Here is a 72,089-nt window from a genome sequence, read left to right on the forward strand (position 1 = left end):
CCTCAGTAACTATTCCTCCATAGTGACGAAATCACCTCTTACTAAACTTTGATGGAAGGTGCCAGGGCCTACAATGGACTTACGTTATAACGAAGTCCTCGGGACCGGCAGTTTTTTTTCGTTGTATCGAAATTTCGTTATAACCAAACAAGATTGATAAACAATACAAAACACAGAGCGGATAACTGCGGCCTGATTTTTTTTTTTTACTTCGTTGTAACTAGAATTTCGTTAAAATCATATTTGTTATAACGGGAGTGCAAAGTATTTTTAAAACTGCGGTTCCACTCTGACTCAGACCGGTAAACCGATGACATCGTCATCATCTTATGATGATGATGATTATGATTATGATGGAATCTGTATTGATTTCTCCTTTGTTAATAGATACAGTATGCCTTAATATGTTATTTTGATTCATAATTATGCCACTTCAGACTGAATGTTGTTACGCAAATGATTTTTCTTTATATTGATTTGTATGTATCTGTATCATTTTGTTTTCATTTGCAATTGTATTCGGAGAAAGAAAATGCAGAAATAAACCAAACAAACAAACAAACAAACAAACACAAATCTCATTTAATTTGCATGTCACGTGATTATGACTTCAAACATGTGCAACTTTAAAGTTTCACTGGAATGTTGTGTCGGATTTTGAGTAAACTTCTAGTGTTCTCTATGAGGTTCTGCTAAACCTCTCAACTAACCCGAAAGCATTCTTGTAAAATCAGGACACCAGTCATACTAACAACTACACTCTTATTTCTGCCGAGTCAAAATTTCAACTCTGAATCCGAGTCAAAATTTTAAAACTCCGATCCGTGTAAATTTAACACCAACCGTGTACTTCTGACTCATATCCGAGTTATGATTTTGGTTATCGGACTTGTTACACATGCGCAGAGTAACATCAGAAATACCCAGCGCGGTGTACATGACATACGCGCGCTACAATTGGACAAAACGTGTCATGTGTCCTATGTGACGTAGTTCCCCCGCGAAAATCGGTGAGTACCCACCTCATTCACAGCGCTCATGTGGATGATTGCCTGAAGCATGGTCTGGGCAGTCGGTTTTATTCCGGGCGAGGTGAACTTTCGACGCGGACACATTGACTGGTAGTGGCGTAGCCGTAGGAGGCCGTACCACGGTAGCTCGTACCTATTGTACGTAACCCTTGGCTATATGCTATACGTTAGAACCAATATACAATAGATGTGAACCTACCTAGCTACACCTCCACTGTACATGCATAGAATACACATACGATCTTGATTGCCAATTCGAGCTACCGTACGGCCGCCTACGGCTACGCCATTGCCGGTCCATGTGTCCGTGTCGAGGGTTCATTTTGCCCTGGATAGGGCTGACTGTTTGGACCCTGTTTCGGGCAATTATTTGTATGAGTGTTGTGATTGAGTTGCGAGCTAGTACTCACCGATGAAAACGCTTCAAATGTGCTCCTCCATTCCGCATTCATGTGGAAAAGTGTACACCAAATCCGAGTCATTACACCAAAATGAGTTACTTACAATGCGGGAAACGACACCGTATCAGAGTGATTTTGTGATCTTTTGATCCGTGTCATTTTGCTGGAATAGATTGCACCTAACTGACCCCATTTCCGAGTCAAATTTGACACTTTCCGAGTTAATCTGACGCCACAGAAATGACTCGGAAAATGACTCGGAATCCGAGTGAAATCCTTTGACTCGGAAGTCCGAGTAGCTTTCACTCGGAAGGAGTTGACTCCCAGCTGGCGCCATTTCCGAGTCACATTTCACACTTTCCGAGTTATTTTTGACGCCGCAGAAATAAGAGTGTATACTGTCACTATTATCACTATTGATAGTACTTGAAATAAAAAAGAGCGAAAAAGAATTGAAAGAAAGAAGAAGAAGAAGCAGAAGCAGAAGAAGACGAAGAGGAACAAAAAGAGAAACAGACACTCCTTTACCATGTCTAACCTCGCCTTAGATAGCTGACATATTCTCGACGTGCCTGTAGCAGAATCAATAAAATTAAAGTAACTCAGTGTTCATTTTTGGGAAGACAACACTGACATGGCAACAATCAAGTTTCCAAAAAAAAAAAACCCCAAAAAGTAGTACTGACAAAGATGTACTGGTAATAAACTCAGAAAATGAGACTCTCTATATAACTTTTTTTTAAACGATCAAAACTGAGATTTTTTTAGTTTCAGAAACAACATTGGTCGAGTGTGAACAAAGCAATTAGATTCATCTACTGATTCATCTGCTAATGTTATGAGTTTCTTCGCCTTCCCCGACAGAGTGCTGTCAGTAAGATCGCAAAGATGCGTCCACCTATCGACCAGGCAGCTTCCGTCTATATTGTTTATTGTTTTTGTTTAATAAATACTTTATTTTCTGCAAATCAACAAATCAATCTGCAAATCAATATACATAAGGCACATGATCATGAACATGTGGGAAATATACAAAATAAATTCAAAAACAGAGTCGTTTGACTTGCGTAAACAAAGATATAAAAGGTGATTAATGATACAATATACAGTATGCATGTCTATGCAGCGGGGATTACAACAATTATAATTATGGAGCGATAATGCAGAGGGCCGCCATTGTAAGCATAGCTTGAAAAGATGGCCGGCCAGAGGAAAAGGTAGGGACGTATTCTGGTTTCGTAATAATACAATACAATACAAATTCTGCTGCGAAGATAGCAGGGGGAAATAAACGTGATGGTGGTGGATGTGCGTGCAAGTGCTAAAAAGTGCAGAAGGGCAGATATGCTGGAATGTAGAAAAATCGAATTGGTTTGCTGGAAGAGGGAACGATATGCGATGTTGCTATTTGGGAGACCAACATTAATCATATGAATTATTTGTTTTTAATTTGTATTTGAAGTATACTGTAGTAAAATGTGCTTCTTTAAGTTTGCTTTAAATGAAAACAAGGAGGCACACTGTTTCAACTCCTCAGGAAGAGTGTTCCATGTATCCGGACCGTGATGTCTAATCGATTTTTGAGCAAGTAGAAGCTTTGGATTACTTAAATGAAAATCATGGGAACGACGGGTTGGGTATGAATGAATATGGTCAATAGTTACTAAGGCACTATGAAAAAATGGTAATAGATTTCGAGTGTGTTTATACATAAATATAGCAGTTAGATATATATGTATGTCATGGGCTTTTAAAGTTTTTAGGCGATGAAATATAGGATCGGTGTGAGCCAAGAAATTTGAGTGTGTGCATATACGAAGAGCCTTTTTCTGAAGAATAAAAATTGTATTTAATTTAGTTTTGCTACAGTTGCCCCATACAATATTGCAAGACATTACATAATAATGGTAAAAATAAAGTGTTATATAACATTATTAAAGTTTGATCATTAATCAAATACTTTATTCTCCTTAAAACACCAGTTATTTTAGATATTGCTGTAGTAATATTCTGCACATGAGTATTCCAAGTTAAATTGTTATCTAGGGTCACTCCTAGAAACTTGGTTGAATGTTTCTCAGCAATGTTTATACCATCAATATAAATACTTTTAGGAAGGGTGGGTTGGGATTGAAGAGTATGGAAATGTATAAAACATGTTTTATCAATATTCAATGAAAACTTGTTACTTCTAAACAATTTCGAAATATTACCTAATTCCATATTAAGTGTATCAATCAGTGATGCAATATTCTTATGAGAGTAAAAAACGTTTGTGTCGTCTGCAAATAAGATGAAGTTCAAACGAGGGGAGCAATTGGTGATGTCATTAATGTAAATAAAAACAAAGTAATGTAAATCAAAAAAAAAATAAAAAAAAAGAATAAGTTGACAGTTCCTCGTAGCTCGCAGGAGTGTTGCTTTCTCGGCTGTCAGATCCTCTACTATCGACTTTCTTTGACATGCAAGTTTCCTGCGATGGTTAAGGATCGATCAACTGGCTGTACCGCTATGACTTGAACATTGATATAATTGGACATGGTGGATGGTCTGACGACTTGTTGGATCTTGATGATTTCGTTTGGTGTGCCGGTTTGTTTTTCGGTCTGATGTGATGGCTGCGTTCGATGTCATCCTTGTAGATGGGAACATTCAGAACGACACTGGCTAGACGAAATATGGTGTCATCTGTATCCTTGGTGGGATCTTCATTCAGGGAAAAAAATAATACGACGAAAGTACTGTTCTCGATTATTTGAGTGTCGCCTCAGCTTCTGGATCTAATCATTTTGCCAAGATTTTTGATACGTGAGCTTCTCAATTTCTTTATTTTTTTTCTTTTGTCATTAGTGACCCCCAGATCGAATATTTTGCTTTCTTCCGTCTCTATTTCAGTATTTATTTCTTGCACTCGCTTGCAGACTTTTTGTTTGACCATGGCGAGGAATGATTTGTCACAAAGTATGTCTGATCACAGAAGACACGATGTTTTGATGTAAATGTCCATTGAACGCATTTTAAATGCAGGATCTGTTGTTTGTTATTGATGTTGTGTCGGGAAAATCATACCCTCTACGCCCTGAAATTAAAAGGCGATTTACTTTCTAAAATTCTTTGCTTCTTAGACGATTAGTTTGTCTTCTTTCAAGGTCACTTCCGTGTAATTTTCACATGACAATGAAAACACTGTATATCATCATAACATATTTGTTACTGTAAGTTAAAATGGGTACTATGCATGTATGTATGCATTATTATGTCGTGTACCGTATATGTGTTTATTCTTGACGAGTCGATTTGACAAGACTAGTACAGGGAAGTTTTGTTTGTTTGTTTGTTTCATTTCCTTCTTAGAAGATGACTGGATAGCCCATATTCAGCTGCAGTAGCTGGTCTTCCATGAAGTCCAAGTGGACGAAAGGCGCGGTTACTATACCGGTATAGGTACTCTGCTCTTTGCGATGAATAAAAGAAGCGAGATCTTTTACGTGCAAGAGGTAAGATTTTCTCATACATGGGGCCTCCATTCTCGTCCTATCCGAGGGACAGAGTGTTTTGCCTCTTAATGGAGGAGACGGTTTGCTCCCTTGCACACAACATTGCTCTGTGGGCCCAGGGAATTGAACCGGGGTCCTTACGATCGTGAGGCAGACGCGCAACCGACTGAGCTAATTAACCCCTACTCTCATCTCTCTTTCGATGTTTGTTTGTTTGTTTGTTTCTTTCTTTCTTTCTTTCTTTCTTTCTTTCCTTCGTTTTTCCTGTCTTTGTTCTTTCGTTCTTTCTCTTTCTTTCTGTCCCTCTCACCCAGTAATTGATATTCTGGGGAATTTCACAGATTTACCATCCATGACAGAATCACGTACAATGCCCTTATTAAATGAACCATGTATCTACATTTCCAGTACTGTATGCATGCACCAAGGTTGAATGGACAGCTTGAATTAGGCAAGCTCCAGACTGTCAACATTTTACCCGCAAAACAGAAATATCTTGGGTCTCAACATGGCGTCCCATGAAAAAGGATACGTGATCATGTGTTGTGTCTTCTTTTCAGTCCAGTACAGCTTTACTGGTAAGTAGAAATTATATGAAGTTATATACCGACTGCAGCTATCAGAGTGGTGAAGTCAGATGACCTACTGTTACTGACTTTAAAAATTGGCGCAGAGTCAATTCACATTGATGATGCGATCCTAGAAGGGAATTGTACCAAGTTGTATTTTTTGTGATATAAACTACATTTTTTTTTCGTAATGGATGTTATTTTGAATTGATTCAATAATCACAATAGTGCAAAATAACGCAAAATTACATAGGGATAATTTTGAACACTCGCACAATTACAGGGTTTGCATTTTCTTTTCCCCATCTTTGTCTTGATTGCCAATATTTTGTCCAGTCCTAAACTGATGATTTTAATGATTTCCTCTCTCTTATATATATATATATATATATATATATATATATATATATATATGTATATGTACATATATCACAACACCTTCACCATCACAAAACCAACAAACAGTCGCAAGACACGGATTTTTTGTTAAGGGCAGGTTCTGAAAGAGCAGATTCTAAGCTTTACTATGATGTATAGCTCAATTGAAATTGACTCTCTTAACCTATCTAAATATTGGAAAGAAAACACACACACTGGAAAGTTGTGAACCGAGAAAAGTGGCTCTGACGTACAGGGTCTATCTGTCTATTCAAGAGTTTAATCTTTACCAAACCGTGCTGGCTATGTGGTGAATGGGACAAAAATCAGGATGTAAACCACTGGAGAAACAGCAATGAAGGCATTATCAAATTAAGTTGAAATTGAATATGCTCTATTAACACATTCTGTCCACAATTAATGCCAACTTTCAAAGTAGTAGCGTTATCCCTTCAAAAGCTATCAGACTTGAAAGTGAAGAGTGTGCAAAGGATTATCAAGGAATAAAAAAGGGCCTCTAAGATATACCTGATCTCACTATTCTACAAAAAAAAAAGAGTTCAAAAAAACTGCTGAAAATGCACTTTCACATCCCTTTTACTCTTGTGTGAAAACAAAAGACGAACCCCCCCCCCCCAAAAAAAAAAAACCAACAACAACAACAACAACGAAAAACAAAACAAAATAAAACCGAAAAGCAATTTAAGAGAAATATCAAAGAGGTAGGTGTCTTCAAGTGTTGGCATTAAAACTGTTTTCATCACACCTGTTTAAAACATAAACAAACTTTTTGTGATTCCGGTTGTACGTCAGTGTATTTTATTCAGAAGGTTCGTTAATCCGAAAATGAAATAAGGTTTCTCATTCCGATGGTTCATATATTTAAACTGAGATCAGGTTCGTAATTCCGAATTTTCATTAGTCCGAAAAAGAAAAAACAGAAAGGTTCATGATTTTGAATGTTCATTAATACTCACTGTTTAACGAATCTTATTTCATTTTTGGATTAACGAACCTTCGGAATCACTGACATTACTTGTAGTTGCAGTTTGCTCCTACTTAAAACAAAGAAATCATCAAGGAATCTTAGGAAATCTTGGAAGGTAGGTTTTAACCCTTTATACATGACATGTGTTAATAAAACACTACAATAAGGATGAGACGAATAGTACCATTCATGGCTGCGTCATTTACACATTGGCATCTGCATAAAAAGATGATATCATAAATTTTGGATAAGATAGTTAATCTTTCCGTCAGTTTTGCTAACATGTCATGTGGTGATTAAGGAGACTGTACAGTAATGACTGAGGTGAGGATTCAGCTTGTAACGTTTTGCGAGATATTAAGAAACACCTCTATAAAATGTTAAAGAGCATTCAATTCTAAGGGAATCAAAAGTTTATTTGATGAAAATCGGTTTTGAAATTCCTGAGACACCTAAAAACAAGGTAAAACAAAGAAATTATAATAAAAGTAGTGGCATGTCAATTTCATGAGGACCTCTTTTTTGAAATCTCAGCCACTTCTTGAAAGTAGATGCTTTTTCATATTTCATAAGAGGTTTCCATTATCTCACCAAAAAAGTTATGAACCTGAATCCTCACTTCAACCAGTACTGTACAGTCTATCTAAAGTACACCTCAGACTCATATTTTACCCCGGCAAGAGATATTATGAAAAAACAAGACCGCCTGTAAACAACGGAGTACCACATGTGTTTTGGAGTGTGCGTTATGAAGCGCCATATACTAGAAACTATTTGGTTTGCGAATATAGTTCATCACATAGTTTCGAGGCATCCACCTTTTTTTTGAAGAAATGAGTGGGTAAATTCTAAACAGTAGAGCTGTGACAACAACCGAAAAGAGTTTGATGGGCATTGACAATGTATCCAATATGCAAGAGACATTCCCCGATCATATTGGTAAGAGGGGAGGCATGAAGATTGAAACAATCACACAAAGAATAGTTCCCTCATGGGAAGTTGTTTATGGGCGTCGACGAGTTGAGGTTCATTGCTCGCTTATTTATTGTCTCGTATATTGAGATAGAGAGAGAGAGAGAGAGATGGAGGGGGGTGCAGAGCTAAACAAACCTCATAGACAAATAATGTAAATCCTTTCATTAAATTTGTTGACGCTGACGAAAGGGAATAAGGAAGTAGGAGGAACACATAATAAATATAGCTTTCAACGTCAACTGTTTATTCTGCAGACCGTGTAAATGTCGAGTCATGTTAAAGCTTAATGAAACAAACCCTCGCAGTTAAAGGGACACACTATGTTTATTTCATCAAAGAGAGGACACATGAAGGCATCTCTACGTACGATATTTTGAAATCCATGTTGACTTTTAAACAATAACCAACAGGTTCATTTCGCTATATGGAATAATCTAAATTCTTAACATGTGTCTTATATTTAAAAAAGTAGGCCTATTTTTTCTCATATTTTCAAAGCCCTCTTCATTTCGTGTTATCTGTCTCCAGGCATTTCTCACCTAACGACACAATACGAGGGAAAAAAGAAGTTACCCAATCATCAAATAGTTAGGGATTCATATAAAGCAAGCCAAACTTTCTCAAAGTCCAATGCCGGCATGGAGCTATCGAATCATATAGAACATTGACTTCGAAATGGAACCATGGTGTCGGAGCAGATATAATGAAGATATAATGATTGGTGTCATGACTTCTGCTCCAATGACAATTGCTCCCATGAAATATCTCTACACTTTAGCCAAGAATAAACTCTGCCCACAAAAACCCCTAATCCTGATCCTCGCATAAAACTAAATCTAAAACCCTATCACAAGCCAAAATGAGCGAAAATGGCAGATGAATGGGGGTGGTATTCTGAAATCCTTCCTGCGAAGAAATGTCTTCCTAAGTCAGGACTTTTTTCCTAAGTGGCATTCTGAATATCTTCCTAATTGTCTTTCTAAGATTCGAAAATATCATAAATCACAAAACTGGAATGGTAACTATATCGTTGTACGACTTTTCTACCGGATCGCCCAGAGAGATTCCGAACCATCTCTCACGTACTGAAAGCGCATCAGTGCGTGAAATTACAGCACGAAATCACACATACAATGGCCATTTTTCCACTGGAAGGACGCCAGAAGTAGTCGCACGACGTAAGTCACCATTCCAATTTGGTAATTTATAATGTTTTTGGAGTTTACACTTCGACTGCATGAATCATAATCTTCATCAGTCCTTCTAAGTTTCTACCCAATCTTTTTACCCTAAACTAGGGATGATATGCAAACGAGGATGAATCGTAGGAAGATATGCAAATTTCTGACTTAGGAAGAAGTTGTTATTCTAGAATGCACCTAGCAAAGAAAATTAATTTAGGAAGGTTATTAGGAGAGCCCCACCCCTGTCCTAAGGTACGCTGTTAAGCTATAGCAAGCTGCAAAGCATCGTTTATGCATGTCATTCAGTGCGCGCAATATGTAATCTATCGATGCGCGAAATGGGCATGAAAAGTGGGACATTGTGAGTGTGGGCATGCACAACACGTGTACATAACACTATGTCATAATAATGCGATTGTCATTGGTTGGTTCCTTATGATAAGACGTATCGCATTGGCTTAAGAAAAACGATGGGCGGGGATATGGCTTGGTTTAAGAAGTGCCTTCTGAGAAATTTTAGAATACCAATTCTGTCTTTCCTAGGCACTTTGTAACTTTCTGATTTAGGAAGAAACTTAATAGGAAGAACCTTCAGAGAGATTTTCAGAATAACACCGAAGGTGAAGAAGGGGGAGGGGGTCCCCCATATGAGAGGACCTTTAAAATATTTATATTCACCGATTTCATGCACACTTTAAGAAGAATCTCTCAAAATTTATTGATTAAAGAAGTTAGAGGGGAAGAAATCCGGTCTAACTAAGAACATGACTTAATCTTGTAATTTTGCCATGATGTCCAATTTAGTATTAAAACTACTTTATAATTTAATATCTATTGACCACCAATGGGAGGGGGGGGGGGGGGCTGGGATGTTGCAGGGTGTACCACTTCTCTCACGAGACCTGTCGTACATTAAAAATCAAAGTTTGAACAGCTATTAAAGTTTGAGTAGCTGTGAATGTGGTGGGTGAACTCTGGGATCTAAACAATGGTACGTCTTATCTCTGTTACGCGTGTGCATCTTCAGTGCGTTCTTAGTTTTTATACTGCAGTGTGTACATGAAAAATCGCTCAGCTCATGATAATTTCATAATGTAGTCTCACACTACATAATGGCATGACAAGAAATGTAAATATTAATGAAAGGAATAAGCAAACCATGCATTCAATTCTTCAATCGTTGGGTGATTTTTTTTTTCATTCATTTGTCATATTGCTTGAAAATGTAACATCAAAATCTAAAGAAATAAAGGGCGGGGTGTGAAAATTTCACAGGGAGTGCAAATGCAATCAAGATGTTTACCAAAACGACAGATATTTTAAGATACAGTATTATTGCTACTGTGCATGATAAACCCATGTTTATTCATGGTCAACATAATTATGGTGCAGGAAATATACACAAAAACTGGTTTGCTTTTCCACAGAAATCATAAATTGCAATCAGTCGTAAATTATATCATGGAACGCATCATCCCATCACAAGTAAGTTGAATGCGATATGCTTTTTGTCCGAGTTACAAAATTAAATGAAACTTTACAAAGAACACCGGTGGACTATGGCGTCAACCTATATATCCAAGCCACAATCAGGTGGCAAATGAACCCTGTGCAGTTTTAACTCTTAATGTGCCAGGCCCAAACCCCCTAACGTGCCAGAGGTTTTTACCTAACGCAAGAACGTTTCGAAACTGGACTGACAATGAAATTTTTAAACCGCCATATATCTGAAACTATTGACTGTTTTGAATTGAGTTCTACACAACATATATCAAGAAATGATTGTTCTTTCATGTCATGCAGTCAGTTTGCCACAATATCTATCTGAACCTTAAATATTGCAGAAATAATTGAAACATCACAATTATTAGAACATTTTGTGTAGTATGGAAAAAAAGAGTCAGTCGTGTTTTTTCTTCAATGGAATGCTCCCTTGACTCTGTGAGAAAGTTTTAGAGCAACATCTCCTCTTCCAAATGATAACAAAATTGCCTTTTAGAATTGTATGATTCCAAAGATACTAGTAGTTTATTTTGTCTTGGCAATTTCTCTTTCTGCCTCAGTAATTCATCCTCAAATCTGAGTCCTTTAGTCCCAGATCCTGTATTTGAAACTAAAGTAATTGACCCGGGCCCTGGAATAGTGTCTTTTGTCCACCTGAGAAGAAAGAACCTGCTAATCCTCATTTTGACTATGAAAGCGGACTGCGGGCGGGCGTACTCTATTGAAATTGGCAGGCCTTTGTCCATGCGCAATCCCTATGCTAGCGTGGGGACGATTAGTGACGTTCACCAAAACAAAGGATAAAAGACTTGACCGACGAACGAAAGCTGACCCCTTTTGAGGGACAAAATCAAAGCAGCTTCCCGCAGGACAGTATCCAAGCGGAACAATGCGAGTGGAACCGCATAGACAATACACGCAGATTCAATAGCATACACACGCGTGGTTTACCTATGAGACTTTTGATCCATACACATCTCGCAGAGGGTGCGCCCGCTGGGGATTTTCCCTACGCGAAAAAAATACATCTAGCTGAAAAATCGTGTATTTACTCAAAATTTTCCAATGTAAGCTTGCTCATATTTTTAGTGGAAACGATGGCTATGCTAATCAGTTACCAGTACATAACAATCATTGGCAGTTACTTGGTGTAACACAATTAATTACGGAATCAATGCTTTTCTTGCTCTTCTTAGTCGTCATTGGCCACCATAGCAGTTAAGAGTTAACTTGGAGGAGAAACCAGGAATTGTTACTTTCTTATACACAGATGGTTTAACAACAACATCCGCTGTCCAGGAGAACATCCGCCTTGTCGGAGGAAACTCGATGTACGAGGGTCGGATCGAGGTTTACTACGATGGAGCCTGGGGCACGGTGTGCGACGATGGTTGGAATGACTTAGATGCTCGGGTCGTCTGCAGGCAACTCGGATATTCTGTCAACAATGCGAAGGCTTTGACTGGAGGAACTTATGGAAGAGGATCGGGACAGATTCTTCTTAACAACGTTAATTGTTTCGGCTGGGAGTCGAGCTTAGCGTCCTGTCCTCACAACGGGTGGTACAACCACGACTGTACGCATTTCGAAGATGCAGGCGTCCGATGTGGTAAAACTATACGAGTTGTCAACACGCATACCGTAATCCTAAAAATGAGCTGGCATTAACGAGGAGAAATTTGTATAAATGGTGTGTGTGTTTTTTTTTAAATATTTTGAAACTCAAGATGGCAGATAACTTCATGATATGAATTTAATTTCAATTTCAAACGTGAGGCGTGTTATTATGATATTTTGAGTACATGTACTAGGTGTTTCAAAAAACATTTTCCACTTTTGATCATTAATAGTCCAAAAACTATTTATTCAATAAAACTGTTATTGATATGAGTAATAGCTGAATAGTGTACAATTTTGTTGAAGGTACTTTGGATGTGAAAGCATGAATCAGTTTCATGAAATCTAAGATTAATTTTGAAGTAAGGTTTCAGATTTTGGTCAAATTTTAACCCTCTGTACAAAAATGAACTTTGCACAGGAACCAATGATGTGTATGTGAGTGTATGCTGACAATGGCCCTGAACAATGGACATGCCTGCACCACCTGTTGACTAGGCGTCTGTCTCGCGCTCCCAGGCACATGAATGCTTAATCAATAATTCACGTGGATTGCCCAAGGCACTGCTAGTCTGAATTCATGCATGGTAAAGGATAAAATGCATGCACATGGAAAAAGTAAGCAAATGCTTCATGTGCTTGCAAACACATTATTTCATTCCAGCTGGCAATCATTTTCAAATTTTTCTTCACATATCACTAAATCTGGGATATAAATAAGCATAAATGATCTAAAGTTCTTCATTTTAATATCAACAACTGTCTACTAATAGTCTGACAAATTTGTCGCTTTTTCAATAAAAAGAGATCATTTTTGATAAAGAGTTCAGCAGCATTTTTCATAGGGGTGATTTGTTTCACAGTAGATTTATTTAAGGCTCCATGATTTTCTTTGCTTCCTGTCACCGTGTTTACGACAGAGCAGAAGGTATTCATTGCAATTTCGTTTTTCAGAAGTAGGGAGAGCACTGTCGCCACTCAACGACAGTATCGGCAGGCGTTTGACTTTACACAGATACTGCCAGAGGCTGAATAAAGACTAGTTGTGATAGTGGAATTTCTTGTAATTGAATAATGAAGCATTCAAACCCTGGCCTTTGTTCAGGACTATTGTCAGGGTGTTAACCATACACTCCCATACACACCCATTGACCCCTGTGTAAAGTGAACGTTTTGTACAGAGGGTTGAAAATAGAGCAAAGTCTGGAACCTAACTGTGAAATTAATCATGGATTTCATGAAACTGATTTATGCTTTCATATTTAAACCACCTTCAACAAAATTGTACACTGTTCAGCTATCACTCATATCAATGACAATGTTATCTGATATATAGTTTATGAATTATTAAGGATCAAAAGTGGGAAATGTTTTTTGAAACACCTAGTAGTTAACATTGAGTGAACGCCTAATAGTCTATTGCAAGCCTGTCTTCATTTTAATCCAAAAGTTTTTCACCGGTTTTACTGGAGGCCGGGAAAAAAAAATGAGACCGACAATTATATTAAATGTTTAAATCAAAGATCAAATTCATATATATATATATATATATATATATATATATATATAACATACATTCATTCATTCATTAATTCTTTATTGGTCTATGTCAGACATAGAAATTTGGCTCCACTGACATTACATTGTACCAAAATGATCATGACCATACACACACATTTTGCATCACAATTACATAATTACGTCTATGATACATATATATATATATATATATATATATATATATATATATATAATATATATTTCATTATGCATTGAAAATTGACAGGTATTTCTTAAAAGGTTTCAGATGTCACGTACAGTAATTGGGTTCACTTGAGATGATAATTGACGTCGATTTGAGGTATTGACTTCGTTTCTCCATGATTTCTGGAATCGTTATGTTAAAAAAATTACCTAGCATAACTTTATATGAAATAAGGTAGATAAAACTCTGGTCGCGGCAGTTCATTTTAAGTGCATGCAGCTTTGAAGTGCATATAAAAAAACGGCTCACTGAGCCGTTTACTGCTTTATCCTTTCTAAATTGGAAGAGCACACAGACACAATACTTTGAGTTTGTCTTTTCTTGAACAATGTATGATTATTCGAGATCTCTTTCAGGTGGTGGTCTTAGACCATCAGGCTACCGTTTATGTGGAGCCTTGTGAATATAATGTATTGTATTTATTCGATAACTTCTGAGTTGATAATATGGAGGAATATAATCATTTAGCTCTAGTGCACACAGGATTATTGACGAACCATTAATCAGATTACCTTGAAAAAATGCCCACATTTTCCGTTTGGCTTGAAATCCAAAATAAAACCTATCAAAACTTCAAGCCTGACTGATTTGTTTTAGCTCTCCTCACTGATTATATTTTTTGTTTATGAGGTTAATGTAGATTAACCTCAGTCAATCCTTTTACGTTTCCGGTGTGTTTATTTCCGCGTATTTCATTTTATGTGAATTGTCACACTACCTTTCCAGAAGTCAACATTCGCCTTGTCGGAGGAAGCTCGTTGTATGAGGGTCGGGTGGAGGTTTATCACAATGGAGCCTGGGGCACGGTGTGTGATGACAGCTGGGATGATAACGATGCTAAGGTCGTATGCAGAGAACTCGGATATCCCACCCCTAACGCGGAAGCTATGTCTAGAGGGACTTATGGGCAGGGATCGGGACCCATTCTTCTTGACAACGTTGGCTGCATTGGTTTGGAACCAAGTCTCAGTAATTGTTCTTCCAACGGGTGGTACAACCATGATTGCCAGCATGACGAAGATGCTGGTGTGCGATGTGGTAAGACTTCGCTGTATATTATGCACATTTGTTGTTGAAACTGCAGATAGTTCAGGCTCTAACATTCAAAATATACGCTGGTTCAGATTAACAAGTGATAAAGACTTGGACATTTTATGAAACGGAAGCTTTCACAATTCCTGAGCTTATCATCGCTTTGTATTTCCATTGGTATTAGTTGATTTTGTTTGCGATGCGTGGTTTGAGTAAGCGAAAGTATTTGACAACAAGTGTCTTTGTTTATTCCTCTATGAAGTCGATTTCCCCCAAAGATTGTGAGTAAACATTCCTTCCCCGTGCTCACGTAAAGATCTATTTTGATTAATCCTATCTTAAATACATGTGCTAGAGTTTGCTAACGAGCGAAACATGCGTATGTCTATTTCATTTCGTGTGAATTGTCACACTCCTCCCTCACCCATAGTCTACATCCGCCTTGTTGGAGGAAGCTCTTTATACGAGGGTCGGGTTGAGGTCTATTACGGTGGGGCCTGGGGCACGGTGTGCGACGACAGCTGGGATGAAAACGATGCGCAGGTCGTATGCAGACAACTGGAATTTTCCACCACCAACGCCGAGGCTTTAAGTAGTGCGACATACGGGGAAGGATCGGGATCAATCCTCCTTGACAACGTTGGTTGCTATGGATGGGAGTCGAACATTGCGAACTGTTCTTTCATCGGATGGTACAGCCATAATTGTGGACACGACGAAGATGCCTCTGTTCGATGTGGTAAGACAATGCTGTTTGTATTAGTGAGCCCTTTGTCAGAGGGATCTCGTTATCAGAATTTCTCGTTGGTGGACAGTGGAGCATCGGTGACGGTGTGTGACGATTTAAAAAAAAAAATACATTTACAGCCCCCCTCCGATTAATAAACGACAACCCCCTCCCCATCCATCAAGAGAGAATAAAAATATAACATTCGGGATTCGAAAGAGACATAATTCCGGGAACCCTTGACCCGTATTCAAGAGCTTTTTCATCGTTTTAGATTTGTTTGAATGGTGAGACGTAAATTCATAATGGATATCCAAATGCTGGATTTTTCACAAAGTTGGTATGTGCACTAGTCGGGGTCGGTTGAAATTACTTTGTTCAGACGGTAATATCAGTCGAATATTTTGCGAAGTTCACAAACAATGCGGAAAAAATCTTCTCTTCTCGAACTTCCATGTAGCTTTCCTCTTTAAAGACTGAAGTTATTTTTTTTTCATGCAAGGAATTCACCTAAGCCAGATTCGTAACTTATATATCATTTCGTGGGAATCATGGTACTGCTCTCTTACCAGGAGTCAATATCCGTCTTGTCGGAGGAAGTTGGTTGTACGAGGGTCGGGTAGAGGTTTATTACGATGGAGCCTGGGGCACGATATGCGCCAATGGCTGGGATGAAAACGATGCGCAGGTCGTCTGCAGACAACTAGGATATTCCACCACCAACGCCGAGGCCTTTGGTGGAGCGACATACGGAGAAAGTTCTGGTTCCATTTCCCTTGGAAACCTTGGTTGTTATGGCTGGGAGTCGAGCCTTACCCACTGTACATCCAACGGGTGGCAGAGTAGTCCGAATTGTGGACACCATGAAAATGCCGGTGTGCGATGTGGTAAGACTACGCTGTTTATACAAATGTATTTGTGAGCCCTTTACTACGCTAAATGATATAGTCGCAGAGACTTCGTGCTCAATAATTGAAAACATATTCTCTCTTGAATGAAAAGAAAGACTTCGCGACGAGATCGGGCCGGAGACTATTTTTTCAACTGCGAAGAAAAAGGATTGTAATTCCATTTTTTTTCTTCAAAAGTTGAGTACATCTCGATAACTCTCGTTCAGTGTCCCTATCATGTCTTCTTTTATTTAGAATAAGTCTAGAAATCATTTCAAAATTACCAGGACTTTAAAAGAATTGGGACAAAATTTTTAACCCTTAACCTGTAATCAGAAGCTTATTGTTTGCAGTTTTCCTCGTTCAGATGATGAAATGTATAAAATACTATCCATAATTAAGAAAACCCGGAAATCCTTTAATACGTAGGACTTTCCTTACGTTAGTGCCAGGGTTAACAGAATTTTTATTTCACTTCGTGTGAATTACACATTATTCCCATACCAGAAGCTAGCATTCGCCTTGCCGGAGGAAGCTCGTTGTACGAGGGTCGGGTGGAAGTTTATCACAATGGAGCCTGGGGTACGGTGTGTGACGACAACTGGGATAACAACGATGCGCAGGTCGTATGCAGACAACTTGGACATCCCACCACAAACGCCGAAGCTTTTATTAGAGCAACATATGGTGAAGGATCGGGATCCATTCTCCTTGACAACGTTGCTTGCTATGGCTGGGAGTCGAAGCTATCTAGCTGTTTTTCCAGCGGGTGGTACAACCATAATTGTGGACACCATGAAGACGCAGGTGTTCGGTGTGGTAAGACTAAGATGTTTGCATTTATGAGCCACTGCTACGTTTCTGTGATAAAAATGCAATGATTTCAGCCTCTAAAATCACAAAAAAATGTTAAATTATGTAAATAAAGACTTTGACATTGATATCTACCAGGCCATTCTCAAACTAAGGTGTTGGAAAAACTAATGTCTAATGTCAAAATCTTTATTTCCCGTTGAATAGGGGTGACACTACTCGATGACGTTATTCTCACCCATTCGCTATTTCTTTTTTGTCGCTTCTTTTAGATGTGTTTGATGTCACCACTCCTTCACTACCAGTCATCATTCGCCTTGTTGGAGGAAGCTCGTTGTACGAGGGTCGGGTGGAGGTTTATTACGATGGGGCCTGGGGCACGGTATGTGATGATGGCTGGGATGACAACGATGCCGAGGTAGTCTGCAGACAACTGGGATATCCTACCACTAACGCAGAGGCTGTTGGTGGAGGAACATACGGGGAAGGGTCAGGATTTATTATCCTTGATGAAGTTGAATGCTACGGCTGGGAGACGAGTCTTGATAGTTGCCATTCCAAGGGGTGGCTCATCAATGACTGTAAGCACAACGAAGATGCGGGAGTGCGATGTGGTGAGAATGCAACCATTACAATCATTTGCTAACAATATTGACAATTTGATTGCTCTCTTCAATTTAGTTTTGCTATAATGTTTCGCAATATGAAAGCGCCTTTTTTCTTATCGAAGAGCCAGTATTTATAGCATCAATTCAATTTAATTGCTATTTTCCACTATTTGGGTGGAACACAGCTTAGATATAGCACATACATTTTGCATACAGTATTAGATAATAGTACATTAAAACACTGGAAAGAAGACGCATATAATTACTATTAAGCAGGGTCCCCACTTAGCCGAGTTGAAGTGGAGAGTTATCAATGGTTATGACGAGTTATGGCGAGTTGCTTAAATGACGCACTCGACGCACTCCTTTGATAATGATATAATATTTTTCCATTTTCGTGTCAGATCGAACAGCGGCTTTAGTCTATTCGGTTTTCTATTCTTTCCCCAGTTGATGTGTCTGAAGTCAACACAGCATTACCCGAAGTCAACACAGCTTTACCCATAGTCAGCATCCGCCTTGTCGGAGGGAGCTCGTTGTACGAGGGCCGGATTGAGGTTTATTATGCTGGAGCCTGGGGCACGGTGTGCGACGATGGCTGGGATGACAACGATGCCGAGGTCGTGTGCAGACAACTCGGATATCCTACCAACAACGCAAAGGCTGTTGGTGGAGGAACTTTCGGGGAAGGATCGGGATTCATTCTCCTTGATGACGTTGGATGCCAAGGCTGGGAGTCGAGTCTTGACAGTTGCCATTCCAACGGGTGGTTCATCAATGACTGTAAGCACGACGAAGATGCTGGAGTGCGATGTGGTAAGATTACGACTTTCAAATTTGAAAACCCTTACTTTGTTTTCCCATGAAAGACCTCGACACTAAAGTCAAGACAGCTTATCCAATCAAAAGGTTTTCTTGCAAAAACCAACAAACAAGCCAAAAAACGAAACAAAACATATATTTTAGTAATGTGTTTCGTAACATTGAGCTATTGTGCATTGTCTCACTTTTTGAAGCATCACCTCACGGAGTGTACAATAGACCTGCACACTGTTTTTTTTAACGCCTGTTCTTTTGTATGTCTTACTGTGTCAGCTTTCATATCCCGCCGCCTCTTTTTTTTTTTTTTTTCTGGAAGAAAATCGAAAAGATTATGGAAATATCTCTTAACTTTAGAGTTTGTTGATGTTTGATTTTGATTTTGATTTGATTTGTTTTATTTCTGCATTCAATCAAATACAATTTAAATACAAATTTCAAAAAAGTACAAAGACAAAGAATAGCAAGTGCAGGTGTGAGTGCAACATGCAATTGAAGGAGGAAAATAGAGATTGTAAAAAAAAAATAATAGCAATCATTTATTATAAATATTACTAAAAATATTTACTAAAAATACAACTTGCAGGTCATTACAAAGAAATGAAGAGTTTGTTCGCAAAAACCGATAAGTCCAAAATTGTCAAATGGAGATATTTGCGGTTAAAGGTCAAGAAAAATAAAGAGAATAAGAAGAAAATTTTTGCTTCTTTTGACCATAACTTCAAAAATGTACCTTTATATGTAATGACAATTATATCATTTAAAAGGTATTATTTTGTACTTTATGACAGAGACCGTACTTCAAAATCTTAAAAAATGGACTTATCGGTTTTTGCAAACAAACTCTTCAAATATACATGTCAGGACTCCTAAGAAGCAATTATGTGCTTGTGGCTGGAGCCCTCAAACCAAAAAAGGTAAAATACATACAATCAACCAATATTTGTTGTGACACGGACCAAAACAAACAGAAGATTAGTCCTTTTTGAAATAACACGTACAATGTATGTTTACTTAATATTAAAATTATCTGTTTTCAAAAAAAAAAACATACCTTATCTTAATTGGCACACGCACACACACACATTATCTGTTTTCAAAAAAAAAAAACATACCTTATCTTAATTTGTTGGCACTCACACACACACATATACACGTCCACCCTAAATGTACAGAGACAAAGAGATGAACGAAAGAAAGGTAGAGGAAGAAAGGAAATCTAGTCATGAATGAGGACATTTACCGCAGCGGTATCATCGATCATGTCGTGAAGCGAAAGAATCATGCTTAAACCAAGGAGGTTCAAGAGAGTGGAGTCACAACTGTCGTATTTCCTTTGAAGTCACGTTCGATGTCGCCACTCGAAAGTATTTGAAGCATGTGGCAAACTGGATCTGCCGCGCAGATAGGAAGACAATTGACTCATGTCTCATTGCATAATCATCAGCCACTTTCTAACGGAGATATGTCTTTGTGATGGTAATTACTTTTCACCATCCCTACTTATAAAAGATAGGTGGTATATAATGGTAAAGACACGGGGGTGCGCGAATAGAAATTGCGAAAAAAAAATAATGAAATGAAAATGAAAATTACTCGACTGGCCGTGCCCGGCAACTATTATCTATTAATGTAGAATTATACTGGAAGATTATTCCATATCAGTTTTATTTGGAGGAATCAAGTGGAAAAGTGATAAAACCGGCTTTCCGGGACGGTACAGTTTTAAACACTTTCACATGATACAGCTCTGAATTACACTTTTGCACATATTTCTTGAAGGGATTGGCCTTTGTTTAATGAGCTTTATCAATGAGTGAGATTTCGTTTCATTTAATAGATAAACAAGCAAAATATAGCCAACATTAAGTTAACATTCAAAATGAATCTTTAGATCGCTCAGCAAGACGGCGGCATCAAACCCCGTCACCAAAGGCACAGATGCACCTGTGGAATTCTTTTGTACATCAATAGAAAAGTGACAACTGTTTGAATAATTACAGCCAGTTGGAACTCCATCTCGTAAACCTCCTTGCTTAAACCTTTACCATCTAAACTCCGGCGACGTAGTCATTTATAGGGGCATCCCAGACGATTTTCATAATTTCGCATCTTGAAGTACATAAATGGACAACTCAATGTATTGATTTGTGGAATTAATTGTGGTCCTAAATCAGAGAAACCAATACTCTAAAAACCCCGAAACAACTTAGATGAGGCGTTTTCACATCAGCCCGATAAAAATCCAAGCTCGAGGTATTTTTCGCGATTGCGAATTAGAGCGCTATTTCATTTCTTATTCACATCAGCCCGAAGAGAATTAGCCCGCATTTTTTCGAGCTTATTCGACAGCTGAGTATGTGCAAACAGCATCAGTAATGTGTGTGCCCTCTCAAAAATTCCTCATGATTTGTGTGCAGTTTGCCTCGATCGATCGGGTCACACACGCTAGGCATGATGGGATGCATCGCGCTAATTTTTCGAGTCGTTTTCACATTATCAAATATAGCGCGCTACTATCCCGCTATTTCAGAAATTTCTCGAGTTGGACTCGAGAAATTTTCTCGATCAGAGCGATACAATTAGCGCGCTAATTTGTGTACACATTATCAAATAGCGCGCTATTTCGTGATTGGGTTAATTTCTCAAGTCAGAAAATAGCGCGCTATTTCGAAACATCGGGCTGATGTGAAAACGCCTACTGAACAAAGATGATGACATAGAGGCTCACAAATTTAAGGAATGCAGCAATGTAATTCAACTACAACTTAGCGAGTTCACCTGTGTAGAATTTATGCATGCTTTCTTCTTTTGTTCTGCTTCCTTGAGCCCCCACTCATGCATGCCTATGGTGAGGTAACCATGCCATCATACTTGTTCATTGTGATGTTATAGATCTTGAAAACATTCTTTATCCGAATCACTATAAAGTCTGTAACTCTGTGCCCAGTATAACTAATTTATAGTTATTCAAATTTAAAAATCTGAAAATCATCCAGAGGTGTCCTTCAAGAGGGGCGCATGAAAATGAAGGTGTTCTTTCAGTTCCTGAGACTACAATGAAGTTTACTCTCATTACCTTTAACTGGGACATTACATGTTAAATGAAACCATTTGCGAATGGTATATGTTTTCCGTTAGATCAGGGAGGTGTTACAGAGATGGAGTGGCAACTCTTCGTAATTCATGCAAACACATTGGGCCGGATGCATAAACGCTAGCAATTGCTTGTGCTAGCCTTTTACTCGAATCCGTATGCATAAAAACAAGCAATTGCTTGCGAGCAGAAGCTTTTGCTAGCAAGCACAAGCAATTGCTTGCTGTCCGCAAGCAATTGCTTAGAGGCCAAGCATTTGCTTAAAAACGTATGCATAAAACATACCTTTTGCTAGTTCTTGCTAGCGATTGCTTACGATTTTCCAAGCTCTGTAAAATGAGCTTCAGCTTTTGCTTAACTGGGACGTTCCCTTTAAGTATCATTTTCATATTCATGAAAGAAAAACCACACTTGTGAAGAAGTGGTATAAATATGCAAGAAATTACTCATAAGTAGAGTAAGAAACGTTTTCATTTTAACAACGGGAATGTCCAGTGGTTAGCACGCAAAATGTGATGAAAAAAAAAAATCCGGGGACCATTTTTTTTAAATCTTATCACACCCCCCCCCCCCTTTATAAAAAGCTAGATCCGCCCCTGTACTGTAAGCAATGGTTGAATCAGCCAGTTAATACATGTGTGTGTGTAGCTGTGTGTATGCGTCTGTGTGTGCATTTATGAGTGTCATTTCATAGCTCTTCTGCTATGTCAGGAAATTTTTCCGCACACACATGCCCCTTCAAATACATGCAGCCACACTCCTTTGTTCTTGTGTTCGCACAGGCGTGACGTCCCTTTTGTTGAAAACGCAAGCAATTGCTTGTGCGGGACAAGCATAAGGTATAAGCACAAGCAAAAGGTTATACATAAGGATTTATGCTATTACTTGAGCAAGACCTTTTGCTAGACGAGCTTGTGCTTTTGCTTAAAGCAATTGCTTACAAGCAATTGCTTGTTTTATGCATTCGGCCCATTTTGGGGTTCAAGGCGTTACAATGGGATGTCTAGCATTCCACTACGCTTTGAAGTCATGCTCGGCACCGCTCTAGTTGCAAAACGAAGTTTGGAGACGAAGAACGCATTTCACCTTTCGTTGAATTACAAGCTTTATTTCATCATAAAAATTTAAATGAGATACTCGAATTGATTTAGAATAGTTTAGGAAAGAATTCAATAAACATGTATTTCTAGTTTCTTCGTAATGCGCAAATCGAAAGGAAATGAAAATTAAGCCCTCGTAAAAACCTAATATTTTTTTTTTCTATAATGCGCACATTTCCGCATGTTAGTTTTATATCTTATAATCTGGGTTAGTTTGATCTTTCAAATAAAGTACTCCGCTAAAGCGTGTTCCAGCGTGCTTTTAAACTATTTCTTGTTAAAATTGTAAGTTTTACACTGCATTTTGATTCGCTGCTCCAATTCAAGGTACACAAATTCATTGTTGCCATCACATTGAAAGAGAGAGAGCGAATTGCAGTAGGAGCAAGTATTTCTTGACGTGAGAGCGCTCGTCCAGATTATTGATGCTCTCTTTTGTCAAAGCACATGAGTAACACCTGTAGTTGAACGCATATTAACTTCTCGGCGGTGCCGCGCATGACTTCAAAGGAGAGCAGTTGTCTCTCCTTCTCTAGTCTAGTCTAGCGGGCGACGTATTTTTAGCCTAAATCAGTCGTTGATTGCCAGTCAATAGAGGGCGCGACAGTGTGGAAGTCAAGTTGACTAAAAATACGTCTAGTAAGAAACCTCCGAATAGAGGCGTGGAACCGGGTGTGGCAAGACAGTTGCCAGTCTTCAATATAGAAGTTTCATTGGCTGAGCACCAATGTCAATCAAAACACATTGCAGAGCCCAACGGAATTTTAGTCTACTCTCCTAGGTTGTCATACTTGCCTTTCAGTGAAAATAAAATTTGCCTGTCTCTTTCATATTACTATAGTATTTTGTCATTCTTTCCCATTCATTTTGAGGTCTATAACATCTTATACCTTACTTCAAATAAGAAAATAATAGCAGTCAATGCAACTGCATGCATTTGAAAAGTCATGAGGGTTCTGCACGTGAAAACTACACCAAAATTACTACCGAATGCAAACCTCTCACTGTTGTTGTAAAGTCTACGGTATATTCACTGCGATTGTCGGTTTTGAAAGTGTAATTCATGAATTTTTCCCATTGGTAATTTTTTTCACTTTGAACTACTCTATATTTTCATATTAAATCTATTGAGATATTTGCTAAACATCAATAAAATCTGCCGTCAAGATAACAATCTCTATTGCCAAGCACCATTAACATTAAACAGGCATTTCGTAGGTAATCACACTGTCATAGGAAAACCCGTCCGTGGTACATTTCCTGTGAATGGGAAAGAGAGGATCTGCGACACAAAAGGATTCCTACAAAGCCGAAGTGCCAGGGGAATATGGTGCATTCCTTTCAATTATGCATATTCCGGGACGCCAGTCTCACAGAAGGCTGAATCATATAGGTACTGATCAACATTTTCAACTCAAATGTAGATAAGGACATCTCTTCTGGCCATTCAAAATGCATATCTATGTAGAAAATGTAATGCTGAATTATGTGGATAGTGTACTCACACACAATGAACAAAAACACGACATGTTACGCAATTAGAGCACAACGCACAAAATCTATGACCACGTCAAAAGCGCCAGAAAAGACCCATGTGGCTCAAATGAAGCGTCCATTTTCACGAGAACATCTCGTTTAGAGGAAAGCCATGAATAGTTGCTTATATGTATACAAAGTTGTTTAGATCTATCAGAGATAAACACTGTCTGCCTTTTATGACAAGGTTTCATAAGAATTGTGTTCCATCATGTCCTTTCCGAAATTGTTCGAAGGATTGTTAAATCCGAAGACAAAATAGGGTTCGTAATTGGGGAACTGGGGTATTTGGGGAATCGAGGATTTTTACCTAACTTTTGATCCTTTAAATTTAGCACTTTCACTTGACCTTATGATAAGGTACTTCCAAAAGAATCTCATTGAGTAATACTTGCATACACTAGGTTTCAAGAAAAATCCTGGAAGCATCGCATAGATAAGAGGAAAATAGTGAAATTGGAGGAGTTGACCTTAAACTTCGACCCTTGACCTATGACCCCTACATTCATCACATAATCACTGCCAGTCTGTGCATGCATACGTACTAAGTTTCGTGAAGATATCTTGAACCATTTGTGAGATATGGAGAAAAAGTGAAATTTAACATTTTCACTTGAACTTTGACCTTTGACCTCGCGACACAAAACTCTCTCTGGAGAATCTTCATTTTGTAGTTCATGTATACACAAAGTTTCAAAAATACCTTCAGACATTGCGTACATATGGGGGAAATAGTGAAATTTTGTGCATTTGATCTTGACCTTTTGAACTTTGACCTTGAGCATGTGTGCCCAAACGTTGATTGTCATAAATTTACCAACTCATACATTTACATGCTAAGTTTCATTAAGATAACTCAAAACGGTTTTTTTTTCAGTTCCGCTGTTCACAAAGTTGATTACAGACGGACGGACGGACAACACGAAAACATAATGCTTCCGGCGACACTTCGTGGCGGAGGCATGAAAAAAAATATCACCATCACCGAGACACAACCCTTTTTGAACCAAATTCCATCACATAGGGTGACGAAATCAGTTTCGTCCAGAATATTGACACTTTTGTCAGAATTGCACCAATCTCGATATGCGATACATTGTAGTAATAAACTCTACCATTTTGTTGTCTACTTGACATGAGATCTTTATGGTTGTATGTGGCGGTTCTGAACATGCATTCTAAATACAAAAAAAAAGAAAATTGTAAATAAGATATTACGGTAATAAAAGCAATTCTACCATAGATATGCTTTGTAAATGAATTGCACTGTAAGTCATTTTATTACATTTCTCAATGTGCGAAATATGGAATTTCGTCAAAGAAATAATGTAGTTGGGTTAGAATTTGTGATATAAATTTTCCAACGAAATAAGTTTCCCAGAAGTAAATATGCAAATTGTCATAGCTCCAAGGATGTACGGTTTTGAATAGGAATTAACAAGAGATTGACATTTCCCATTGGGTAGCAGAAGGACAGCTTTAGACTTTCGAGAGCAGGCGACAAAAATGACGAAAGCAGTTTTGCACTCGATATAGGTACACTAACATTTATATCAGACTTGCATTCTTCCTATAATGGGCGATGGTAACAACGTCCAATTAACATGAGATTTATGTTACCGTTCTGACGTCACCGTTTTCACCTTTTCCGTGTCTCATGTATTTGATTCCTCTAACCCATAACACATGTCTCTTGGTGGAAACTTCTTCATATCACAGATTGAGAAACTTGCAATTACAGAATACCTGGTATGACTTAAGTTACAGTACTTGAGCATATTCTGGACCAAATCAATTTCGTAATGGTTGTCACCTTTTATTCACAACCTTCTCATGTATTTCATCCTTCTAATCCAACGCACATTTCTCCTAGATCAAACCTCTTGATATTGCACAATTCTAAGCAAAGTGATATAAAGAGTTAATACATTACGTAAGCATATTCTTGGGGGAATTAATTTTGTCACCGTTTCCGCCCTTTTTGATGCCTTTATTTACAACTCTCTCACATACTTAAGGCCCTTAGACCGAAGGACATGTCTCATGGAGGAAACTGCTTGATATCGCTCATTAAAGGCATAATACCATTTGCAGATGAAACAAAAACCCAGCATTAGTGCTATGAAATAGTTATAAAATGTGAGTCTGGGATAGAAACAACAACTGTAAAGAATTGAATCCGTATGATCGATGTTATAGTGTTGTTAAATACAAGAAATGTGAACAACAGAATATAATTAAAATGTTTCCAGACTAAACCGTCTACATAAGGTTTATTGAGAAAAACACTGATATCCCCTTTATTGTGAAAAATGTATATACTAGGATGTTTTGTGAAACAACAAACCTACACATATGCATCAAATGTGATATTGTGAACACTTTTGAAATCACTGCTCCCAAAGGTAAACAAGCATGCAATTCTCAGCAAAGTGGCATGAGTTCTTGCATCTCCCAATCATACTTAGGCCGGAATGATTTCGTCGCCACTGTTATCGTCTTTTCCCCCGTTTTATTTACAGCTGCCTCGTGTATTAGAGCCTCGAATCGAAGGCCCATGTCTCTTAAGGTAACGAAAAATCTTATTCAACGGTGACGAAATAGATTCATCTCACAGCATGCTTGGGTAATTCATCAAGTCGTAATACCACTTTACTTTATTTATCAAGACGTTTAATCGACGCTTAATCGATTTTGTCACCGTTGCCCTCCATTTCGTCACCCTTAATTACAACTGTGTCATTTGATGGCTCTTATCGAAAGCACCTGTCGCACGGAAGACTTCTTGATATAGCACATTGAGAAATGCAATTCTAAGCAAGGTGGTCTGACAATTTGATGTATCGCCTATAGGCATATCCTGGGCGGAATGATTTCGCAGCCGTTTTTCGTCACCCATTATTTACAACTGCTATGACTGTATCATGTTAGTATTTAATGCACATTCAGGACTTTAACATAAATCTCATATCATTCGGAGGTTATTTGTTATTTATTATTTCTTGATCTCTGGTTTGACTAGGACATTGAAAGTGATAACCCATAATTCCATCATGAAAATCCTAGTCAAAGTCTTTCCTCGATAAGGAAAAAATCCAACTACACCACATTGTCACAAGCGTGTATTTTACTGTCAACAGTCAACCAACAACTCCACGTTGTCGCCTGCTCTCCAGTGCTCTCGGAAGTCTGAAGTTGTAATTTCGTTACCCATCTGAAATGCCTATTCAGCACATTAATCAAAGAATTGTCAAATGGAGGTTATCTCTTGGTATTGCGAATAAAGAGTCGTATAACCATGAAGCTACAACAACACATCAATGTTTCAGCTTTGGTTCAGAACAGAAGCATAAATATCATGCCAATTAGAGGTTATTTGTTACCATCGCACATTGCGATTGGCGCAATTCTGACAAAAGTGAATTACATGTATAACAATATTCTGGATGAAACTGATTTCGTCACGCTTATGTGAATTATTTTAGCTCAAACAGGGTTATGTGTTACACGCACATAAAAAGATCTCAAAAGTAGACCCTTTCAATGTTCCGAAAATGAAACAAGGCTCATAATTCCTACAGTTTGTTAAAATGAAATGATATATGGGTTGTTATTCCGAAGGTGTGATGGCCTGAAAATGAAATTGCGTTCGTTTTTTTCGAAGGTTCGTTAATCCGAAAATGAAACAAGGTCCTGTTTTCCGGTGATTGTTTAGTCTAAAAATGTAAAAAAAAGTTTGTTAATCCCATCACAACATGAATTAACCCTCGTCAATCCGACGAGGGTTCGTGGGCAATATTCCGAACGTAAATATATCCATTTGTGGAGAAGCAGGGACTGTCGAGAAGGGGGGGGGGGGGTGTCATCGTTTCTGTAGAATAGTTTTATTACGGTGGGAAGGGGCTGATAATGATCAGAATTGTACACAGTAGTCTTTCAGAGGATTTACACCAATACATGCGTGACTTTCTTTTTTTTTTTTGGGGGGGGGGGAGCCCCTAGGTAGCCTCTTGTAACAATTGTTACTAGACCCTATTTATATGTCATGCATGGCTCATCATAATGATGTTAAAGATGACTATGAGAGCATACGGCGGAGAGGGACATTATTGTTGATGTTTCCGTTAACAATGCAGTTTGCAAATTGTACAATTGTATTCCAGTTCGGCAGTGAGCGTATCGGGGTGTTTGTGTATTTTTCACATCTCTGGTGTATGTGCCTATTCTCGTTCAATTTTTAATGCTTAATATCATACGTTTTATCATAATTATTCAATTCAATTTTTTTTTCTCATTTTTCGTAAAGAATATAAACATTTCACTTTCTTTGCTAACAGAAAATAAGGTTGCATAATCAAAACAAAGTAAATTGAGAAAAACATAATTGTGGAACCTTGGAGTAACAATACCAAAATATTACAGTCTTCGGTCTCTAAAAGAAGTTCATTTTATTTTTGGAACTTTAACTTTATTTCGTTTTCGAATTAACGGTCCTTCAAATACCTTCGACAAAGAAAATGGAAGAAGACAGTATTAATAAAATCCTGTCAAGACAGGTGGGAAGAGTTTATTTCCTACAGATCTAAGCAAATAAGTATCTACGTAATCAATAATACCTTTCCTCTAAACGAAATATTTCTGGTGAAAACGGTGCCAGACGCTTCAGCTGAGCCGCTGACACGGATGTTGACTGGCGCTTTGGACTCAGTTACAGATTTTGCGTGTTGCAGTGTGTGTGTGTGTGTGTGTGTGTGTGTGTGTGTGTGTGCATCATCCACATACTTGGTGGTGTTCAAGTTAGCTTCACATCTTTCTGCATAGGCATGCATTCCGAATGGACAGAAGAGATATCCTCATCTATATAATTGTTTGTGTAGAAAATGTTAATCAGCATCGACTTCCCTTTACTAGTATTCCGTATCGCCATCATTAAGCCTTCTGTAAGACTGGCGTCTCGTAATTTCGTGATTGCAAAGAATGCACCATGTTTTCCCTGGGCCTTTGGCTTCGCAGGAATCCTTTTGTGTCGCAGATCCTCTCTTTTCCCTTTCACAGGAAATGTACCACGGACGGGTTTTCATATGACAGTGTGATCACCCACGAAATGCCTGTTTCATGTTAATGGTGCTTGGCAATAGAGATTGTTATCTAGACGGCAGATTTTATTGATGTTTAGCAAATATCTCAATAGATTTAATATGAAAATATAGAGTATTTCAAAGTGAACAAAAAATTACCAATGGGAAAAATTCATGAATAACACTTTCAAAACCGACAATCGCAGTGAATATCTCGTAGTGTAGACTTTACAACAGTGAGAGGTTTGCATTCGGCAGTAATTTTAGAGTAGTTTTCACGTGCAGAACCCTCATGACTTTTCAAATGCATGCAGTTGCATTGACTGCTATTATTCTCTTATTTGAAGTAAGATATAAGATGTTATAGACCTCAAAATGAATGGGAAAGAATGACAAAATACTATGATAGTGTGAAAGAGACAGGGAAATTCTGTTTTCACTGAAAGACAATCTGCATTACACCTAGGAGAGTAGACTAGAATTCCGTTGGGCTCTTTAACGTGTTTTGATTGACATTGGTGTTCAGCCAATGAAACTTCGATATTGAAGACTGGCAACTGTCTTGCCACACCCGGTTCCACGCCTCTATTCGGAGGTTTCTTACTAGACGTATTTTTAGTCAACTTGACTTCCACACTGTCGCGCCCTCTATTGACTGGCAATCAACGACTGATTTAGGCTAAAAATACGTCGCCCGCTAGACATCTCTAGTCTAGCGGGCGACGTATTTTTAGCCCAAATTAGTCCTTGATTGCCCAGTCAATAGAGGGCGCGACGGTGTGGTAATCGATCGACTAAAAATACGTCTAGATTCTTGTAAGAAACCTCCGAATAGAGGTGTGGAACCGGGCGTGGCAAGACAGTTGCCAGTCTTCAATATCGAAGTTTCATTGGCTGAGCACCAATGTCAATCAAAACACATTGCAGAGCCCAACGGAATTCTAGTATAGTACAGATTGTCTTTCAGTTAAAACAGAATTCTCCTGTCTCTTTCACATTATTATAGTATTTTGTCATTCTTTTCCATTCATTTTGAGGTGTATAACATCTTACCTTGCTTCAAATAAGAGAATGATAACAGTCAATGCAACTACATGCATTTGAAAATTCATGAGGGATTGCACATGGAAACTACTCCAAAATTACTGCCGAATGCAAACCTCTCACTGTTGTTGTAAAGTCTACGAGATATTCACTGTGATTGTCGGTTTTGAAAGTGTAATTTATGAATTTTTCCCATTGGTAATTTTTTCACTTTGAAATACTCTATGATATTTATTTAAATATTAAATCTATCAAGAAATATGCTAAACATCGATAAAATCTGCCATCAAGATCTCTATTGCCAAGCCCCATTAACATTAAATAGGCATTTCATGGGTGATCACACTGTCATAGGAAAACCCGTCCGTGGTACATTTCCTGTGAATGGGGAAAGAGTGGATCTGCGACACAAAAGGATTCCTACAAAGCCAACGTGTCAGGGGAATATGGTGCATTCCTTTCAATCATGACATTCCGAGACGCTAGTCTCACAGAAGGCTCAATTATATAGGTACTGATCAACAATTTCAACTCAAATGTAGATAAGGACATCTCTTCTGGGCATTCAAAATGCATACCTTTGTAGAAAATGTGAAGCTGAATTAAATAAAGTTAACCTATGTGCATGGTGCACACACACACAAAATGAACAAAAACACGACATGTTACGAAAATAGAGCACAACGCACAAAATCTATATGACCACGTCAAAAGCGCCAGAAAAGACCCACGTGGCTAAAATGAAGCGTCTGGTACCATTTTCACGAGAAACATCTCGTTGAGAGGAAAGCCATGAATTGTTTATTACGAATATGCAAAGTTGTTTACATCTGTCAGAGATAAACACTGTCTGCCTTTTATGACAAGGTTTTATAAGAATCGTGTTCCTTCGTGTCCTTTCCGAAGTTGTTCGAAGGCTAGTTAATTCGAAGACGAAATAGGGTTCGCAATTTCGAAGATGAAGTAAACTAAACTGTCTTTAGTGACAAAATATGATGATGTTACAAAAAAGTGGGATATTACGCAGTGAAAATTGAAAAAAAAGCACACACACACGCTGAAGTACCCCCCACACATATATATACACGCACACACACATACACACACGCACACGTATTTAAAAACACACAAACACTACCGATGCACACACTCACTGGCGAACCGGAATACAATCGTGTAGTTTGTAAATTGTAATATAAATTAAAAAAAAAATAGGTATTTTTTTTACCCCTCTCCTCTGAACACCCCCATACTCGTCTGCAACATCATCATCACATCACATCACATCACATCTGATACGGAAGTAGAGGACTGGTCCTGTAGTATTCCGGTCTCATCATCTTCAACTTTGTTGCTTTATGTGCGTTGAGGAGCAGAGGTTTTGAATTTTTCCCCCCTCCAATGTCTGTCTAATAAATCTTTGAAATTATTAATCGAGGAAGCTTCAACAACATTAGCAGGCAATCTGTTCCAGTCGGCAACTACTCTCTGGCTGAAAAATGTACTTCTCAGTTCTAATCTTGAACGTTTGGTGAAGAGCTTGTATCTATGACCTCTTGTTGATGAGTGGATGGCTGGTTCGAAAAACATGTCACCAGAAATCCCCAACTTTCCATTGAGCAATTTATAAACAGTAATCATGTCGCCTCTTCGTCTCCTGTAGTATAATGAGTGTAGGTTGAGTTTTTCCAGGCGTTGTTCATATGACAAACATTTGAGTTCAGGAATCATACGAGTGGCTCTTCTCTGCACTCTTTCAACTTTGTCAGAGTCCATTTTATATCTCAAGTGCCATAAAATGTTGCCATACTCCAAATGAGGTCGAACGAAAGATACGAACAAAATAGGAAGTATTTCCGTTGTCATTTGTGAGAATGTCCTGTGTATAATCCCAAGTGTTTGATTTGCCTTTTGGACAGCTGCTGAGACATGTTGATGGAAATTTAATTCTTCATCTATTATAACGCCAAGGTCCTTTTCCTGCTTGGTTGCTTCCAACTCTACACTATTCATTCTGTAGTTTTCCCTTGGGTTATTTTTTCCAATATGAAGAATCTTGCATTTACTAACGTTGAAATCAAGTTGCCATCTTTTACTCCATTCATCAGCATGAGTTAGGTCAGTTTGAAGCGATTCCTGTTTTGAGGCTGTACTGACATCACCGATGATTTTGGTGTCGTCGGCAAACATAAATACTGAGTTATTCATTATATTTGGCAAATCATTTATAAAAATAACAAAAAGGACCGGTCCGAGTACACTTCCTTGCGGAATTCCACTGCTAACTTGACTCCAGTCTGAACTTTCACCATTTATCACGACTCTTTGTTCCCTTCCAGTTGTGAATGCTTTGATCCATGAATACAGTTTTCCATCAATGCCATAAGATATCAATTTTTTCAAAAGCCTCTCATGAGGAACAGAGTCGAAGGCTTTACAAAAGTCTAAATATACTATATCAATAGGAAACCCAGTATCAAGTTTCTGAGTTATTTCCTCCATTGCACAAAGGAGCTGAGTCATACAGGACCGTTTTGGAGTGAATCCATGTTGACAGTCTGAAAGCAAGTTATACTTCAAAAGATGCTGCATGACCGCATCTCGGACTAGACTCTCCATCACCTTTCCAACAACAGAAGTTAAACTTATTGGCCGATAATTCTCAACACATTTTTTACTTCCCTTTTTATGTATAGGAGTTATGTTGCCTAGTTTCCAGTCTCTGGGAAGAAAGCCTTCGTCCAGCGACTTGTGGAAGATAATTTGTAATGGAACAGAAATAGACCGTGCCGTCTCCTTTAACAATCTTGGATGCATTTCATCTGGGCCTGGAGATTTACTTGCGTTCAAATTTAACAGTTTCTTCTCCACCCTTTCTTCTGTGATAATCAAACTATCTAAAATAGGTCCAGCATGCTGCCAGTCAATGTCAGGCATATTTGTCAAATCTTCTTTCACAAATACACTTGTGAAAAAATTGTTCAATAATTTTGCCTTTTCACTATCACTGCTATGACAGTTTCCTTCTTTACTGACTAAATCACTAATTCCAGATCTTTTCTTTATTTTTCTATTTGCATATTTCCAGAATTTCTTTGGATTTGTAGCCACCTCTTTTGCTAATGATTGTTCATACTCTCTGCAGTCTTGTCTTGTCACATATCGTAATTGGTTACGAATCTTTGCATATTTGGCATAATCTACAACACTTTCTGTGCTAGCATACAACTTCCATGCTTTATTCTTTTTTCTAGACAGCTGTAATGCTTCTTTCGAAATATAAGGACTCTTACTCTGTTTCAGACTTGCTTTCTGACATTCGGGTACACTCTCCGAAACACAGGCAAAGAATATATCTTTAAAGAATTCCCAAGCAGTACAGCATGTCATGTCTTTCAATACTTCGCTCCACTTGACACTTCCAAGGAGATGATTGAGTTTCACATAATCTCCTTTGTCTAACTTAAACACCGAAGTCTTAGTCTGAGCTTTTGTTTCAACACAAAGTTTCAAATCAGTTATAATACAGCAATGGTCACTTTTTCCCAAAGGAGGTAGTACCTCTACGCTCCTGACCATGCTCTCATTGTTTGTAATAATGAGATCTAAAATACTAGGATTTTGTCCCTGTCGAAATCTTGTATGCTCAGTAATATGTTGATGAAGATAAGAGTTCTGGAGAGCATCTACAAATTTCTTAGCGGGATTTTCAGCTGTACCTCCAACATACCATGTTTGCCAATCAATCCCTGGAAAATTAAAATCTCCAGCAATAAATACTGCCGTATTTTTCAGTTCACTCAATCTATTCAAATATGTATTCAACAAAGTATTGTTTTCTGTACAACTTGAAGGACTGCGGTAAATACACCCAACCAAAAGTTTCAAATTTTGCTGTACAGTTATAACACACCAACTAGATTCAGCAAAATTGTCAAACATATCCACTTCAATCACCTTCAGTGATGTCCTTGTGTATATAACTACTCCTCGTGTATTACATTGCCTTTTTTCAATATTTCCAATAATATCAAATCCTCGTAAGTTTAACGAAGTCAGAGTTGTTTCAGTTCCAGACGATTTAGTTTTAACCTCAGTAACTAATATTACATCAATATCAAAGTTTTGTACAAATATCTCTAACTCAATCAGTTTGTTTGACAGTGAGTCAGCATTAGTATAAAGTATTCTCAAATCCTTTTCACATGTATCTTTAACTGAGGTGTCATCTGGGCAGTAGCTCTCCTGTAGTCAATGACTACTAACTTCCTCGCCACCAACTGCTCCTTCTAACATTGATGGCAACTGGTTTTCAGTGTTTGTGTGCCCAACTTCCTGAGAGCTGGGTTTACTTAAAACAGACTTTTCAACACTTTTCCTGTTTGATTTCAAATCAATATTGTACTTGACTAGCCTTCCCCGTCGAATTGTCAGGTTCTCTTCCCCATCCTCTCGTCTTCTCTTGAGCTCCTCCCGTAGTGCTTTGTGCTCAATACGCTGTCGTTTTGTCATGTCTGGAGCGATAAACACTCTTGCCCATTTCTCTGTATTTCTCAGATTCTTGGCTGCCTTTAGAATTTCACTTTTTTGTGTAGCATCCTGAAGTTGTATCAACAACACTCTGGGTCTTGTATGCCTGTTTTGGTTCAATCCTCCTAGTCTTGTTGCTTTCATAATTCTAACTCCCTCAATCTGGCAGCCTCTTGCGAGTATCGCTTCAGTTTCACTCTTGTCTTCATTCTGTCGCTCATGAAAACTAGCTGCTCTAGACTCTGGGACGTTGAACAAGACTACATTCATTTTCCTTCGTTCTCTGTCAACAATCTCATCAACAGTAGCTATGTTTATGAATGCTGATTGTTGCTGTGGTTGTGACTGGGTAGCCTGCGGGGAGTTGTGGCTAGGTCTAGAGTAGGTTTGGTGGATGTCAGTATCTATCCCGACACTTGTTCCTACCCCCCCTTGTTGCTTAGCTATATTTGCATAAGAAGACTGTGATCTGTTTGTTTCCCTGCCATATTTCTCTGAAGATTCAAGCATGCATTTAAGACCTTGGACTTCTTGCATAATCTCACATATTTGATGAGTAACATGATCTAGTCTCATGCTAGTGGACTCTCCATGAAGTTTGTTGCCTGTGGTAACATCATTCTTCTCACTGCTTATATGTGTGGGACTAGCATTCCGGTCATAGCAGTCAATTGACTTGATAGTTTCTACAACCTTTTCTTCACAGTAGAAACAATACCAGTGTGTTCGGTTGTTCTCATTACTCAGTACAGTGTACACATCCATGCCTTGACACGGTAGACATGACCATCGTTTGCAGCATTCACATTCAATCATAATATCGATACCAGTTTTATCACAATACTCACATTGGAATTCCATATTAACATTCTGAGATTTGTCATCTTTCTTTGCATGTCTGCCTTGCCTGTTCTTTCTTGTATACTTGTTTCCCTTGCTTGCTCTCTGGAAATTTTGTGATCCACTTACATCAAGGTTGTCACCTTCTGATGCCGATGCCAATGGCTTACGTTTGGATGTATTAGGTAGAATTTTTCTCCTTGCACCATGTACAGAGGCTATGCGTGAAGTATCATCAATTGGTGGTGTGGTTTCTTCTTCCACTTCCGCACTTGAGGGTGGCGACAGGCGCTTCATTGCTTCTTGCAGTGTGAGATCACCACTGCGAGTGGTAGAATTGGTAACGGACATCATGCGAAAGCTGTTCGGCTTGTGCCGGAGGAGCTGGCTTACGCATCCGTTAATACACTCTCGCTACTTGTCGGGCCACCGGGTCCACTGCACTGCGTGCTATGGAACTCGCCTAGTAAGTAATGGCGCGAAGTTTCGGGTCATATGACCAGACAGATCTACTAGTAAATTTCTTGTAATTCGATTCCAAATTGTCCTAAACTCCGGCTTTTTCACTGACGTGATCACTGTACCTCCAGTAATCCAAATCACACCTCAAATAACTTATATTTCTAAATTCTATTCCAATTTCAATCCTTATACCACAAAATTTTTCAGAGCCTCCCAAAAGTCCGTCCGTCCTCAACGCACGCACGCACGCATCAGTGTCACAGGGCGCTGCCGCCGCACCGCCCCGTAACTGGATCAAAGGCTTTCTCTTCTGAGAGTCTACAAAGTAGGCGAAACAAATGCTTCTTCAGTTCAATAATTGCGTGGTTTATTGTACTGAATTTTGAAACGTATTTACAACATTGGAATAAAAATAGTGATTAACAATCATTGATAGAACTGTTGCCAATTACGTGATACTTTCAGTTAATGTTATCGCTAAAGCCAGTTGGTTCTGGTTCTCGGGATGAGATCATCTGTCCTCGCCCATGGGTCCTACAGTAGTTTCATCAAACTTGAGTCCCCTCTAGACGGAGTCGCCTCGATCCCTCTCTAGTAGACTCTGCAGTCCAATACAGTTGGAGCTTACTCCAACCGAAAACTCCTTGCTCCCACCTTAAACTCGGATTCTTGCTCCGACATTAACCGCCCTGTCAATTACAATGAGTGACATACACTCATAAGTTCAGTAATCTTAACAAAACACTATTATACAATTGCTCAATGAAATTGTTCCTTCATGAATGAAACACCTACATTTCATGAGTTTAAGACAGGTTTCGGCTTGTATGTTTACATCAACAAATCTGTCAACGCTGGGTCAGCCAGCGAGGATTAACTGTCATGGAAGCTGTGTTCCCAGTTATGGCCCTAGGCCACTGGTGCAATAAATCTTTATGGTCTTTTAGCTCAATATTCTGAAATGGCTTGTAGTAGTACTGGCTAAACTATTAAACATTTCCTCACTCCTAACTGATGCATGTAACAAAATACTGTGAGGCTATGACATAACAATATTATATCTTGACTCTCCTTCTCCTTATGAAGGATTAAATAATTACATGAAAATTACAATGAGAAAGATTGGTCAACTTACAACTTTCGTTGGCGTTTCTCCCCTTTCTGTGCAAGTTACTTTCTCCCTGGCCCCTGCCGCAACCTCCTTCGGGTTGATGAGAGATTTCTCTAGTGCTCAGACTCTCAAACGTACACTGAATGTGGCCTTTTGCCACCACAACCTCTTTCTCCTTGTTCCAAATTCATCTACCAAAGGGTAGACCAGTATGTCGGCGACACTGATGTACACCGAACCCTCCCAACGAACTGGATACAAACGTAGTGGTTTTGCAAACAACTTTGCGCTCTGGTCTGAAGAATTTGGGGTTTTGCATCCCGGTTTTGTTCTCCAAAATTGCCTTCTTAACTACACTTGTCTATGTAGGACCAATCACTGTATATTAATTTATTAATCTTATTGGAGGAGGGGGTTAGATGGTTCAGAAAACTTTCTACCAATTGGTCAGACTGGACACACCCCTATGAGTGACTTTTCCTTAATTTCAAAGAATTGTTTTTGAACATGATTTCCAAAAAAGGAGGATATTCCTCTGACGTTATCTGACCACTGCAGCTGGGTGTGACTATCAATTTCTTAACCTATGCCTCTTCTGGGCTGTCCTCCCACTGGTGGACATTTGGCAGGTTTATGACCCTCGCTCCTGGTAGCGGTCTCCACTTGGTGTGAGTCATCCTCTCCCTCTATGTTACGTTTTATTACCCTCGTGCCCCTGACGTAATGAAGGGCTGAGGGGTTACTACCCTATTGCTTCCTGTCCAGTGTAAACTCATTTTAATGGATGCCTTGCACATAAACATAAATTTGATGTAAAAAGGCTGATGAGATTATCAGTGGGACTTTCACATAGACAATGTAACCTACCATGTCGTGACAATCAGGATGAGCCAATATTGACCTAGAAACAATTATTGGACTAAGAGGCCGCCTAAAGGAAAAAAAAACAACAACAACACATAGAAATGCCGCTATGACGACTGGTATGTCTCCACCATAATGCATGATTCTCCTTATAAGTTTATAGTAAAATGTCGTGACGTGTGGTGACAGTTTCACATAATACCTATCGGAAAAGATATTAAAATGACAGGTTTGTCACAAATAATTATGTTGAATGTTCACTTTCGTTAAACTAGGTTTAATTGGATGAATGGCTATATTGTCGAAGCGTGCGGGTGTTTGGGATTCGAGGATTTTTACTTAATTTTTGACCCTTTCATAAGTTCAAGGAAGAAGTGAAATTTAGCACTTTCACTTGACCTTTGACCTTTTTACCTTTGACCTTACGGTAAGGTACTTCCAAGAGAATCTCTTTGAGTAATACTTGCCAACACTAAGTTTCAAGAAAATCCTTGAAGAAAAAGATGGCGGCGCACACTAATGCGTGAACACGTGTGGGTTTTCGTGCCCTGAATTTATTTCAATTTTAGTCTTAATACTGCTATTTTTTACATCGTATGGACAGTTGTGAACGCTAGAATGGACTCAACCTCCAGCCCGGCGAAGAAAAAGGTAAAAACAGGCCCACTTTCTGATGTTTCTGTGATTTCAAACGAAAACTTGAGTGTACCTACAGCGATGCCGGACGATGAAGAACAAGCCCCGGCATGGGCCCGGGCGTTTGAAGCCCGTATGCACGCTAGATTTGAGCAGCTGGCTGCGGATTGCCGAAACAGCCACGGCCTTCTCGAGCATGAAATTGGCGAGGTATCTGACAAAGTAAGCAAACTGGAAATTGCATTAGCTAAGGCAGAAGAAAAAATCGATGACCTAGAAAACCGCTCGCGGAGATCTAACATTATTATTTTCAACCTGCCGGAAACGGAAGGAGATGATGCACATGAGGTTAGCGCGAGTTTGAAATCAGTGAAGCTCCTACTTGCTGAGGCCAAGATCAACATAAACATTGAAGATGAGACCTCCAGAATCCATCGCACACCTACATACCGTAGCAACCAGAAGAACTCTCGCCCTCGCCCTATTCATATCGGGTTCAACAATTATCGTGTAAAAGAACGAGTCAAGAAGGAGCTAATAAAGTTTGTTTCACGCCCAGACCAGAGATGCAGAAAGATTTTTGTCAATGATGATATGTCTAAGCGGGTGTTGGACCAAAGAAAGGCTCAGCTGACCAAGTTCAAAGCTCTCAAGGAAAAATGTTCCAAGCCTTTTTTTATCTACCCAGCCATTCTGAAGGCGAGAGATTCTTCGGGCAGGATCGTAACACCAACGGCAAATACCGACGTTCCCAGAGGAAGTTAAACAAGATGTCTTGTTTCATGCTTCAGGAGCACCAGATCGGATTTTTTTTTTCATTTTCACTGTTGTATGCTTTTAAACTGTTTTTCGTGATTATAAAAGGCATCTCAGGATGGAAGTCCAGTTAGAGACATGTGGAAGATCTGGTACACTAGAAGAATATCAACATTAACTACTGATAACTGATATACTATTGCAGAATATACTTTCATTACTTTTCATAACTTGAACCAATGTTACTTCTTGAGAGAAAAAAAAAAAGGAGAGGAAGCCGATATGAAAACTCCAAGACCTTATTTCATTTTCTGGTAATGTTGTCTGCACTTGGCTGTATTATTGTTTGCAAGCTTTTCATTTCATTCTGATCGAGTTCTAATTGATATCGTTGGTTTCACTGTATACGAAGTAGAATTAGTGGTACAGTAGTCAGTAACTTGTATAATGGGTGTGTTTTGTTGTTATTTTAGCTTAGTACTGGTTATAGAGAAGAAGTGAATACAATTGATTATACATTACACTCATAATAGATTCTTATTTTTTATGTTATTATCATTTTAATATCTTTTTCTTCAAATTTTTGATCTTTAAGAATAAGATCTTCACAATGCAAGTTTGTTGTAAAGGATTTTATTGGTGTATTTTAAAGTAAAATACCCCTTTTTTTCTTCCGTTGATATCTTTACTGTGGAAAACTGAATAAGTTAAACTTATCTTTACTTTATTTAGAATAATAATTACATTTAATTAATATTATAACTTATGTGGATTCCATTATATTGTTAGCGGAAAAAAAAGGAAGAAAATATTTTTATTTATTCATTTTTTTTTCTTTGAGGGGGGACCTGAATGGTTGTAGTATTGACTGTTCATATGATATATTTTGTATTTCATTTTCATTTTTTACCAATTCATATGTAATACAATGTATGAAGGGCACGATTATGATATGTGTTTACGCCCCCATGCGCCGGTGGCCATTGAGGCCACTCCAAAGTTGCACTTTTGGCCCGGGCCGTTTCACAATTTGAGACCCGGTGCCACCCTATCTTGTGCACCCATCCTTTTGTTTGTTTGTTTTTTTTTTCAATTGTTTTTCTTTTTTTATTCATACTAATTTTTTCTAATCTCACAGCAGCCGCAAGTATCATTATACAGTATGTTTTTGTGTCTCATGATTTTATTTTGTTGGCAGTTATTTTGTCTCAGGTGCTCTTGCTCTCAAACTTATTGAAAGTCCTGTATAAAGGTAATAAGAAATGGACCATTTTTCCCACATTACAAATATGGATTTAAAACTTACAACATTTAATTGCAGGGGAATTCAAGATCATGTAAAAAGACGCAAAATTTTTCATTATTTAAGATCCATTGAGAGTGATATAATTTTTCTTCAGGAAACCCACTCTTCAAAATCGGATGAACAATTTTGGATGCAACAATGGGGTGAAAATCATGGTTTTCCAGCCATTCTTCAAACAGTAGAGGTGTAGCCATTCTAATTCGAAATAGGGTTTCATTGGTCCTTGACTCTTCTTATATTGACCCTAATGGAAGATACCTGATTATATCTGCTAGTATTAATAAAGTTCCTTTAGTTTTAGTTAATTTGTATGGTCCAAATAATGATGATCCCAATTTTTTTTCTTGAAGTCTTTAACAAAGTAAACCAATTTAAATACGCTTCTGTTATATGTGCTGGGGAATTTAATGCTGCTTTGGGCCATCTGGACTATCAAGGGGGTAGGGACACCCACTCTAATGTCAAATCAAGTGAAATGTTAACAACACTTTTGGAAGAATTTAATCTTTGTGATATTTGGCGTACGTTTAATCCAAACAGTAAACAATACACCAGACATCAAAAAAAATCCCAAAGTGTTATCCAGGATTGATTATATTCTTGTTTCTGATAACTTTGTTACTAATTGTTCGCAATCAAAAATAAGTCCAGGTATTCAATCTGACCATTCCCTCGTTACATTAAATTTTAAAGGTGCCCAACCACTAAGGGGTCCAGGATTTTGGAAATTGAACTGTCAGTATTTACACAAAGATTCAGATTTTTGTACAATTATAAGGGACAACATTGAAGAATTTAAACTTATTAATTTTAAAAGTAATTGTAATCCAAATATTTTATGGGACGCGCTTAAATGTACCATTACCGGTATTTATATAGAATACTGTGCACGTAAAAAGAAAGAAAAGAATTTTGTAAAAAGAGAACTTCTGCGGGAAATAGAGGAGGTAGAAAAAAAATTGAGTGTTGATTTAAATGATGATGAGCTTCTTAATGAGAAGGATTTTTTAACCCAAGCCTTAAATGATATCTTGGACGAAGAAACCAAAGGTTTAATTATTCGCTCGCGCCTTCGTTGGATTGAAGAAGGGAAAAAAAGCTCAAAATATTTTTGTAATTTAGAAAAGAGGTCTGGAGAGAAGAAAAGTATCTTTAAATTAAAGAATGATGATGAGATTATTGTTAAGCAAGACACTATATTGGAGGAAATTTATTCATTTTACCAACTCTTATACTCAAAACAATGTGATAACAATTTAGGTGATGAAAAAGATGGTTTTTTAAATTCTATTGAAATTCCCCAATTAGGATTTTCTTGATAAACCACTTTCAAAGAAGGACTTATATGATACATTTACCTCAATGAAACATAACAGGTCACCAGGTTTGGATGGGCTACCCATAGAATTTTATATCGTGTTTTGGACAGATATTTTTGATTTACTTTTAGATTCGTTTAATTTTTCCCTGCAGAATGGACTAATGTCTAGTTCACAAAGAAATTGAGTTATTACTTTGATTCCCAAAAAAGATAAAGATCCTTCCTTGTTGAAAAACTTCCGACCAATTTCTCTTTTAACAGTAGACTATAAAATTTTGCCAAAACTTTAGCAAATCGTCTAAAAAAAATGTCTCTCGGATTTGATCCATCCAGATCAATCTGGTTTTTTAAAAGGAAGGAATATTGGAAATAACATTCGCTTAATTATTGATATAATAGAATATACAGATTCAAAGCAAATTCCAGGAGCAATTCTTCTCCTTGATATCCAGAAAGCTTTTGACAGTGTTTCGCATGATTACTTGTATCGGGTAATGAGAAAGTTTAATTTTAGTGATAAATTTATTGATTGGATAAAGGTATTTTACTCAGGTAGGAAAAGCTATGTTTCAAATTATGGACATTTGACTACACCAATAAATATGGAACGAGGTATTTTCCAAGGGTGCCCTATATCCCCATACCTGTTTTTGTTGGTTATCGAGTCTATGGCTCTTGATATTAGACAAAACCTAAATATTAAAGGTATCCCAGTGGGCGAAAATGATTTGAAAATTTCTTTGCTAGCAGATGACTCTACTTGTTTCATTGATGGTTCACAAAACTCGTTTAAATCACTTTTTGATACTATTGGTTCATTTTCTGAGAGTTCTGGCTGTAAGCTTGACATCTCTAAATCAGAAGCAATTTGGATTGGTTCTTTAAAGGGTTCTCAAAAATTTCCATTTTCGGAGAAAGGTCTTAAATGGAATAAGTCTACTTTTAAAACTCTGGGTATTCATTTTTCTTTGAACATAAGTAATCTGTATGATCTTAACCACAAGACAAAGCTTAAATCCATTGAAAATATTTTGAATTGTTGGCGTGTAAGGAATTTTATCTCTGGTCGGGAAGATCTGTGTTATAAAGACCCTATTGCTTCCTCAACTTCTGTATTATTTTTCGGTATTATGTATGAAAATACCAAAGAATTTTTTTAGACAAATAAATACAATTCTATATAAATTTATATGGAGTGGTGGAAGTGATAGGGTCAAAAGACACCTCTTGTGTAATAATTACTCTCTGGGTGGTTTAAAAATGATTGATCCATACATGTTTTCTATTGCACAAAAAATGACATGGGTCAAAATGCTTCTTGATGATAACTATCAAAGTATGTGGAAATTTATTGAATTATGTACTTTAGATGATTTTAGTGGTAAAAAAGATATATTGTGGAAAGCACATCCCCCTGCATGTATTTTGAACAAATTAGGCTCAAGTCAATTAGCCGAATCTCTTTAAACATGGTACATTTTTAGAGAAAAATTGTTAAAGATGAATTCAATACAGCTTTTTCTGCAATTGGTTCTTGTCAATGCATTTGGTTTAACAGAAGTATTCGTTCAAAATCCAAACAATACTTCTTGTATGAAGATTGGTTAGACAAAGGTATTGTTTTTATAAGTGATCTACTCAACCCTCCCCATCCAGGTTATAAATTATTGGAAGCACTGATTTTGGATTATGATATTAGCAAAAAGGACAGGCGGAAATACAATTTTTTATTGAAAAATATTCCAAAAGATTGGTTTGTTTCCTCTGATTTAACTCCAGACAAAATATTTCAGAAAATTAAAGCAAAACTTTTAAAAGCTCAAAAAAATCCAAAGTTCGCTTACAGTATAATGCAAGAAACATGTTATCCAGAAAGACAGACTGTATTTTGGAGTGACCTCCAAGAGTCCGAAGAAATCAATTGGGAAAAGGTTCATGTGAACAACTTTTTATGTACCATAAATACACGTATTCGATCTTTTCCTTTTAAGCTATTTCACAGAGCTATAGGTTTGAATAACTTTCTATATAAAATTAAAAGAAAAGATTCTCCCAATTGTTCATTTTGTAAGAATGCCCCTGAAACCTATATTCATATTTTTGTTCAATGTCCTTTAGTTCAACCCATATGGGAGGATACTCTTAAAGCTATCTCTCGGAAAATCAATAAGCCACTAAATGTTTCATTATTTGAACAAATGTTTGGTTTTGATTCTGATAATTTTTTGACATATCTTTTTCTTTTACTTAAATATTATGTTTATATTTGTAAATTTCAAAATAAACCACCAAATTTTAAAGGTTATAAATCGTATGTCATAGCCAACAAGGAGCTCGAGTATAATATTGCTAAAAGAAATAACAAACTTCCGATTCATTTCAGGAAATGGAGATTTGATCTGTAAATAGTATTTTTAGCTTTCTAGACGACATCTCACATGGGTCTGTATGAGTAGTTTTAACCTTGGCATGTTTTGATGGTATACAATGTGTATGTACTTTACATGTTTCTGCAGAATCAGCCATAATTTTGTATTATGTATAATTCAAGAAGTTTGTTACAACTGTATTTTATCTGTTCTGTGGCATTGGGTGATTCAAAAGTTTTTTTGGTTTTTAAGGCTACATAGCCCATACAGGTCTGTGGATGATGTTTTATGGGACTGATTAGTTAAAGAGGAAACTTTAACTGTTATTGTCAAATACATGTAGCCATGTATTATGCATCTTTATCTATAAATTGCAAAAAACCCTCATTTTTAATAAATCATACATTTTTTTTAATGTAACACAATTTTTCATATTCGTGTATGTTCTGTATGTGTCATGTTAGTGACACTTGATGTGGATGGGGTACAAATTCTCATGAGACAGAAGGACTGCCCTAATTTTCCCTTATACTGTACTAGGATTGAAATAGGTACATGAATGTTGAGATATTTTATTATTTGTTAAACTTGAAAGAATGTTATGTACAATAGTACATACATGTACTTATTTGGTTTTGTATGAGTATTATGCAAAATTTGTTTACATGTACTGTTTTAGGTTGTCATCCATTCCAGCGAGTCACATACAATTTATACTGCCAGCAGGTTTCGGGAATGATTCCGACTTTCCTATTTGTGAAATACTTGGTATGGCTGTTTTGTTTTGTTTTTTTGTTTTTTTGCTTTGATTGTTTTAATTTTATGTATGATTTGTTTTTGAAAATCAATAAAACACAAAAAAGAAAAAAAAAGAAAGAAAAAAAGAAAATCCTGGAAGCATCGCGTAGATGAGAGGAAAATAGTCAAATTTAGAGTTGACTTTAACCTTCGACCCTTGACCCATGACCCCTACATCCATTACATAATCACTGCCAGTCGTGCATGCATACGTACTATAAAAGTTCCATTAAAGGTAGGGGGTACCTTTTACAGACCTCCCAAAATGCAGCAAAACATTAATATGAACCTGAGGGGACTTGTTTAGGCCATTGCTGAGAAATTTGGAAGTCAACAGTTATCTACAATTTGAATAATGCACAAAACTCAACTACTCAGTAGTTCTGTGTGTCAGCCACACTTGAGCCTTTTTGTTGCAGTCTTCTGTATTTTTTTTTATCTATAAACACAAATCTAAAAGTATAAGAGCTGATGTAATAACATATAAAGTGTGTGGCAAGAATATAGAAATGTTTGTAAGTTTTGATGAACTTTCTTCACAAAATATACATGATGGCCACACATGCAGTGCATGGGTCTGCAAAGGTAGCCTAGCAATGTACTGGAATTTACGGTGATCCCCGAAAAAAATTCAATTCAAAATCTAACGGACAATAAAAATGTACTAAATGTTACCTTCCACTTTCAATACTTTATGGAAGTTTCTAAAATGATACTCTCTTCAACATACCACTGTATTTATACAACTCTTCATTTAAGGCATGCAAATGGGATTCCCTACCTTTAAGATATCTTGAACCATTTGTGAGATAATATGGAGAAAAAGGGAAATTTTAACATTGTCACTTGAACTTTGACCTTTGACCTGGCGACACAAAACTCTCTGGAGAATCTTCATTTTGTAGTTCATGTATACACAAAGTTTCAAAATACCTTCAGGCATTGCGTAGAAAAGGGAGAAATAGTGAAATTTTGTGCGTTTGATTATGACCTTTTGACCTTTGACCTTGAGCATGTGTGCCCAAACGTTGATAGGCATAACTTCACCAACTCATACATCTACATGCCAAGTTTCATTAAGATAACTCAAACGGTTTTTTAGTTTCGCTGTTCACAAAATTGATTACGGACGGACGGACGGACAACCCGAAAACATAATGCTTCCGGCTACACTTCGTGGTGGAGGGATAAAAGAAAAATCACCATCACCGAGACACAACCCTTTTTGAACCCAATTCCATCACATAGCGAAGTCAGTTTCGTCCAGAGTATTGACACTTTTGTCAGAATTGCACCAATCTCAATATGCGATACATTGTATTAAGAAACTCTACCATTTTGTTCTCTATATGACATGAGATATTTATGATTATTTGTTGAAGTTCTGAACATGCATTTTAAATGCAAAAAAGTTATAAATAAAATATTACAGTAACAAAACCATTTCAACCATAAATATGCATTGTGAATGAATTGCGCTAATAGACATCATATACGTTTCTCAATGTGCGATATCTGGAATTTCGTCAAAGAAATATATAATGTAGTTGGGTTAGAAATTTTGATAGAAACTTTCCAACGAAATAAGTTTCCCAGAATATGGCGAAGTAAAATAGTTAAATTGTCATAGCTCCAAGGATGTACGGTTTTGAATAGGAATTAACAAGAGATAATCTCTATTCGATAAATCATTTCATTAACGTGCCGAATTGTCATTTCCCAATGGGTAGCACAAGGACAGCTTTAGACTTTCGAGAGCAGGCGGCAAGGATGACGAAAGCAGTTTCGCCCCTTGATCTTGGTACACTAGCATTTATATCAAATTTGCACTCTTTCTAATGGGCGATGGTAACAAAATTAACATCCAATTAACATGAGATTTATGTTACGGTTCTGACGTCACCGTTTTCACCTTTTTCGTGTCTCATGTATTTATTCCTCCAACCCATAATACATGTCTCTTGGTGGAAACTTCTTGATATCACACATTGAGAAACTTGCAATAATTAACTGATATGACAAGTTATAGTACTTGAGCATATTCTGGACCAAATCAATTTCGTAATGGTTGTCACCTTTTATTCACCTTCTCATGTATTTTAGCCTTCTAATCCAACGCACATTTCTCCTAGATAAAACCTCTTGATATTGCACAATTCTAAGCTAAGTGATATAACGAGTTGATACATTACCTATAATATATATATATATTATATAAGCGTATTCTTGGGGGAATTAATTTTGTCACCGTTTCCGTCCTTTTTGATGCCTTTATTTACAACTCTCTCACATACTTAAAGCCCTTAAACCGAAGGACATGTCTCATGAAACTGCTTGATATCGCACATTGACAAGCATGCAATTCTTAGCAAAGTGGCATGATTTCTTGCATCTCCCAACCATATTTAGACCGGATTGATTTCGTCGCCGCTGTTATGATTTTTTTTTTTTTTTTTTTTTTTTACAGCTGCCTCGTGTATTTGAGACCCTCGAATCGAAAACAAACAAACAAACAAACTACAACGGTGACGAAATCGATTCATCCCACAGCATGCTTGGGTAATTCATCAAGTCGTAATACCACTTTACTTTATTTATCAAGAAGTTTAATCGACGCTTAATCGATTTTGTCACCGATGCCCTCTATTTTCGTCACCCTTAATTTACAACTGTGTCATTTGATGGCTCTTATCGAAAGCACCTGTCCCATGGAAGACTTCTTGATATAGCACACTGAGAAAAATATAATTCTAAGCACAAGGCGGTCTAACAATTTGATGTATCGCCTAGGCATATCCTGGGCGGAATGATTTCGCAGCCTTTTTTCGTCAACCATTATTTACAACTGCCATGACTGTATCGTGTACTTAAAACGCACCTTCACGACTCTAACATCAATCTCATATCATTCGGATGTTAGTTGTTATTATATACCTCATATATTAATTCTTGTTCTCTGGTTTGACGAGGACATGCAAAGTGATAACTCATAATTCCATCATGAAAATCCTAGTCAAACTCTTTCCCTAGGGAAATAATCCATCTACATCATATTTGTCACAAGTGTGTATTTTACTGTTAACAGTCAACCACCCATTCTACATTGTCGCCTGCTCTCCAGTGCTCTCGGAAGTTTGAAGTTGCAATTTCGTTGCCCATCTGAAATGCCTGTTCAGCAAGTTAATCAAAGAATTTGTCAAATGGAGGTTATCTCTTGGTATTGCGAATAAAGAGTGGTATAACCATGAAGCTACAACAACATTTCAATGCCGCAGCTTCACCTTTGCTTCAGAACAGAAGCATAAATCTCATGCCAGTTGGAGACTATTTGTTACCATCGCACATTGCGATTGGTGCAATTATTATCTGACAAAAGTGTATTATACCAATATTCTGGATGAAACTGATTTCGTCACGCTTATGTGAAGGATTTGAGCTCAAACAGGGTTGTGTGTTATACGCACATAACAAGATCTCAAAAGTAGACCCTTTCAATATTCCGAAAATGAAACAAGACTCATAATTCCTAAAGTTTGTTGATGTAAAATGATACATGGGTTGTTATTCCGAAGGTGTGATGGCCTGAAAATGAAATTGCGTTCGTTTTCCCGAAGGTTCATTAATCCGAAAATGAAACAAGGTCCGGTTTTCAAGTGATTAATCAATCTAAAAATGTAATAAGGTTTATTAATCCCAGCATGGATTAAGCCTCGTCAACCCCACAATGAGGGTTCTTTAATCCGAACATAAATATATCCATTTGTGGAGAAGCCGGGACTGTCGAGAAGGGGGGATCATCGTTTCTGTAGATTAGTTTTATGAGGGTGGGAAGGGGCTGATAATGATCAAGGGTGTACACAGTAGTCTTTCAGAGGATATCATCAGTACATGCGTGACTTTCTTCTTTTTTTTTTTCGGGGGGGGGGGGGAGCCCTTAGGTGGCCTCTTGTAATAACTGTTTCTATTTATACGTCATGCATGGCTCATCATAATGATGTCATAGATGACTATGGGAGCATGCGGCGGAGAGGGACATTATTGCTTCTGTTTCCATTAACGATGCAATTTGCAAATTGTACTATTGTATTTCAGTTGTATCGGGGTGTTTGTGTCTTTTCCACATCTCTGGCAGGTGTATATGCATATTCTCGTTGAATTTTCACTGCGTAATATACATTTTGTTATAATCAATTCAATTCACATTTTATCTCATTTTTCGAAAAGATCATAAACATTTCACTTTCTTTTGTAACAGAGAATAAGGTTAGCATAATCAACACAAAATAAATTGAGAAAAATATAATTGTGGAACCTTGGAGTAACAATGACAAGATATTACAGTCTTCGGTCTCTAAAAGAAGTTCATTTTATTTTCGGAATTTGAACTTTATTTCGTTTTCGGATTAACGATCCTTCGAATACCTTCGACAAAGAAAATGAAAGAACATCGTATTGATAAAATCCTGCCAAGACAAATGGGAAGAGTTTATTTCTTACAGATCTGAACAAATAAGTAAGCCTATCTATAGTAATCAACAATAGCTTTCCTCTAAACGAGATATTTCTGGTGAAAACGGTGCCAGACGCTTCAGTTGAGCCACACGGATCTTGACTGGCGCTTTGGACTCAGTCGTAGATTTTGCGTGTTGGGCCCCACTTGTCGTTGTGTGTGTGTGTGTGTGTGTGTGCATCATCCACATACTTGTTTGTGTTATTCAATTGAAGACCTGAATTTAAGAACGACCCAAGTCCAATTTTTGGCCAAATTCAGTTTGACATGGGAAATTGTAGCTTATGCATGGAGTCATCTTGTGTATAAATGATAAATACTAATTACCCCTGGAAGTGCGTCTGAAATGAATGAGTTAAATCTTATATTAATGTAAGAATGAAGGACTTGGGTCATTCTTACATTCGTATTATAGCGCCCTCTATCATCCTCTCATCTCTATAGCAGAATATCATGTATATGAATCAAAGAACGACCCAAGTCCATCACACAAAATGGCCTCTCCACAATTAATGTGATGTTAATTGTCATAATAATATAAGGTTATAATTGTCAATGATGCCTTCCCATCACAGTTAAATAGAACATTATTGGACAAATAAAAAAGATATGACGTTTTTTTAAGTTTACTCGAAATGGTCTTCCATGGACTTGGGTCGTTCTTATATTCAGATACTCAATTTAACTTCACATTTTTCTGCATAGGCATGAATTCCGAATGGACAGAAGAGATATCCTCATCTACATAATTATTTGCGTAGAAAATGTTAATCAGCATCGACTTCTCTTCACTATAGTATTCATGTGCCGCCATCATAAAGCCTTCTGTAAGCATGGTAAGACTGGCGCGCCAGTCTTACGAAATTACGAAATCTTACGAAATTACGAGACGCCTTTCGGGATTGCAAAGAATGCACCATATTTTCCCTGGGCCTTTGGCTTTGCAGGAATCCTTTTGTGTCGCAGATCCTCTTTTCCCTTTCACAGGAAATGTACCACGGACGAGTTTTCCTATGACAGTGTGAACACCCAACTGAAAACGTCAGGAAGCAATATTTTTTTTCCCCAGTATGGGAAAGTCACTAGTGTGTGCTAAGTCTTCGGCAGCGTACTGACAAAAAAGGTCTGAAACCTAAGACTATAGGGACTATACCTAAGACAAATTGTGTTCGCATACTTCTTAAAGCCCAATGACCACTAATCTCGGCATCTCCTCGCTGTGTCACGGTGTGTTAGGGCTTGTACTGATAAACAGATGGTCGGTGGTTCGACTCCTATTTGGGGTCTTGCTGAACATCTTGTTTTCATTTTTGCTATTTATTTCTAAAGTATATTCAGTTTGTAACGGTTTATTCCGTCAGGCTTAAAGATAATAAAAAAGTTTTGGTACCTCAAAAGTTTCCTTGAATTTCCTTGTCTTAGTTTGTGTTTCAGGTTAAAGTACCTTTCATATAACTAACACTGTGAGACTTACTCGCCCCAAAGTGCTCTCATGTCTTAGTAATCATGCAATTAACTGCGACCAGCAGCCCCATACGCATAGCGACCAGCAGTCCCATACTCATAGCGTAATCGGGCTTCGCATTGTAGCATTCAGGATCATGACAGATTTAGTATCGCAGGATAAATGTCAACTTAAAATCCCAAAAATTCTTCAATTTGAAGACTTACCAATTGAGGTGAAGTATTGAAAACAGGCTTCGGGCAACGTTTGGTTCTGCCTATAGTCCCTTTCTGTTCGAATTGATGACTGAATGTGACTCGGTCGAGAGGACCTTGGGAGAGCTACCATACACTGAATACTACAGCCAGTGCATGCGAACACATCACATGCGCACAAATTTCAAATCCATCAACGGATTAGATGTTTGTGTGCGCATGCGCTGACCGTAGTAGTCAGTGTAGTAGCTCTCCCGAGGTCCTCTCGACCGAGTCACATTCAGTCATCAATTCGAAAAGAAAGGGACTATTGGCAGAACCAAACGTTGTTCGAAGCCTGTTTTCAATACTTCAACTTAATTGGTAAGTCTTCAAATCGAAGAAATTTTTGGATTTTAAGTTGCCATTTACCCGCGATACTAATTCTGTCATGATCCTGAATGCTACAATGCGAAGCCCCATTACGCTATGCGTATGGGGCTGCTGGTCGCAGTTAGCTATGCGTACAATGGGCTGCACGCTGCTGGTCGCAGTCAGTGGTTTCGTACAATATTTATCGACGCCGTACGGCGACGGCTCTGGTACGAAACCATTATTGCATGATTACTAAGACATGAGAGCACTTTGGGGCGAGTAATTCTCACAGACAACGTACTTTAACGTGAAACACAAACCAAGACAAGGAAATTCAGGGAAACTTGTGAGGTACCAAAACTTTTTTATTATCTTTAAGGCTAGAGAGAGTAATAAAGTCAAAGACTTGATAGTTATTCTCTATCCAAGTCACCAAGACAAATAAATGCCTTCCCCATACTGGGAAAAAAATATCGCCGTCAGGAAATACCTGTTTAATGTTGATGGTGCTTTACAATAGAGATTGTTCTCTTGACGTCAGTTTTATTGATGTTTAGCAAATTTCTTTATAGCTTTAATATGCAAATATTGAGTATTTTAAGTGAAAAAATTACCAATGGGAAAAATTCATAAATTACACTTTCAAAACCAACAATCACAGTGAATATCTCGTAGACTTTACCACAACAGTGAGAGGTTTTTATTCGGCAGTAATTTCGGAGTAGTTTCCATATGCAATCCCTCATGAATTTTCAAATGCATGTAGTTGCATTGACTGCTATCATTCTCTTATTTGAAGTCAGGTAGGATGTTATAGACCTCAAAATGAATGGGAAAGAATGACAATATACTATAACAACGTGAAAGAGACAGGGAAATTCTGTTTTCACTGAAAGACAATCTGTACTATACCTAGGAGAGTAGACTAGAATTCCGTTGGGCTCTGCAATGTGTTTTGATTGACATTGGTGCTCAGCCAATGAAACTTCGATATTGAAGACTGGCAACTGTCTTGCCACGCCCGGTTCCACGCCTCTATTCGGAGGTTTCTTACTAGACGTATTTTTAGACGATCGACTACCACACCGTCGCACCCTCTATTGACTGGCAATCAAGGACTGATTTAGGCTAAAAATACGTCGCCCGCTAGACTACTCCTTCTCTAGCACCTCCCTGGTTAGATCTGAGAATGACATTACTCTGTCCCGCTTGGTCTCTCCCCCTTCAAACAGACGTGTTTGACGTTAGCACTCCCTCATCAATAGTCAACATCCGTCTTGTTGGAGGAAACTCGCTGTATGAGGGTCGGGTAGAGATTTACTACGATGGAGCCTGGGGCACGGTCTGCGACGATGGTTGGGATGACAATGACGCCCAAGTCGTTTGCAGACAACTCGGATATCCCACCACCAACTCGGAGGCGGTTGATGGAGGAACATACGGAGAAGGATCGGGATCAATTCTCCTTGACAACGTCGGTTGTCATGGCGGGGAATCCAGTCTGTCAAGCTGTTCTTCTAACGGGTGGTACAACCATGACTGTGAACACTTTGACGACGCCGGTGTTCGATGTGGTAAGGCAATAGATTTGATATTTGGTTGGGCAAAGAAAGATGGAAAAAAAAAAAACACACATCCGCACTCTGTGTTGAAAACATAGTGCCTTAAGAAAATGCTAAAAGAAGTAGGCGTGCACGCGTCATGCCTTACAAGATAAAACGAAAAAAAAAATATGCTCATTCCTTTATTGTTATGAGTTTCCTTATTCAACTTTGTTTCTCACTTTCCTAACTTATGTAATCATTTCATTAATTTGGATTTTATTTCATCCTACTCGTACGTGCCCTGACATAAATTGTAAGTTCCCGCAATCCATAAATGTGACCGTGCACCTCAAAACGAACATAAAGTCGCACACACTGATTTTGCGTGAGGACTGAAAATAAGTGAAATGGGTCAACCTAGCCGAACTTGACTTTTTCATATTTTCTGAAAGAGCGGGTCTTCTTTTACATTATATTAAAATTTGGTATCATAAAATGGGCAGGAAAGTGTGTTTTTTAGCAGTTTATCTCGGAACATTTTTGGTAGAATAGTGTGTGATTAGGTGTGTCTTTAGAATCCCTTTTTCATTTCTGAAAAACTTTGTCCACACTCTTCACTTTCGACTCTAATAACTTTTGAAAGGATAGTGCTACTGCTTTGAAAGTTGGCATTAATTATGGACAGAATGTGTTAATGAGCTATGCTTAATTTCAGTTTAATCTTATAATTCCTTCATTGTTGTTACTCTGGTGGTTTACATCCTGTCTTTTGTCTCATTCATCGCACAGCCAGCACGGTTTGGTAAAGATTAAGCGCTTGAATAGACATTGTACTTCAGAGCCTCTTTTCTCAGTTCACACTTTTCCTGAGTTTGTGCTTTCTTTCCAATATTTAGATAGGTTAGGAGAGTCCATTGATTTGAGTTATACATCATTTTAAAGCTTAAAGTCTGTTCTTTCAGAATATGGTCTTAACTAAAAATTCATGTCTGGCGACTTTTTGTTTGTTTTGAGGTGCAGGGTCACAAATGTATAATCCTTTCGTTTGTCTTTTGAATGAAAAACCTCCAAATCTGTACAATGGAGGACATAATAATATTATTAATTATTATTAATTAAACATTTTTTTTCTTAATATCTCTCAAATATTATTTGAGAGATATTAAGAAAAAAAGTTTAATGTGTAATATGACTATTGAAGAGTGCAAAGTAATGCTAAACTTTCGTTTTCTGAAAAATTGTGTTCTACGACCCAATACCCTGTCGTTCAAAAAGTGGACGCGTTGAAGTGTTATCATGATACCGTTGCAGTTTCCTGCTTATAATTATGTGCAAAATTAAATCAAAATTCGTTTGGTTTGGTTCGTTTCAGAGAAGGGGCAGGGGCAGACGATCACTCTCGGAGTAACTATCGGCGTGCCAACCACAGTTATTCTGGTTTTTGTACTTATATATCAACAATGTAAAAGGCGAGACACGCAGCCTAGCCCTCCAAACGCCGACCGTCGTTCGTCCAGAACTATATCACGGATTGGCGAAACGACCCTTTGCGACTTCGAGGCTAATTCCGGCTGCACCGCGTGATCAACCCATGGTATCACTTGAGTGGTCTCATATTGCTGGAGATTGCCCCTGAAAAACCTGCGCCAAAGAGCATATTATTCCAAGCAAACATTACATTTTATACTTTATATAAATTGTATGTATCCGGCATACGTGGATTATCGTTCAAAGTGATGCCTATATGTGACCTGCTACAACAAAATGATCCTAAAGTCGGGCAAGGTCGATTATTTGAAAATTGCATGACACAATTCCCTAATCTTTTTGCTTTAAATTGATATATAACTTGTCTTATAAAAATAATCAGCTGCGGAGATATCGATGTTTAAAAGAGAGCATGTCGAGACGTCTGGGAAATCACTGTTTCGAGAAAAGCGCCCTAAAAGTTCTCCTTGCGACGCAATCACAATCAAGAGACACACAAGTCAGTATTCACCTCCTGACAATAGAAGGTAAGCCCTAGCAACTCCCAAAATGCTCATTCAAACACAGCGTCGGCGGTCTCCTCACCGACCAATCAGTGACCAGGATGTCAGGAGAAGCGGCTACGCATAGCGCAACCCGCCCGCACGCACCAGTCGACTGGGCAGTGTGCGAGCTTCACGCTTCGGTTAGCGGCAAGCAGCAAACTGACCAATGAGATCGCTCTGGTCGTTGTTAGGGGCGGAGCCTATGTGTGGCGCTCAATCCAAATGTTCGAACCAGTTTCTGCTTCGTTGAAACGCCAAAAAAACATGGCCCAGAAACACGCCATTTTTTGGTCTTTCCTTTCATCATTTTGCTTCAAAATTTCGACAGATGATAGAAGACATGTCAGATTATAATAATATGTCAAATTCAGAAAATCGTAAGTTTTGACCAATTTTGATGCTCTGACTTCAAACTCGATTTTCACGGCTTCGACCGTGGGCGACTTTAGGACCATTTTGTTGTAGCGGGTCACATATACTTTCATTTGCAGATTGTTATATGGCTGTGTTGTTATGATCATGAAGTACGCGTGATCCATCGAAAAATCTTGACAAATATCGACCGTCACTTGACAGCCATCCATGAAGATGAGATATTCAGATTTGGGTTGTTTATAATGTATTTTCATTTTGAAGGATATAAATTTGAAATGGCGGGGAATTGAGTTTCTCAATTATACTCGTTAAATTCATTTAGTGCAGCAATATTTTATAGTAGAGCATATCAGTGAAGTTTGAGGAAGATTGGACCTTCCATTAGATAGCTATGAATTTTTAAAGCTTAAAAGGTGGGCTTTTTTGTCCGTTGTGTTGTCTTCCTTTTATGTTAGTTTTGTCTCATTCTCTCTTGTCTTTCACTGCCATCACTTCATTCTTTTTTCATGACATGTGTGAAATTCCAAAATTATTGTATACTCCTTTCAGTTTCCTTTGTTTGCTCATGAAACTTTATTCTCTGTTACCAAGAAAGTGGAAAGCCTGGAATATGGTCTTCTCGAAAAATGAAATGAAATGAAATGAAATGAATTGAATTGAATTGAATTGCATCCGCAGTTTTATTAACTCTTCGGGTTCGTAGACTGCTGATCGCCACAGACAACCCCATAACATTGTACACACTGTTCAAAGTACCTGCAAAATTGGGTTACGATCATTTACATGAGCAGTAATGAGACCATCGATAATCTGATTTAGAAAGAAAACATATACGACAGGCAAAATACTACACTATCTTTCCTGTTGTTGAAACGAAATTACTTCGTTGAGCAACATGAGTGTATTGCCATCAGCCAGTAAACACTTATGAGATGTTATAGGAAATTACGGTATGTAGGTCTTATCTGATCCTTAAATGATACTACGCTTTCGTTTTCAAATTCAAACTAGCAGTCAACCTCTTTACTGTCGGAAGATTGTCCAGACTTGCAATACAAAGATTTTTTACTATATGTGACAGTGCACCTCAAAACGAACATAAAGTCGCACACACTGATTTTGCGTGAGGACTGAAAATAAGTGAAATGGGTCAACCTAGCCGAACTTGACTTTTTCAGATTTTTCTGAAAGAGCGGGTCTTCTTTTACATTATGCTAAAATTTGGTATCATAAAACGGGCAGGAAAGTGTGTTTTTTTAGCAGTTTATCTCGAACATTTTTTGTAGAACAGTGTGATTAGGTGTGTCTTTAGAATCCCTTTTTCATTTCTGAAAAACCTTGTCCACAGTCTTCACTTTCAACTCTAATAACTTTTGAAAGGATAGTGCTACTGCTTTGAAAGTTGGCATTAAGTATGTACAGAATGTGTTAATGAGCCATGCTTAATTTCAATTTAATCAGATAATCCCTTTTTTGTTGTTACTCTGGTGGTTTACTTCCTGTTTTTTGTCCCATTCATCGCACAGCCAGCACGGTTTGGTAAAGATTAAGCGCTTGAATAGACATTGTACTTCAGAGCCTCTTTTCTCAGTTCACACTTTTCCTGAGTTTGTGCTTTCTTTCCAATATTTAGATAGGTTAGGAGAGTCCATTTGATTTGAGTTATACATCATTTTAAAGCTTAAAGTCTGCTCTTTCAGAATATGGTCTTAGCTAAAAATTCATGTCTGGCGACTTTTTGTTTGTTTTGAGGTGCAGGGTCACATATGCAATATTGAAATATTTAGAATTTTAGTGAAAGTTAATCCAAGAAAGCAGTCAGTGGAATTTGAATAAGTGTTGTTTCTACTTTTTTGGAACTCTTCAAACTGATCTTAAAATAATAAAAATAATAAATAATAAAGCCCGTACTTAATTAATTTATTTATTAATAAATACAGTGAGAACCGAGAATATTGCTGTGTCGGTTTATGAACGAATTAACGGTTTTCTCACCGGGCTTGAAACTAGTTAGCGACGGCAGAATTTGCTAGTTGCAGAGATGTTTTCACTAGCCTCGACTCTGAGACGTCTATGAAATTACAGTGTCTCCGAGCAGTCGCAAGAAATCTAAAAGCACAATTCAACAATGTGACCGACCAATTTTAAAAATTCTCTCTCTGAGCTGTCTGACCTGTATAATTATGTTCAGATGAATGAAAACTACAAAGAAAAGCAAACATAATGAAGATCATAAATTAATTTAATCATAAGTCTACACAGAATATTCTCAGTTCTCACTCTATTTATCAATGTACACTTAATTAAAAGTACGGGCTTAATTCCTAAACCACTCACGAACTCACGTCACTGCCAGTAATGCTCTGAATAAACCTCGCTATTTTCAGCTAAATTTAGCATCTCAATGAGCCCAACAGGTCGTCTCATTCACAATGATAACAGACAGTGACAATCACACCGTCCTCCCCACATTCCACGCATTGTGAACGCTATTGGTTCTATGGGAAGCCGAATTCTCGCTGGTTTCGGTATCTCTGAGAGTGCAAAAATGATCACATTTTGAAAATTGCCAGGGTTTACAAAAACGGTCCTAAAATCATAATGCCTTAACCAAAATTAAAGAACTTGTTGAAATTCTATTGAAAATAAAAGGTCTTGCCAACAGTATGCAAAATGATGCTATATTTGCAACAATACTGCTGAAATTAAAGATCTTAGGTGTTCCGTCCTTTCTGGGCCACCATGTATACATATGAAGAGTTTGTTTGCAAAAACCTATAAGTCCATTTTTGAAGATTTTTGAGTACGGTTTCTGTCATAAAGTACAAAATAATACCTTCTCAATGATATATTGATCACTACATATAAAGGCACATTTTGAAGTTATGGTCAAAAGAAGCAAAACTTTTCTTATTATTCTCTTTATTTTTCTTGACCTTTAATCGCAAATATTTCCATTTGGCAAATATGGACTTATCGGTTTTTGCAAACAAACTCTTCATATAATATATATATATATATATATATATATATATATATATATATATTATATGTATATATGACCCTGTATCATAAAACCAACAAAAAGTCGCCAGACATGGATTTTTAGTTAAGGGCAGATTCTCAAAGAGCAGAGTCTAAGCTTGAAAATGATGTATTACTCAATTCAAATGGACTCCCCTAACCTATCTAAATACTAGAAAGATAGCACACATTCTGGAAAAGTGTGAACTGAGAAAAGAGGCTCTGAAGTACAGGGTCTATTCAAGCGTTTAATCCTTACCAAGCCGTGCTAGCTGTCCAGCGAAAGGGACAAAAACACAGAATGTAAACCATGGGAGCAACAGCAATGAAGGGATTATTAGATTAAGCTGGAATTGAGCATGTTCTATGAGCATATTCTGTCCATGATTAATGCCAACTTTCAAAGCAGTAGAATTATCCTCTCAAAAGTTATTAGATTTAAAAGTGATGAGTGTGTAAAGGATTTGAAGAAATGAAAAGGGGACAAGACATACCTGATCATTGTAATCTCCCAAAAAAAGTGTTTTGCTGAAAACACACTTTCCCATTTATGTTATGATCCCAAACTATAAAAAACAAACAAAAAAATAATGTAGAAGAAGGATAGCTCTTTAAGAAAATATAAAAAACTCAAGATTGACTCAGTTGGCCCATTTCACCTTGTGTGAGCTAGCCCTCACGTAAAATCAAGGGGTATGACTTTTTGTTCGTTTTGTAATGCACGGTCACATATATATATAATATATCCCCCACCTACCCATCTACAGCGACCTCCTTTCTATCAAGGTCATTATTTCGGTATAAAATGGCATTCAGATGCGCAACTCCAGCTGGCTTGCTACCCATCCTTTTCTTCTGCACTTCTTCCTTACATGTCACCTGCATGTACAACCCCTTTCCCCTCCCTTCCCGCTTCCCCAGCTGTATGTACAGGCAGCAACCTCCATCAGTTTTCCTGTCCATAATCGCCTTCAGCTTGCAGCCCAACCCCTACCTCCCCGTGGTACCGACTGGATATCTCAGGCTTTGCAGCCAGAGTAACTAACAGGGGCTCTGGGTAGGGAAGGAAAACCTGAAATAAACCCCAAGGAGTAGGCTGGTGGCCTGCTTCTTGACAGTAACTAACATCTCACCCGTCTGGGAAGTCACTGACCGCGTGCCCAGTTGTACCCTAGTTCAAAACTCCTACAAGTACTTATCCATGAAAGTCAACTCCCTGAAAAGGCCTCGAGTCCCGGTGGCTGCTCACTGGCAACAGAGTGGCACGGGTGCTAAGAATGTGCCGGATGATCTGTTGCCAACTCCACAGGTACGCAACACAACACCGAGGAGGACGACAACGATGGAGGAAGCAGTAAAGACAACATCCAGGATCAACTCGAGCAGCCTCTCACCATTGAGTTGCAACCAGAGGACATCAACAAGGAAGATACACATGGAGCGAGTAAACAATGTAAGTAGGACTACACCGATGATAACAAGTACTCAAAAAAGACATTTCACCAACCTGTGACGGATAGGAAGGAGCACGGCGTCCATACTGGGCTAAACATTGGGACATAGAAAGTGAGAACCCTCCGAACAACAGAGAATTGGGATATACTCCTCAATGAAGCCAGAAGATTTAACCTGGATATCTTAGGATTATGTGAGACACACCTGAATACTAATGAAACCTTGATGAATAAAGAAGAATATACAATTATATTGTCGAACAGAAAGGATGGTCTGAATAGAGGAGTAGGCATACTGATGTCCCACCGAATTGCGCAGTGTTTGCAGAGCTTCGAAACAGTCTCCTCAAGATTGGTGACTGCTAAGTTCAAGATGAAAGAAGGCATCCTGAATATAATTCAAGTATATGCCCCAACATCAACATACAGTGAAGTAGACAGTGATGCCTTTAATGAATCACTTCAGCTACATATCCAGAAAGTTGCTAAGAAGGAAGCACTGATACAAAATGGGGGACTTCAATGCCAAAGTTGGCTCAGATAACAGTGATTGGGTCCCAACATTAGGCAACTTTCAAAGTTGCCTAATGTTGGGACCCAATCACTTTTATCTGAGCCAACTTTTGGTCTAGGGAAAGCCAATGACAGAGGGGAGAAGCTTCTGGAATTTTGCGCACTACACAAGCTGGCTGTCTGTGCAACACATACTTTCAGCACAAGTAATGCAGACGAGCCATGTGGACATCTCCAAATGGAAATACAAAAACCAAATTGACTTCATTATCACCCAAGTGGAGAATTTGAGGACATTTCATAACTGCAGATCGTACTGCTCAGCTGACATAGGTTCGGATCACAACCTAGTAGTCGCCTATGTCAAATTGTTCCCAAGTAGAGCACGACGACCCAAGTCTCTACCAAGAAATTATGACGTCAGCAGACTTGGCAATCCGGTTATTGCAGAAGAATTCTGTGCCAGAATAGGGCCTTTGAGCCACTCCTTCAACTGCCTGATACAAATGTGGACAGCCTGTGGACTAGTTTCAAAGACACTACCAACAAGATCACTGAAGATGTTGTTGGCCATAAAAGAGCAAAACAAGTGAAAGGCCTACCTGAGGATGTCCGCACAGCCTGTGAGGAGAGAAGGAAAGCTCGTCTCCTTATGTTAAACAACCCTACATCCAGTAATAAGGCGAAATGTCGCAAGTTAAACAAAAATGTAAAAAAGAAATTACTTGACAGAGACGTGGAAGACATGGAGGCTACCTTTGCCAGAAATGATAGCCACGAACTCTTCAAGAGGGTGAAGAAGCTTGCTGGTGACAGAGATAAAACACTTCCGGCAGTTAAAAACAGCGATGACATACTTAAGACGTCCCCAGAAGAGGTAATAAAGTGTTGGGAGGAATACTTCTGCACTCATCTGAATACACAGTTTCCAAGGGATGAGAATGTGCTCCAATCCATCCCAGACCCCCCAAGTAAGGAGGACCATTGTGAACCATTTACATTAGCAGAAGTGGAAGGTGCAACTGAATCCCTCCAGATTAATAAAGCATGTGGATGGGACAGAATAGCGGCGGAAACCCTGAAAGCAGGAGGAGCTCCAATGAGGCAGATGCTACTCAAACCATCACCGTTGCAAGGGCAGAAGGAAAAATACCTAAAGACTGGAGCAAAGGCCTCATAACTCCAGTTTTCAAGAAGGGAGACAGACTCAAACCAAGTAATTATAGAGCCATCACCCTGTTTTCCATCCCAGGGAAAGTATTCTGCAGAATGATCCTCAGTAGAATTCAGGACACCATTGATAGCTACTTGACTGAAGAACAATGTGGATTTCGGCAGTCACTTGGCACTACTGATGCATTTGTTGTGCGGCAAATCATTGAAAAGGCCGAAGAAAGAAATGTTGCACTTCACTGGAATTTCGTAGATTTTAAGGCTGCATTTGACACAATCAGGAGAGAAGCCCTGTGGAAATGTCTGCGCTATATTGGCGTAGACAAGGTAATAGTAGACCTGATTGAGAGCATGTACAATCAAACAGAATGCTCTGTCATTGTCAACGGAACGGAAAGATCACAGAATGGTTTCAAGTAGTGACAGGAGTTAGACAAGGGTGTCTCCTTTCCCCCACCCTCTTCAACTTGTTCCTTGAATTTGTAATGAAAGACGTCCAAAATTTAGACAGTGAAATCCGGATGGGCGACATGTGCATTAACAACATCCGATATGCAGACGACACCACACTGATAGATCTTGTATTTGAGAAACTACAAGTCTCAACAAACGAACTGGAAAAGGCCTGCATCAGATGAGGTATGAGAATCAACCCCAGCAAATGCAAAGTCATATCACAAGACAATTGTCACATATCCTTGGATGGAGTAGACATCGACAAAGTTGATGATTTTGTATTCTTGGGTAGCAACATTCCTACAGTGGCAAATGATGTGAATCGTCGTACCAGATAGCGGCCTGGGCATTTGGCAAACTGAAAAGCACCATATGGACGAACCAGATTATCCCCAGACCACTTAAAGTGAGAATTTATAAAGCACTCATCCTCCCTATTGCCATCTACAGTGCTGAGTCCTGGACACTACGCCACGCCGACCAGCGTCGATTAGACACCTTTGATATGAGATGCCTACCAGTAATCCTTGGTGTGAGACTCATTGACAAGATAAGGAATGAGGAAATAAGACAGAAGCTTCGTCTCACCAACACCATCTGTGATGAAGTAACCAAAAGGAGATTGAAGTGGTTTGGGCATGTTATTCGTATGCCGTCACATAGGATCCCATTCCAAGTCTTCAGGAATAACTTTCTCGGGAAAAGACCACCAGGTCGCCCTCCTGCCCGCTGGAGAGACCAAATTGAAAGATACTTGGGCATTCCCCTGAAAGAGGCTGAACATTAAGCCCAGGGAAGACCAAACTGGAGAAGGATCACTCGTAGGAGAGCAAAGGGACACACTGTCCTATGCAATTAAGTCAAGTAAGTAAGTAAGTCAAGTCATTTCTGTGTCCTTTGGGTGGCTGCTGTCACTACGAAATGATCAGTGCCGTAAAACACTTATTTCACCGAGGATGACTGCAACGAGAACTGTTCTGCTTCAGCGTGATTTCCCTTGCTCTATAAGCAAATACCAACGCACGCTTATCTGTTTACTGGGGCGCTGTAATGCACCAACCGCTGACCAAATGAGTTTGACATTTTACAGTTTATCATCAAATTGGAGGGGATAATTGAAACAAATACCAGGAAATCTAGTAGTAATCAGCAATACGTGGAAATTGCATGGCAAGATGGATGTTATGTTTTGTTTCTTTTTTGGTCCGGCAACTTGTACATAGAAAAAAAAAATCACCCCTGATTATGTTTACGGCTTTTCATGTGGAATAAGTTACTTTTAAAGTGACTCCACACTTGTATTTTAGTTGTTTACTGCTATTACTATCACAATGATAGTGATATCATTATCATTCTTTGTGTTCGGATTAATCGTGATACTGATCAGCACTAAAATGTAACAACATCCGCCATTATTAACTAAACTGTCGGCAGGCAATTTAAGCTTACGTATGTATTCACATAATAAATTCTTATTGTCTGTTTTTCCTATTGATATTTCAAATCCCAAGCTGACTTTCAATGCGGCCTAAACTTGAATAAAAGTAACAACTTGAACGGATATGAAAAGCTAAGACTAGGCTGTATAGTTGCCAGTTTTAGTCTGACTAATGATTACAAACATGCCAAATGAATTCAGGGATCGTAATGAAGGTGTGATCAAGGAAAGTGATATACTGTGTCCAGGGAAATGTGACGTTTTGCAGCGCGCATACGTTTTTTTTTTTTGTTTCCTGGTCATTTTGCCACTCTAAGCTAAGAAAAGGAGACTAATAATAAGTTATTACCATAATATGGAATATTTTGAATATTATTCAACATTGTATTCACTGACGAGTGCAGAGTGCTGTGATGATTGGTTCACAGATTATATAAAAAAATGCTCACCGAGAGTCCCTCACAGAAAAGACAAAACACACCCACACTGTCACACGCACACACACACACACACACACTATTGATAAACCTCACTCCGTTATTTCATCACGTACTGGTATATGTCTTCTTAGCCCAAGACAATTTCTTCAGTGTACGTACAGACATTTCAGAGGCCCTGCCGTAATGTTTTTATTTGTTTTTTATTGCTTAATGTCTTTTAACAAAATATGTCATATAGAAAAAAAATGAACACACTGAAAGGAAGGACTGCTGTTACAGCAGTTATTTCAGCTGTTTGTGTGTGCGTGTGTGTAGCTCACGTGAAATGAATTTTTTGTTGTATGCCAATGTGCGGTTTATGTGTTTGTGTAACTTATGCTTGCTTATCTCCCCCTTTTTCAGGGGAGTGGTTCTGTTTTCTATAGTGCACAGTTTCTATTTTAACATGATTGTATTTCCTGCCTAAAACCGCGATGGCATGCAAAATGTGTCCAAGGCTTGAACTCAATTTTTATTGAAATCTTACAACATATTACCGGACTAGGTTTGTTTCATTAACTGAATTAAGTTATCACTTATCTTTATATATATATATATATATATATATATGCATTAATCATTACACATCAACTATTTTTTATCATGAGAGTAAAATAATCTGTCGAGTATAAGCTCTCCTTAAATATGACAGTCATCGAACAATGCATCATTGTGTCTATACTTTGTTTTCTTTGTTTTTAATATGTCCGCTCTTTTGTAGTTTTTCTGGTATATGTACCCAATCCTTATATTCACAATATCATTCAAGGGTGCGTCTTATTACTCCTATCCATCCTGGAAATCTGTTTGCTTGTGTTTACGATGGCGTGTGTTGCAGTTTCATTCTCTTTTGTTTCCCTTTTCTCTTTTTTTCGTTCTTTCCTGTTATTTCATTTCATGTCAGTTGACATTGGTTTCTTTGATTTTGTTTCATATATCTGTTTGTAGTTTCATGAAGCCATTATTTGCTTTTTATGTATTTCTGAGGGTCCCATATCGTTCAAGCTTGGCTTTTTAGTGGGACCCTCCATTTCCATTCCCATCCGTGTAATATGCATATACCTTATAAATGCAATTATGTCGTTACTCATCATCACATGTATCTTGTTGATGTACGTTTATCGAAATTACTACAAATTTGTTTTGTTTATGCATTGAATATAATTTCTCCTGTTTATTTGATGGAAATGAAAATAAAAAAAAGTTGAAAATAAAGTTGAACTTGAACTTGAACTTGAACTACTATGGATCCAAACAGATATTGCCTGGAAATATACGATAGGACGAGTTTCCTTGTTCCGTACTAGAAAACAGTAATCCACGTCTTGGTACATTTTTTGAAACACAGTATGTACGTGTAATGAGCCCCTTTCGTGATAATACAATGATCTTCTCCAATTTGATGATATGCTGTAAATGTCCAAACCGCTAGCAATGAATTCAGACATATAGGCCATGCAGCATGAATTCATTCTGTGCAGACATCACCCGCGTACGTTCAACCAAGGAGGTTTTATACATGGAGTTCCAACTGGCTGTAATCATTCAAACAGTTGTCAGATTTCTATTTAGGTACAAAAGAATTCCACAGGTGCACTTGTGCCTTTGATGATCGATGTTCCAAGCCGCCGTCTTGCTGAGCAATCTGAAGATTAATTTTGAATGTTATCATAATGTTGGCCATATTTTGCTTACTTATTTATTAAATGAAATGAAATTTCACTTAATAATAGAGCATGTAAAACAAAAGTCTATTCCGTTCAGAAATTTGCGCACAAGCGTAAATCAGAGCTGTATTATGTGAAAATGTTTAAAACTGTAACATCCTGGGAAGCTGGTTTTATCACTTTTCCACTTAATTTCCCCAAATGAAACTAACATGTAATAATCTTCAAGTATAATTCTTTATTGATAGATATATCAGATTAGTTCCCGCGTATGTCCAGTCGAGTAATTTTCATCTTCATTTCAGCATTTTTCCTCTTTTTCTGTTCGCGCATCCTCGTGTCTGTACCACCTGCCTTTTATAAGAAGGGATAGCGAAAGGTAATTACCATCACAAAGACATATCTTCCTTTGAAAGTGGCTGGTGATTATGCAATAAGACACGAGTCAATTGTCTTCGTATCGGCGCGGCAGATCCTGTTTGGCACATGCTTCAAATATTTTTGAGCGGCGGCTTCGAACATAGATCAAAGCAAATAACTCTGTTGTTACTCCATCTCTTCAACCTCCTTCGTTCAGCTTTACCGCGATCTGTCTACAATAGAGAGGGAATATTTGGGTTTGTCAGTTATTATGAGAGATGTGGTTGTGACATATCGTTTGGTGCCCATAAATAGCATCAAGTTTTGAATGTGAAGCCAGTCTTGTATACAATAAAGTGCTGTCAACGAACTTGTAATTCATTTACCCCGTTTTTTCCCAATGTTACTTTGTTAGGGAAAATCAGTATATGTACTATGAATTAATGTTCGGGGAATATTCAATTTGGCTTACATTGTTTAGAAGTACACTATAAACTCATCATATGTGACTCTGCACCTCAAAACAAACAAAAAGTCGCCAGACATGAATTTTAAGTTAAGGCCATATTCTGAAAGAGCAGGCTTTAAGCTTTAAAATGATGTATAACTCAAATCAAATGGACTCTCCTAACCTATCTAAATATTGGAAAGAAAGCACAAACTCAGGAAAAGTGTGAACTGAGAAAAGAGGCTCTGAAGTACAGTGTCTATTCAAGCGCTTAATATTTACCAAACCGCGCTGGCTGTGCGATGAATGGGACAAAAACAGGAAGTAAACCACCAGAGTAACAACAATGAAGGGATTATCAAATTAAACTGAAATTAGCCATGCCTCATTAACACATTCTGTCCATACTTAATGCCAACTTTCAAAGCAGTAGCTCTATCCCTTCAAAAGTTATTAGAGTTGAAAGTGAAGAGTGTGGACAAGGTTTTTCAGAAAGGAAAAGGGGATTCTAAAGACACACCTGATCACAGTATTCTACCAAAAATGTTCGAGATAAACTGCTAAAAAAACACACTTTCCTGCCCGTTTTATGATACCAAAGTTTAGCATAATGTAAAAGAAGACCCACTCTTTCAGAAAATATGAAAAAGTCAAGATGGGCTAGGTTGACCCATTTCACTTATTTTCAGCCCTCACGCAAGATCAGTGTGTGCGACTTTATGTTCGTTTTGAGGTGCACTGTCACATATGCAAGATTTTCAAAATAACGCATGATGAAGTTTGTGATGAGATTTGCTTCAAAAATTGTGATATGCGAATAAGTGACTTCAAAGCTGTCAGAAAAATTCTGCCTATTTCAGAAAATCATCATTGTCGAACTCGACCGATCCGTCATTATTACCACGTACTGATTCCAAGTGAAATGCCTCGTGACGAAGTACAATCTGTTAAACATCAAATTGTATTCTGAAGATGACAATATTACTTGAAATCACAGCAACATGCCTATCATACTGTCTTGTTCACTCGTTGGATTTTCCACTAGTGAGGGGATGAGGAGCCTCAAGAAGCACAACAGGCAATGAGTGTACATCCATAATCCCCTGTTTGTGCGGCCATGAACATCCATGATAACTGGCCTGCAATTTTCATGAAGTGTTGTAATGGCCAATACAACAAGGTTTGAAGTATGAATGTACCCACACGTATTCAAGGAATGGGAATGAGTGCATTAACTGTGGATGAGGGCACAAGAGGCATCAGATATCTTCCCCGTACACATTCTGAATAGTTCCTTCAATGGTTCCCTGCATAAAAGCTATATAAAAAGCTGCATCCAAAATATGGAGGGCACGAGGGACTTTGGTTCAAATTTTTCCAAAAGTACCAAATTTGGCACACTGGTAGCCCAAACCATATTATTTCGATTTTTGATGGGGACCAAGAAGGGGAACCTCTCGGGCGTCCAGTTTGACAAAATCCGTTATGGGACTGTCGGCTAGCGCCAGTCGTGTTGCCATCCGTTCATTGGTCCGTTAAGGACGTGCGCAGCACGTGTGCGCGGTAGACTGAACGGAGATCATCAGCGTGGAGCTGTAGCAATCACTTCGTCTAACTAACGCAACGTCATTGGGGTCAACTTGATATGAAAACGATCATAAAATTCTACATATCACTGTATCATTAGGTATAAAGGTCACTTGCAGTTAAAAAGGTAAAAGTGTAACAATCATTAGTTTTACAAAGTCAGTTTTAGAAGTGTTCTGGCTCAAGGAATTCGATTCTGAAGTCAGTGATGTTTTCATGGTCTGAAGTCAAATTTCCTTACAAGGTCACCCTTGAGGTCATTTGGGGTTCAAGCCATTATACCCATAACAGGTAATTTAAAAATGGCTTGCCTATGGTCACTACAGCGGAAACGCGAACCGTGATCATTGTAATTGAAGTTGTTGAGGGCTGAAAATGTATATTTTTGGTAAACACACACACATTTTAATTACTTTTCTGCAATAGATATGTTTTTCAATAAAACTTGGGAAGAACAGGATTTTCCACAAAAACGTCAGTAACAGTGGTCTTCTCTGTTACAGGTGTTTTAAAAATGTTTAGATCAGATATATCTGTCAGCACGCAATTATTACAAAGCTTCATGACTTGATGAGAGTACCCTCCTCTCCCCTCCCCTTTAAGGAGAGGGAGGAAGGAGCTTTCTCACGAGTAACATCAAAATATCTGCTTTTCGTAAACAAAGGAAACAGAGGTGTACATTCATGAATAAAAACTCATTTCCGAGAGTGATACGGTTCAGGGGATTATATCTAGATTCTTATTTCACAGATTTAAAGTCTCGGTCACCCTCCAAGGTTTATACTCTATAATGATTTACTTATGGTCAAAATTGTGTTTTTACATATCATTTCAATTATGGCTTGCTATCACAAGGTCACTATGTTGATGAGAGACATTAATGAGAGTTATAAGGTTTTCTTAAAAATTATGAAATATCTTGGCCATGTGACAATCAGTCCCAGTTTAAAGTCTTTACAGACTCCAAGAAGAAGCGACCCCACCTACTAGTCATATTTGTGAAAATTGATATGTTGCCATTTACTTAAAAATGACAACCCAAGAGAGGTAACTGATGGGTTATGCTCTTTGAAAGAGATCAGAGACTGTTTTTTTAATCTTCACCTGCAAGGAATACGACAGCAAACGCATCCGTATTAGAAATACACGTGTACAAAATTATTGCTACCCAATACATTCATAATTTACCTGTAAGGGTGGGGTGGGGGTACTCTTTATGTGACCATCCATTTCTAAACACACAGCGCCGTTGACGTTGCCACTAGAAAGAGGAATGTTTTTCCTTTTTTTTCTGTCACAGATCAGGGATCCTGTTTCAAAGAATACCTAGGCTTTCAAAATTTTGAGAAGTAAATTTAGTGGAACAATAATTACGAAGATCACTCCTAAATATTCTGGACTAAATATGATTAATTCTAGCATGTTTAACAGAGTTTTTTGTTGAGCAGGGTGGCATTGATTTGGTATTGTAAAACTGGCTTGTGTAAGATGGTTGGATTTGAAATGTCTGGTTCTGTTACAATATCACTTTCTCGCAGGCTGAATTTTGTTTCAAAATTAATCTTCTACTGGCGATTTTTGAGAGAATATCATTTTTGGTGAGTTTTTTACCGAATAACTGATTCTTTTCCAACAAAACTATTTGTAGACATGGTTCCTTTTGACGCACCATAGCAAAAACGCGGACCGTTGCCCCTACCGTGCCGTAAGTGTGTCTGCAACGTCCTGTAACCTTGCCGAGTCCCATGACAACCTAATGGTGACGATATGGAGAAGTCGCAGTGATGTCTCTTCAAATGAGAAGACGTCTCTGAAAAGCCGTACCGAGACCCCCGTGAAACCTCCAAGCAAATAAGTTTTCCATCCGTTTTGAGACGTCTCGGACGTCGCTTTGGAATGACCTTCTTTGTAAGAGCGCAAACCATTTTTCTTTCTCTGAGACGCTGCAATCGCGACAACGTCTTCTCCAGCGAGATAGGCCCGTACCCCCTCCTTCGCTTTAATTTTGCTGCAATATCAAGCTATACTGATGTTGCTGATCATGGTGCGTCCGAAACCTGCACTATTGTACGTGCATTTGCAGCTCTTTCTGTGTTGTTACTACACAAGTATACAGACCATTATTGTTGATCTAAAAAAAAGGAATCATTTGTGATTTGATACGAAAAATGAAGGGGTGGAAATGCGTTCTTTATTTTTCTTCCGAAAATCTCTTCCCATGTCTTGTACATGCGTTCATGAAAAATGCACCGCAGGGTCAAATTCGTGATCCTTTATATCTGCCTATCTCGTCCGCGTTTATTGTACCATTCTAAAAGAACGAGAATCATAATTTCTATTGTGAAATATAGTATAAATTTTTAATGAACAAAATTAGATTGTTTTAAATGCGCTGTTATTTTTTTCTTATATTGACGCAAGAAGAGTAGCATGCATTATTCAACCTATCTTACGCTGTTGGCGCCTAGTAGGATAGCGATGATTTCATAATTACTTCGGCTGTAATCTTGACGTATTATACGGGTATTTTACGCTGTTATTTCATGAATTATTTCGGCTGTAATCTTTCATGTTGTTTGCACCAGACGCGGTAGAAAATTAGACGCTGGAAACTGAGGATGAAAAGAGATAATACCTGGACTAAAGAGTCTAGCACCTTTTTATTCCCTCTTGGATCTTCAGATGGTTCATGCAGAGAGGAATGCAGATTGCTACACGATTACGCAGATACAGTAACGGACACATTATGTGTTCAGCACAGACACTGCAGAACGGGAAAGAGAATACATGGATAGCGTGGATTTGGTTTTCAATGTTTCGTTTGTCGCGTCTTTGAAAAGCGACAGGTCAAGAAATAAATCCTCGTTGTAGCCAATCAAATGACTTGTTTTTCTCTATAATCAGGGCTCGACACTAACGGTGGCCCAGTGGCCCGGGGCCACCAAAAACGCACGTCGGGCCACCAAAATATCAGAAATGAAGATTTTGGTGGCCCGATTGGGCCACCAAAAAAAGTCGGATGTTTGCCTTTAATTTTGGAAATGAACGGCGGTAACAATTGGCTCCGTAAGATGCTAACATAAATGTCAATGTTTGCTTTTTATATTAGAAATGAATAACGGTAATATTCGACTCCGTATGATACTAAAATAAATGTCGGATGTTTGCTTATACTTTTGGAAATGAATAACGGTAACATTCAGCTCTGTACGGTGCTAAATTTAATGTCAGATATTTGATTTTGCTTTCGGAAATGAATAGGGATAACATTCGGCTCCGCGGCTGGAATGAATGTCGAATGTTTGCTTTGACAATCGGAAGTGAATAATAATAATGTTCAACTCCGTAAGATGATAAAATAAATGCCGGA

General features: G+C 38.1%; 1 protein-coding gene and 1 pseudogene across 1 annotated transcript; both read left to right on the forward strand.

Moving 5' to 3' along the window:
• The first annotated feature begins 10,484 nt into the window (after window positions 1-10,484).
• On the forward strand, window positions 10,485-60,605 carry LOC139725115 (scavenger receptor cysteine-rich domain-containing protein DMBT1-like). The gene is made up of 11 exons (XM_071636201.1): window positions 10,485-10,508; window positions 11,826-12,135; window positions 14,635-14,946; window positions 15,371-15,679; window positions 16,240-16,554; window positions 17,065-17,244; window positions 17,643-17,984; window positions 18,429-18,794; window positions 42,418-42,432; window positions 53,434-53,742; window positions 60,454-60,605. Exons 1-11 carry the CDS (start codon window positions 10,485-10,487, stop codon window positions 60,603-60,605), a joined length of 2,634 nt encoding a protein of 877 aa, XP_071492302.1.
• LOC139725095 (uncharacterized) lies at window positions 43,081-44,964 on the forward strand (annotated as a pseudogene).
• Window positions 60,606-72,089: the final 11,484 nt, after the last annotated feature.

This window comes from Diadema antillarum, unplaced genomic scaffold (assembly GCF_040938485.1).
Source record: "Diadema antillarum isolate AM-2024a unplaced genomic scaffold, OU_Dant_1.0 seq00000015_RagTag, whole genome shotgun sequence".
NCBI classification, from domain to species: domain Eukaryota; kingdom Metazoa; phylum Echinodermata; class Echinoidea; order Diadematoida; family Diadematidae; genus Diadema; species Diadema antillarum.

Coding starts and splice junctions, on each gene's coding strand:
- LOC139725115 (XM_071636201.1), top strand. CDS start 10,485: ATGGAACGCATCATCCCATCACAA. Junction 10,509..11,825: donor AACGCATCATCCCATCACAA/GTAAGTTGAATG, acceptor TCCGCTGTCCAG/GAGAACATCCGCCTTGTCGG. Junction 17,245..17,642: donor TTTTATTAGAGCAACATATG/GTGAAGGATCGG, acceptor CGCTTCTTTTAG/ATGTGTTTGATGTCACCACT.